The following is a 72,089-nucleotide window of genomic DNA, read 5'->3' on the forward strand; positions in this document are numbered from 1 at the left end:
ATAAAATTTACTTGTGACGCCCAATACTAGATCCCACAATCGGGTTGGGCACGGGGTGTTACAGGAACTCTTTTAGAGCTTCAAAATGCAGTAAATTGTTTAAAGAAAGAATTTTGAGATGAAAGATCTTGAAAAAAAAACTATTTTTTTGTCTTGGTCTACAGATCTATCATTTAAAAGGTTAGATTCATATCTATTAATCATCTTATGCATAAAAATCTTGAAGAAATTCTACACAGATAAAACACATCAATTAAGTACCCCCAATGGTTATGAGGGCATTAGATGTAAATAAAGACTCCTTTATTATGAAAATGATAAAGAGCTCATTTGTTCTAAAATGCACATTTTACCATCATAAGGACTTAATGTATCTTATAATCAACACACAACTTGATATAAATTTTTTTATAAGTTTGTTGCAAGATTTAAATCTTCTCTAACACGTAAACATTGAGATAGAATTATGCATATATTTAGATATCTTAGAGGAATAATTGGGATAGGCTTTTTTACTCAAATAATTCACAAACTCAATTAGTTGGTTATTTTGACATTGGATTTTCATTGGATTCACAAAAAGGATTATCTCATATGGATATTTATTTATGTTTGGAGGTATAATCATATCATAACGTTCGATAAAACAAACATTAATTGTTTCCTTTTAAAGCATGCAAAAATAATTGCAAAGCATAAGGCTAACTGAGAGTGTGTTTGGCTAAGACTAATGACCCAACATATCTAGAAGATATGAAATTTACATGTACAAGAAAATGCACCAACTATCTTATACAAAGATAATGCAATCTGTATAGTTTAATTAAAAGGAGGATACATCAAAGGAGATAGAAGTCAACATATTTTACTAAAATTATTATTTACTAATGATCTTGAGAAGAAATGTGATATTGAAGTTCAACAATTTTTTTATAGTAATAGTTTAGCTTAAAGACTAGTATAAAAATTGAAATGTGCCAACTCAAAAATGTTAAATGACATTTTTATTAGTTGGAGTCCACAACATGTTGTACTCTTTTTCTGTGATGAAAATTGTCTTGCTAAATTTTTTTTGACAAATGAGAATTTGTATATTTTTCTTCCAGCATTATATTTTTATCCTACAAGTATTGTCAAAATAAAAATTTTAATGAGATAAATTTTTTTCTTTAATGGACTAATGGGAAATGATATGAATCTATTAAATGTGAATGTCTATAACTTCTTACCCAACAAAACCCTTCATCAATCTATGAGAATAAATAATATAAGTCTCAATTTTTTTAATGTATCTTTCAATGAAACAATTATGTATGTTTAATTTATTTGTACTTAATTTAATGCAGTAAAGCTTATAGATAGAACCCTTTATAAATGAAAAGAAATACACAAGAAATTCTCCTATTCCTTTCGTTTAATAGTTTCTAGTCACTGATTATTCTATAACAACTATATTATTTTTTATTGTTAATTTTATTAAACTAGTAATACTATTGTATGATACTTAAAATAATTTTTTTGAGAGAATGATGTTTAAAATATTTAAATATATATGTAATAATAGATTTTTAATAAAATAAAGCTACGGGTTCTACTATTTTGAATAAATTCAAAATTTTCATAATATTAGCACAATTAAAGTTAGTTTGCTACGATGAATTTTATGTTATGGGTGACATATATCCATTTACTTTATAATTTTAAATTAAAGATTGCTTTCAGCCCTTTTTGTGTGTTCAAAATGTAGCTAGGAGATAAATTAAGAGTTCTCTATTCTAAGAAAAAAATGTTTGCTTATAAGCGGAGAAAATCTAACGTTCACTTTGTGACTTGATTTTGAGTGGAGTGGTAATAAGCTGATAAGTTGAGAATCTATATTTTTGAAGGGGCATTCACTTTGTAAACTTAAAAACTTGGAATTTTTTTTCTCTGTGTGATCGTTGCGTAATTTCAGTTTCAATTATTTCCTTTAAACTTTTAAGATATAACTTAATTTGTTTGATTATTAATGCATTTTCTCTTAAGCATTAATGGTTGATATACTTGGTTATATTAGTAGTTAAGTTTCTTTATATTAAGGTGAAGTTATTTATTGATTGAGGGAGAGAGATGTGCTTATTGATCATCTGATTTGTTTGTTTTTATTGGTTTTGTTCAAAATTGGCCAAAAGAGGACAAGGTCAGAGTAGTTATGGTTCCAGCTACAAAAGTTGTAGCAATTTGAGTTGTAGTTGCTTTTAAAAACCTTAACCTATCATACTTATGTTCGCAATCTCTTAAACCTAATTTGTTTGGGTTTTGGAGTTGTGATATTTGAAAGGTGTTTTTGGACCATTCTTTGACAATGGTCTTTTGCATAAACAAATCACAAAAGATTGATCCAAGCAAATCAAGCAATTTGAGTTCTCTATTTTATAGAGATTGGATCGGACTAATTAGAGTGTATCTTGAAGATTTATGTATCTATTTGTAAATAACGAATGTAACACCCCTAACCCATATCCGTCACCAGATTAGGGTTACGAGGCATTACTGATCAAAACATAGTTCCAAACAGTCATTTATTATAATTTATGTACAAAGTAATATCATTTCCTTTATAAAATTTTCAAACTCAAATAACAACCATCCTCTTATTTCCTATAAGACAAATTCGCATATTTAAGGTACATAACCAACCTAAAACAATCATACTTTACTAACCGCATCTCATGTACGAACAATGCTTCAAAACTCAACCATTTCAATTTCATTTATCTGTTCAAATTTCGAATCAAACTAACATACATCAATATTATATTTCTTACGCTTCATAAATTTAATGTTCAAAACATATGTCCACCAATTTCATATAATCAAACATATTTCATTTCATATACCGAACATATATCAAGACATCCATTTGTATACATCTATTTTATTAACTAATTACCAGCGTACCATTTTATATACCTATGCACATTCGTATATCAAGACAAAACAAACCATATTATATGGCTTAATAATCATCCATACATGAGACCTTAGCAAAAAAACCCAATAGTCAAATATAATTTTTTTTCTATACATTACAAATTCGTGCTCATCTCACCATAACAACATTAACCATTTCTAAATACATTTTGCCTAAACAGAACATACCAAACTCGCATGTTAATCTTACCAAATTAGAAACTAATAATACTAAACACAAATGTCAAATCGAATCATACCAAAACTGCAACTAAATCATATACCAATTACACCAATTTCATTCTTCGTGTAATCAATCATATAATCAACAAGACATCCCTAATAATTTGGCCAAATGCATACGACATCACAAAACATATATATACATACTATATACCAAAATCTCATACTTATCAAAATGAGCCAAATGCCATAACTGAATATACAACCACATACATAACACATTTTGTAATCAAGCATTAAACCAACAATTTGACCTTTAAGTATCGAACCACAAACAAACATGTCATAAGCATATGTATTTATTTTACCTATCATTATTCGAATGTAAATATATATATCATATATCATAATTTATCTCACAAAATGAAAAAAGTAATTTTCATCATTCACAAACCAATTCGCAAGGCAATTTATACGTCAAAACATAGGTCATTAATAAGCCACACCAAATAGCCAAATTCACATGGCATAGCATAGTTATTACATAGCAAATATGAACACATACCAACATTAACATCTAACTGAATAATTAACCACATTACCATCACTCAAACCAAATTGTAACTATCCATAAATGCAAAATATACCATCAAACAAACTTCCCAAAATGAGCTAATTAACAAGGTCGATTATTCACAAACATTAACATTATTATCAAGCCATTTTCGCATGGCTATTTATACATAATTCAAAACTAACCGTATCAAAACTAGCCTATATATGCCATATGTCATAAGTACAAGTTTCAAAGTACCGATATAGTGCTTGATAGTGTGGCGATGATCCTTGACGATCCTCGAGCTCGAGCTAGCTTTATATGTCTATAAAACAATGAAAGAACACACAAGGTAAGCTTTGAAAGCTTAGTAAGCCATAACCAAATAAATCATCACAAGAACATTAATAATTCAATTCAAATAGGCCACATTTAACTAATCTAATACACATCTATAATCATTTTTCTCATATAATCCATATTACCACGTTAAGTAACTTCACTTACCTTATTTTTCAATGAACATATAAACTTCATACGTACCTGAATCATGTAGCTCGAATTCACATTTGGTCTCATTTTGAAATTCCTCGTTAAACCATTCAGAATTGTTAAGGATACTCAGAAACACATGTATCACATACAATGCCATATCCTAGATATGGTCTTACATGTTATCACATATTGATGCCTCTATCCCAGACAGGGTCTTACATGTAATCTCATATCGATGCCAATGTCCTAGACATGGTCTTGCATGAAATCACACCTCAAAAGTCCTAATGTCATGACATCAGTATCCTATACTATTCCTAAGGTTCATACGGGGCTTTCAACTTCGTAACTCAATTAATTCATGCTCAAAACAAGTCCTCTAATGCTCAATTCAATTTGGAAACATATATAAATATACAATTCAATTCAACAATATATACATTTAAATTTAAAAAATTTATTTGCATATGAACTTCCCTCGTACAGGAACGAACAAATTGGAACAGCTATTCAACAACTGTCGACTTCCCCCGATCCAAATCTAATTTCTTTCTTTCTTGATCTATATAAATTCAAATTTAATCCAAATCTAATTTCTTTCTTTCTTGATCTATATAAATTCAAATTTAACTTATATGATCACATATTCATTCAATTTCACCCAAATACACATAAATAGGCATTTTGCACTTTAGCCCTTAATATTTCATATTTTTACAATTTAGTCCCTAATTCAAAACAACAGAAAATACACAAAATTTCATCAAACTCAAGCATGGCCGAATCTTCCCTAGATCCCTAGCAGCCCATTAACTCCATTTATTTCACATTTTAACCCTTCAATTTACAAATTTCACAATTTAATCCTTAATAAGCATTTTTTTTATCAAAAATCACTTAATAAACTATGAAAATCAAACAACAAAAAGCTTTAATATTCTTCAATGGAATTTCAAAAATTCATCATCAAATCGAAAAATTAAAGCATGGGCTAGCTAATATACGAAGCAATGATCTCAAAAACGTAAAAATCATCAAAAATCAAACAAAAATTACATTCCAATTGAAACTTCAAATGACTGAACCCTAAATAGCCATGTTGCCTTCTTTCTTCTTCAGATTTCGGCAAACAAAGATGAACACTCCACTAACCTTTTGTTTTATTTTAATTTATTAACATTAATACATAATTTACCATTTTACCGTTGGCTATTTAAATTATAAATTAATTAATGGTTGTCCATAAATGTCCACTTACTCTAATCTTGGTCAAATAACATTATAAGGACATCCAATTAAATAAATCATGGCAAATAAGCACTTAAACAATTAGTATGCCACTTTTGCATTTTACGCGATTTAGTCCTTTTATTAAATTAACTAACCAATCTATAAAATTAAATCACACAATTTTCACACATATCAAATAACATGCTGTAAACACCAAAAATAATATTAAAATAATTTTATAACCTCATATTTGTGGTTTCAGAACCACTGTTCCAATTTAGCTAAAATCGGGCTGTTACATGCAACTTGTCCAACATCTGCTCCCGTATCAACTTGTGAGCTCAACTATTTCAAAATATATTACTAGTAAAACAATAATATGGGTAATAGTATTTATTTAGTATTTATTAGTAAAACAACAATGATATTGGTGCAATTAGGTTATTTTTCTATGATCAATTTTATGTTGAAGGTGGCATATATTCACACAATCATGTTCATATGCAACACGTATGTTCATGATTGTCAATAAATTAATTTCACTAATAAGGTAATATTGTTGTTTAAAAAATAATAATAACTTGATATTAAAGAAAAAGAAGCTATTTGATACATTGTTAGTGGAATTTTTAAACTCTACAAGTGGGGTTCGGGTAATGATAAGTGTTTAATGAGTGTAGTAAAATATTAAAAAAATAAATGTATAAAAAAATGAAATACATAATAATTTTTTAACCCTATTTGTGAAGTTAAAAAAAATACACTACAAGTGTACCAAATACTATCCATTAAAGAAATTGACTAAATAATTATTAAAATTATTGGAATATGATCTCTAATTATTCATAACTAGTATAATTCCTACAACTTCGCCTCGGGAAATCTCTTTATAATTTCTTTTAAAAAAATTAAGTTGAAATATGTTATAAGTCTTTGTGTTTTTTATAGATTTAAAATTTAGTCCCTATATTTTTATTACTAGGAATTTAGTTCCTCCACTTTTTAGATTTCAAAATTTAGGTCAATCTCTTAAAAGTATTAAAATTATTTTGTTAAATTCAAATTGGTTACAGTGCCATTTTTTTGTTACATTACTACTAAGTAGGTATTTTTTTATTTCAAAATATCACATTAATAAATTTAACAAAAAAATTAACAATGTTAATGACCACCTCCTCACATACTAACGTCCAGAGTGTGAATACTTCAACTAAAGATATATATTTGAGGCGATACTCGTAAGTATTTGGGTAAATACTATGAGGATCGTACCCAAAGGAGGCGAGTACTAAATTAAAATCAACCTAAATGCAAAAAGAATTAATTACTAGTTTGAATGAATTATATTATGATAAAACATAAAGGAAAGATTTTTGGGGTTTTTATAAATAAAAAATTAAAAACAATAAGAATAAAAGGTACTCCGAAAACTAATTTCTAAACTCAATCAAATGAAGAATTGAGTGATTAGCTTGCTTTGGTGATCATAACTTATTCCTATTTTGGGTTTCTATTCAATCAACTAGTTGCTACCCTAACAAGATCTCTGGGTCTTCCACTAAAGTAATGAGTCGGCAAGAACTACTTATCTCTTAACCTCACAGTCTAGACCGGTTCGGGGCTAAGTTTTCCACAAATATGCCATACTAATTTTGGGTTAATTTCTACCTTAATGACTTCTTCTTAGGGTCGTCAAGCCTAAGGTTTAAGTTCTTCCTCTCCTGAAAAATTGATCCACTAAGAAAACCCTACATAGCAATTAATCAATCACACCTCAACTCACTAATCCCTCATAAAAGGATTAGTTCCTCATAGAATACATAAACATAGTAAACTTGAGGATAAATGTATGTATGAAAAATAAATTAAGAATAACATTTAGAGAATCCTGATTGTATTCGATTGATGAAGCGTAGAAGTCCTCAAACGTTTGTGTAACGCCTTAAAATTTAAATTTTTGTTTTTACGAATGTGTGACACAACTGTGTATCTGCTTCAGTGGTTAAATGTTCTGGGTGTATGTGAGCGGTCCCAAGTTCGAGCCTTACTTGAGTTAAATTTTGGTATTTTGAAGAATAAAGCCCTATCCATGATTAATAGGCTTTTATGTAATAGTCGGTAAGTTTATGAAAGAATGGGCCTGCTAGTCTTGTGGTTAAGTAGTGTATTGGTCTACTAAAGGTCTAGTGTTCGAGTTTGGGTAGAAGCTTTATTTTCGTTACTTGTGCCTTGTGGGAGTTTGAAAGGTGTAAAATGTGGTTGAGTGAAGTTTGAATTTGGTTGTTGAGGGATAGTGGGAGTGTGCTGGACAATTTTTAGGATAAAAATAAGGGATTAAGGGTGGTTATCGTATATTCTGTCAGTCTTTTCTTTTTCCCAAAAATCTGCACATTTTTCCCTTCCATTCTCCCTACCGAGATTCTCCTCTCTACTTCACTATCATCACCATTTCTTTTATTTTTATTTTTATTCATTCTTTTTGCAAGCAAGTGTCCGAGGATCATAGTTTTCGCGCTTTTGAGTTTTGTTGGTAGGTTGTTTAAGTGCGTTTCGTACTGGTAACGAATATTCTATCAATAGGGGGCTGATTTTTGGTATTTAGGTGGAAGATAAGAGGTGGTGGTCAGCCAATCAGGGCTTGAGTGTTGCGAAATTACTGCTACTTGCTCGAGTTAAGGACTTCGTTAGATTAAAGGGAGTGTTCTTTCTGATGGTAGCTTTTAGAATCATGAATTAAGTGATTAATTGAATGGTATTTTGGTTGAATATAGGTTTTGGAGTGTTCGGGGTTCGTTTAAGCATCAAACTGTAATAGGTGTGTACCCGAAAATGTAAAAAACAAGGTTTCAGAAAAAGCTAAAAACTATTCTGTAGATGCCACACGGTAGTGTGGTAGGCCGTGTGAGAGGACATGGTCGTGTAATTGATAAGCCAGGTCGTGCGCATGTGACACGGCCGTGTGATGGCCAGGTAGGCCGTGTACGAGACACGGGCTACATTGATCTGGGCTGTGCGGGCCACACAAGCATGTGGGCGCACATGGGTGAAACTACAAGAGCGTGTGGGATTCTAGGCCAGGCCGTGTGGAAGGCCAATTTGGGCCTTGTGGGCCCACACGGGCAGGCCACATGGGCGTGTGAGCCCATTTTTCTGAAATATTCTGTAAGGTTACGCGGGTCACCCTAGTTGACTGTGGACTTACTAAAGGGTTGGTAAGCTTTACTTAGACCCGGAATTATGTGATCTAATTGTATGATGTATGACTGAACATGATATCTGTACTGAACTGCATGTATGTTATGTTATTAGCATATTTGCATGTCATTTATGGTATGTTGCATTGCATGGGGGTAGGTTAATGTTATTTGGAGGAAGTGTCTAAAAGGCTCTTAAGCCTGTTAGCTGGCTGCTCAGTTGCAATATTTTGTATATATACCGCATTTAAGTACAACATGGTGTGTAGGGATGGGTGGGTTGATTTAATCCCCACATGGTGTGTAGAGGCTGGTGGGTAGGATTCTGATTTACTGTATCTACATTCTGTCTCGATATGGGCCAAGGCCCTAATATAACTCTGAGATTGTATCTAAATGGGCTAAGGCCCAAATTGATTCTGTAATGGGCTCAGGTCCAGCCTATATTTGACTGTATTCTGATGTGTTCTATATGCATGTTTTCTGTAGGGATTACATAATGAGTTTGCGAAAACTCACCCTTTTCTATTTATTCTGTATAGGTAGTCCCCAGACTTGACAGATCGGTACAACGGAGGACTCGATGGTGACCACATATAAATTTTAGACTATTTTCCATAAATTTTCATATTTTATTAATTATTCTGGATTTTTACTTTGGATTTTTTTAATTGCGTTACAGTTTTAAAATGGCTAGACGGTAAAAACTTGATTTTTCTTAAAATAACAGTTTCTTTGAACACAAAGGGTCTTTTCAAAAATAAACATTTTCAAAGCTTTGGCTAAAAAGATATAATTTTAGATTTAATTAAGAACATGTGTTTCACTCTGATCTAAGATAAAGGCTAATTAACTGGAACGGTTTTAACTCGATAAACTTGTTTTCCACTTCCATTGCATGTGACACTGCCAAATTCGGCCATAACGTCTAGACCGGTCTAGGGCGTTACAGTTTGATTGTTTCTGTCGAAACCATTTTTAAATCGAGTTTTGTAAAATGGGAATCGACTATAAAAAAAAAATCGGAGTCACCACCAATCCTTTTAGGTGTGATTGGATCACCTTTTAAACATTTTTGTTTTAAAATCATTAGTTTTGGTCTACGAAATCAGAAGACAGGTTCGGGAGCCGGTTACGTACGAGGAAGGGTTAGCACCCTCGTAATGCCCAAAAATTGGTACCTAATTGATTATCAAGTGTCTTTAATGTCGGAGATTCAAAAATTTTAAGAATGCAATCCCTTTTAGAATATTTTGATTTTTTTTTTGTAAATTAGAGTTCACTCGTATCAAAGTATTGACACTAAGTTAGCTTTTTAGAAATCCCTATCTCGAAACAACAAAACGCTACATCCAATAAGTTAGGACATGTTGCTTTGCGATTCCAAGACAGTTGCTCACATTTTGCAAACATTTAAAGACTAAGAAGGGTACTTGATTATTCGAACTTAACGAGAAAAGTTGCAACCCAGTAAGTTAGGGCACTACTTTCTCGAAATTTCCAAACAGCAAGCATTGCCTTTATATTTTTTTGAAAACTTTGGGGCCTTAAAATGATGCGTGGGGAATTTATTGTATTATAAATTATACATAGTAACATATTATTATAGTAAATAAATAATACGTGCATTTAATCAAAATTAGGGTAATAATATAAAGATCGTGCATTAGATACATTCATATAAAGATAATATATACATAGCAAATATTAACAATATGCATACAAAGAAATATATAGCATATATTGAGAAATGAATAAACAAAACGTACAAACATACAAAGTAATAATTAGATAATGCATGATATACAACAAAGTAATACAACATCAATGTACATGTTCATAAAATGTAATATCAAATAATAAATATAAAATGACATTTAACACATGATATATGCAATATAAAATAAAATGAAATGAGCAATTGTTAACAAAATATACATGAAACACAAAAAAAAAACATGATATTTAATAATAATTTTAAAATAGTATTTAATATACAATATACATATTAACAAAATATTTATAAAAGGGTAATAATTATATATAAAATATATTGGTTTAAAAGTATGTGAGAGCTTATAAAGTAACACATAATATATAAAAAATATAAAATAATACATAATAAATAATTAATAATTTAATATGAATACAATATGAGTTTTAAAAAAATAATTTAATTTACAAATTTTAAAATTATAAATAATATAATAAATAATATAACATAAATAATATAATAGATAATATATGATATACATAACAAAAATAGTAAGTAATATAGAATAAAAATAAAAATATAATAAATGTTATATAATAAAATATAGTTTAAATATATAGGAAATAAGAAATATAATAGATATAATATAAAATAATAAGAGTATATATATGTAAAAACAATATATATAAATAGTTAATAAATATATAATACAAGTAAAAATAGAATAATTATAAAAAAATAATGATGTAGAATAATAATAATTTGTGAAAAACAATAGATAATAAATAATATTAATATATATAATAAATAATTTTTCAATATATAATATAAAAGTAGGGTAAAAAAAACAAAAGCAAATTACAATATATGAAATATTTATATATAATAATAAAAATAAATCTATTGGGCTAAATTTAAAATTCAGCAAAATTACTGGGCGAATTCAAAAGAAATAGAACTGAATTTAAGTCCTAATTAAAACAAGCGCAAAACAAAAGGGACTCATTGGGAAAATTTCCCTATTCCCAAAACGACTGCGTTTTAAACTGGGACTTAAAGCAGCAACTTTAGGGATTAAATCACAATTGAGGCAAAATATTGGGGTTAAATCATAAATAAAATAAAACTTAATTGTAAACGCAAAAAGGGTGGAAGGATCAATTGGATAATTAACCCAATCCTAAAAAAACACGCGGATCCTCCCCGGGTAATCGGGTCAACGCACGGATCCTGGGGTTATGAAACGATGTCGCTTCATTAAGCTATATAAGCCAACTTCTCAGCCTTAAACTCATTTGAAACCCGATTTTAAAAAAAAACCTAAAATTTTTTCTGAAAGAGAGAGAAAGGAGAGAAGCTCCAGGCTCTAGCCTTTGTAGGCCTCGCCTCGGTCGTAGGCTTCACACGCCCACGCGCCGCCCTAAGGACCACCGCGCACGGTGTCTAGGGTTCGAAAAACCATTCCCTTCCTTCGCCAATCGTCAGGTAGCCTCCCTTTTCTTTTATTTTCTTTTATTATTTCTCAAATCAATGTATACAGGTCAGAAAACAAATAGAAGAAAAAGAAAAGAATAAAAAAATGATTTGATTACCGTAAGAAACGAAAAAAGAACTGCTTTTTTATTTCTTCTGCTCTAAATGGATACAACTGCTAGTAAAATCTTTTTTCTGTATTTTTTTTCTTCTCATATCCTCCTATTTATAGATTTTGCGAAAGGCTTTATAGCCTCAGACTTCTGCCTATTTTGGAAAGAAATTAGAAGATTTCTTTCCATTTCCTGCTCTAGTATATCTGCTGCCTTTTGCTTTGATTTCTTTTCTTTTCTTGCAGGTACCCCGAAGATCTCGGTGATGGAAGGTTGCTAGCGTTGATGGAGGCCTAAAGTCTAGTGGTGATAGAGACGAGAAATCATGGCGTGCTTGGTGGTGACGATCGGGCTGTTGAATCTGTGAGATGAAAGGTCACGTCGTTTGGAGTGCCTGAAACTTCTAGAAACTCCTTGCGGCGTTGTGTTCTCAGGAAACCCTAGGGTTTCCTTGTCTGCTTTTACCGTTTTGGGCCTTTTGGGCCACTTTAGTCTAAGGTCTGTTATTTAGGCTTAGGTGTAACCTGGTTTGGTTTAAATTGGGCTACGGGTGTATTTTGGGCTGCTGGGATTTAATTCTTTTGGACTCTGTATATAGACTTTTAATGGACTTTTAAAATAGATAAATACTTATTTATTTAACCCTTTTTATTCTATCTTCAGCCCGGTCAAATTTGGGCTAATACTGCTGCCCCTCTTGCTCATTGCTGTGTAACGGGAATCGAGCAAAGATTTAAAAGATCAAATTTGACTGGTCAAATCATGGTCTTCAATCTTCTTGACTATCATGTTGGTATCTTCGATCGGCTCTCCGCCAAACACAGAGACGCCAAATTTGCTTCTTCGATTTGTTCTCTGACAATACAGGTATGACAAATCACCTTAGATTTTCTTCATCATAAGCACGTGAAAGCTAAATCAGCTATGTCTTCGATTTGCTCCTTGTAAGCACAAGGATGCCAAATCCTCTTGGATCTTGTTTCAGTCTAATCGTCTGATGGTCAGATCTGCTATGTATCTGCACTCTATTGAAGTAGAGATGCTAGACTTTGATTTGTTCTCTGACAATACAGAGACGACAAATCATCTTAGATTTGCTTCATCGTAAACACGTGAAAGCCAAATCAGCTATATTTTCGATCTACTCCCTGCCGAATATAGAGAGATAAGATCTGTCATCTTAGATCTGCTTCAGCGTAAACATCTGAAGGTGAGATCTGCTATGTGTCTGCCTTCCATTAAAGTGGAAATGCCAGACTTCGATTTGTTCTCTGACAATATAGAGGCAACAAATCATCTTAGATTTGCTTCATCGTAAACACGTGAAAGCCAAATCAGCTATATCTTTGATCTGTTCCCTGCCGAATATAGAGAGATAAGATCTATCATCTTGGATCTGCTTCAGCGTAAACATCTGAAGGTGAGATCTGCTATGTGTCTGCCTTCCATTAAAGTGGAAATGCCAGACTTCGATTTGTTCTCTGACAATACAAAGGCAACAAATAATCTTAGATGTGCTTCATTGTAAACACGTGAAAGCCAAATCAGCTATATCTTTAATATGCTCCCCGCCGAATACAGAGAGATAAGATCTGTCATCTTGGATCTGCTTCAGCATAAACATCTGAATATGAGATCTGCTATGCTGCGGCTTATTACCCTACTGTTTTGGGGTTTAAAGTGCACTGTCTCTGATAACCTGTAGAATGATTATGCCTGATAATTTAGGATGCTACGCTTGAAGTGAGTCGAATGTTCCTAATTAAACATGTTATGATGCAAAATGTTGTGAATATGACCCCTATCCTAGACGTCATCATTCATTCCTTCATTTTTCTTTTCTTTTCTCAAAGTTTCATTCATGCTCAGCCTGTAAGCCGTCCTCCAATGCTACGATCCATTGAGGATGTTTGTAAGAACTGAATTATTGGCTTTGTCTATTTTCCTTTTGGACTGGAAGAAAGGAATTCCACAAGTTCTTTCATCCCTTACTTACGTGAATTTCTCAAACAATTGTCCTGTTTTAGTTTCTTGTATTATTTAGAAATTCCAGAGTAATGCGCAAAACCTCATTTGTGAACATATTTAATTCATCTATTATTATTTCAATGCAACATACTTAAAGAATAATAGAAGATGAATAAACTTTTAAGAATAATTGGATTTGAATGAATTATCAAAAAGATATAAAAGGGAATTAATCTGCTAGCCTATCTTTTAGAAGAAATAGAATCTAAAGATAGCCAACAAGATAGAACTTAGATCCTCTAGATATCGCCATTTGGGTGCCTATACACCAGCTCCATGAAATCTTTCTTGAGTTCAACATATGTTTAAAAGATCCCAAGTACTCTGTTGATGCCCCAGTTTGCAACATTCTTCGCTCTTTGTAGCAAGATCATTGTGTACTCTTCAAAATTTGAGCTGCCCTTTCGGGTTTTCAACACAAAACCCTTTTGGTCACAAGGTACCCTTTGCGAGTTTTCACCTTAGCCTCTCTATTTTTTTTATTTTATTTTTTTATTTTTTTATTATTATTGTTATTTTTTTAAAAAAAATCTCAAGGCGCCCTTTGTGAGTTTTCACCTTAGATTCCCTTCTTCTTTAGACAAAGTATTTTTTAACTGAGTCCGAGTTCACTGGATTGGGTAAACTCTTCCCATCCATTTCCGCTAAGATCAATGCACCACCGAAGAAAGCTTTCTTCACGACATACAGCCCTTCCCAATTCGGCATCCATTTTCCTCTAAAATCTTTTTGAATATGAAGGATCTTTTTCAGTACAAGGTCTCCCTCATGGAATTCTCTTGGTCGAACTTTCTTGTCATAAGCTCGCATCATTCGCTTCTGATACATCTGACCATGTCGAATGGCTTTTAGCCTCTTTTCCTCAATCAAGTTCAACTGGTCATAATGGGATTGAACCCACTCAGCTTCATCTAACTTTACCTCCATCAAAATTCGAAGAGAAGGTATTTCTACTTCAATAGGTAATACTGCTTCCATCCCATAAACTAGCGAGAATGGAGTTGCCCCAATAGAGGTTCTGACAGATGTTCGATAGGCTAGGAGTGCAAATGGTAACTTCTCATGCCAATCTCTATAGGTCTCAGCCATCTTCCCCACTATTTTCTTAATATTCTTGTTGGCAGCCTCCACCGCCCCATTCATTTTTGGACGATAAGGGGAAGAATTATGATGTCTGATTTTCAATTGGTCGCAAACCTCCACTATTGTTTTGTTGTTCAAATTCAATGCATTGTCGGATATGATCTTCTTAGGCATTCCATATCGATAAATGATCTCTTTCTTCAAGAATTGACTCACTGCTGACTTAGTAACATTAGCATAAGAGGCGGCCACTACCCGTTTTGTAAAGTAGTTAATTACCACGAAGATAAACAGATGTCCATTCGAAGCTTTCGGTGATATTGGTCCGATAACATCCATGTCGCACATGGAGAAGGGCCATGGAGAAGTCATAACAAGTAAAGGTGAATGGGTACATGAATTTTGTCTCCATAAATCTGACACTTATGGCATTTCTTGGTATAGTTGATACAGTCCCCTTCCATGGTGGCCCAATAATAGCCAAACCTTATGATTTGCCTTGCCATCGTGAACCCATTTGCATGCGTCCCGCATACCCCTTCATGAACTTCTTATAAAATTAGCTTAGCTTCCACAGCATCGACACATCTCAAAAGTACTTGATCTTTCCGTCTCTTGTATAGGATATCTCCATCTAAAACATAGTCGCAAGCTAACCTCCTCAAAGTTCATTTATCATTTTCACTGGCCTGTTCAGGGTATTTGCGATCCCTCACATATCGCAATATATCTTGATACCAGGGGTTATTGTCATTTCCTTCCTTCTCAATGTTACAACAATGAGCTGGAGTCTCGTAAACCCTCATTTGAATTGGCTTCATTTCTTCTTCTTTGTTCGCCTTGATCATTGAGGCCAAGGTTGCTAAAGCATTTTCCATCTGATTTTCGTCTCGTAGGAGATAATTGAAGGTGATGCTATCAAATTCCTCAAGTAACCCCAAAACTACCTTTCGATAACTAATCAATTTAGGGTCCCATGTCTCTCATTCACTTCTAAGCTGATAAACAACCAACGCCAAATCTCCATATACTTCTAGGGTTTTTATACCTCATTCTATAGTTGCTTGAAGTCCCATGATGCATGCTTCATATTCATCCATATTGTTCGTGCAATCAAAGTCCAACTTGCACGTAAAAGGATAATGATCGCCATTCGGAGATACCAAGATTGCCCCAATTCCTTTTTCGACTGCATTAGAAGCCCCATCAAAATTGAGCTTCAAAGAAGAATTTTCAGTCATTGCTATACACATCAACTCCTCATTTGGAAAATCGAAGTTCAATGGCTCATAATCCTCTAGAGCCCTACTAGCCAAGAAGTCTGCTACCGCACTTTCTTTTATAGCCTTCTGACTTATGTAGACTATATCAAACTCTGAAAGCAAAATATTCCATCTCGCCATTCTCTCATTTAGAGCCGTTGACTCCATCATATATTTCAACGGATCAAGTTTTGAGATAAGCCAAGTGGTATGGTATAGCATATACTGTCTTAATCTCCGAGTTGTCCAAATCAGAGCACAACACAACTTTTCAATTGATGAATATCTCATCTCACAATCAATGAACTTCTTACTGAGATAATAAATTGCCTTCTCCTTTTTCCCTGACTCTTCATGTTGGCCAAGCACACATCCCATAGAATTACTGAACACTGACAAGTACAGTATTAATGGTTTATCTGGGCTAGGTGGAGACAATACCGGAGCATTCATCAAATACCGCTAGACCTTTTCAAAAGCATTCTGGCATTCCTCATCCCAAGTACCTTGATTGTGCTTTCTGAGAAGAAGAAAGATAGGATCACATTTCTCGATTAGTTGTGAAATAAACCGAGCAATGTAATTAAATCTTCCTAGGAATCCTCGAACTTCCTTCTGAGTACGTGGTGGAGGTAACTCTCGTATGGCTCTGACCTTGTCTGAGTCGACTTCAATTCCTTTTTCACTGACTACGAAGCCTAATAACTTTCCTGATCTGGCTCCAAAAGTACACTTTGCTGGATTGAGCTTCAACTGAAATTTTCTCAACCTCAAGAACAATATTCTTAAGACCTCAATGTGCTCTTTTTCTAAGCGCGACTTGGCAATCATATCATCAACATATACCTCAATATCCTTATGCATCATGTCGTGGAACAAGTTCACCATGGCCTGTTGGTATGCTGCCCCTGCTTTTTTTAGTCCAAATGGCATTACTTTGTAGCAAAATGTGCCCCACAAGGTTATGAATGTGGTTTTATCCATGTCCTCCGGATGCATCCTTATTGATTGTATCCTGAGAAACCATCCATAAAGGAGAACAACAAATATCCCGCTGTGTTGTCTACTAAAGTGTCAATGTGTGGTAAAGGAAAATTATCCTTTGGGCTTGCTTTGTTCAGATCTCTGTAATCAACACACATTCGTACCTTCCCATCCTTCTTAGGAATAGGCATAATGTTAGCTACCCATTCGGAGTACTTCACTTCTTGCAAAAATCCTGCATCGAACTGCTTCTTGACTTCATCATTTATTTTCAAAACGATATCTAGCCTCATTCTTCGCAACTTCTGTTGGACTGGCTTACAATCCTATCTTATCGGAAGTCGATGTACCACAATGTCGGTACTCAATCTGGGCATATCCTGATATGACCAGGCGAAGATATCCTTGAACTCTCGAAGCAACTCAACCAGACCATGTCTTGTGTCCTCGCTAATTAGGGTTTCGATTTTCAACTCCTTCCTCTCCTCTAGGGTTATATTCTCTATTGCCTCTTTCTCATGTGGCATGATTTGTTTCTCCTATTGCTTTACCATTCTTAGCAAATCGAGAGAAATGTCACAATCTTGAACATCTTCAAAATCCTGATGTTCCTCTAAACACATGTTTTGCTCACCAGAGAAATTAGGAGCTGCAGTATCAGCGCTCATATCATTGATATCTAGGGACCTGTGGGGGTATGAAAGAATATACAAAGAATGAATGAATCTAAGAATGATTGTTTATGTGCTATGAATAAAAGAATAAGAATTGCCAGAATTTAAAGGAATATTGGTCGATAAAAATGAAACAATACTCATTTAAATTGATAAAAGTTATGTTTTATTTAAATAATTATAGATGAACATAGACCTCTTTTCACAAACATAATCTTACTACTCCTAGGCCCTAGAGTAACAAACATGTTCCGAGAATTACTCTGAAAAATTTCTAAAGATTGCAGGAAGGTCCTCCGCAGTCCAATTATTCAGAGAGCTCCCCGGTTTGTAAGGGCGAATGTCCTCGAGGTTTCCTTGCTCCGATCCCTTATTATGTACAGCATTAACTTGATGACTTTCCTCTATCAGCAATCCTCCTGACTTAAAAGATTTGGATATAGGTGGGAATGTCATCGGTTCCCACTCCACTTCTCTTCCATTCAAACGCGCCTTTTTTCTCGCTTGGCACTTCTCTATTTCCTACCCCTTGTGCTTGTGGTCTGGCTTGAAGCCCAAGCCAAAACGGTCCTTCTTCTCAATCAATTTTGGGATTTGAACCCCTCCTTGCAACTGTCTTCCTAGCCCTTTTCCTGGCAATGCTCCCCTCCCTATCATCATTTGTAGAGCCATCCTCGTGGCTCTAGACATTTTGGGTGCCGACACCACACTTCCTTCCGAAATGAAGGTGGCATTAATGATTTCTAAAGAGCAGAAAGAACACTCAATAGCCTCTTCATTGGCCTCAACATAAGGGGCCTTGCTAATGACTGCTGCTATGATATCCTCCTCCGCGTTGATGGTTATTAAGCGTCCATCTGTCACTAACTTCAATTTTTAGTACAATGAAGAAGGCACCGCTCCTGCCGAGTGTATCCATGGTCTCCCCAATAAACAATTATAGGAGGGCTTGATATCCATCACCAAAAAATCAACTTCATATGTATTCGGTCCAATCTCTAGAGGGATGTCAATTCGTCCCATCACTTTCCTGTCAGTTCCATCAAAAGCGCTCACCACATTGTGACATGTCTTCATATATGAACTGTCAATGGGTAATCTATTTAATGTTGATAATGGAAGGATGTTCAAAGCAGACCCATTATCAACAAGTACACTTGGAAGCGTGTATCCCTTGCACCGAGTAGTGATATGCAAGGCCTTGGTTGACCCTATGCCCCCAGGTGGAATTTCATCATCATTGAAGTAGATGAAATTGTCAACACTAATGTTGTTTACTAACCGATCCAGCTTGTTGACGGATATGTCATGGGTGACGTATGTTTCGTTAAGCACCTTTAACAATGCATCCCGATGCACCTCAGAACTCAGGAGTAGGGCTAACACTAATATACACACCAGCTGCTTACGCAACTACTCGACCACGCTGTACTCGCTATGTTTCAGGAACTTTAGAAACTCCTTAGCTTCTTCCTCCTTTACCGGCTCATTGATGGGTACTTCGGTCTCTTTCTTCCTTTCAACCTCAGCATCTTTCGTCTTTGCGGGCTCCACTCTGATATTCCCCCCATCATAACGTTTCCCACTTCGTGTATGGGAACCTTCATTTTACGTGCCCCTGGCCGTGCTAGCTATACTCTCCCCCTCAGGTATTGTTATATTGCAATCATAACGCCATGGCACCCTTCTATCATCCTTGTAAGGGAAATGATTGGGTTTATGAATGACTATTTTGGGCCCAGTTTGCGACATCGCCTCATTATTCCCTGGCAAAGAAATAATAATTCTCGATCGGTGGGTTTCTTGTCGTTCATTCTTCAGCACACATATTTGTCCTTCACAAGAACTACCCTTAGAAACTTGTAGTTCTTTATTAACCATAAGGCCTTGTACCATGGCCTTGAACTCTTTGCAATTTTGGATCATATGATCCACCTTTCTATGGAATTCACAATAGTATTCCATTCTTTCTCTTCCTCTTCTAGAGGTCAGCATACCTCTTTTCACATCTCCTCCCATATTACTTTCATAGGTGTCTTCACCTCAGCAATATCTTCCTTGACTTTTCCTTTCTTTATTTCATCGATGGCATTCACTCCTTGATTGCCATGGTCTGGTAACGGATTTTCAGTATTAGGAGTACTATCGAATTTCACCACCCCCATTTTGATGAGCCTCTCCACAACCTTCTTGAACCCAGTGCTGTGTCAGCCCTAAAGTGACCTTAGTCGGAAAGCGGTTTCGGGACCGCTAAACCGAGTCACCAAATTATTTGAATATGATATTTATTGTCTAAAATATGTGAATATGAATGTGTGAAAGTTTTAAGCTTCGATTTAGTAAATTGCATGTGAATTTAGTCAATAGGACTTATGTGTGACACTTTTGAAATGTGATAGGTTAATTTATAAGGATCTATTAGTGCATGTAATCAAAAGGGTGGACTTGCATGTCAATTTTCCCCCCTAATTAGTAGTGGCCGGCCATGAACATGAGGGTGGACAAAATGTTATGGCTAAAAAAACATGTCATGAACATGTTGGGTTAATGCTTTATGTTAGGAAAAATAAAATAAGGAGTATGGGCAATAAAATAATAATGGGAAGGTAAATGATGATGAAAAAAGAAAAAGAAAGGAAAAAAAAGCTCTCATGTTGTTCTTGGCCGAATAGAAGAAAGAAAAAGAAAGAAAAAAAGCTCTCATGTTGTTCTTGGCCGAATAGAAGAAAGAAAAAGAAGGAAAAAGAGCTTTGAGGAAATCGGCTATGGTGGTTTGCTAGAGTAAGGTATGTTTGATGATGTTCATGAGATGCATGCATGTTTTAGTTGTTAGCTTGAGTTCTACCTAGCCCATGGTCTAAATCTTGCTATGTGATGGAGATGACACTCGGCCATGGATGTATCATTCTTGCATGGTGTTGATGTTGTGTTGATGAGATATCAAGTTATTTTTGTGACCCAAGTTGAGATTTGGATTTTGGAATGAGTAAGGTTTTCGGCTATGGTAATTATAAGGGTGATGGATGTTGTTTCATGCTAAATCTAGATGAACAATGTTAGTGCTTATATCTCGATATTTATGAGCTTCTTTCTTGGTTTTACCTCAAACCCATGAAGTATTCTCAATTGGTGTTGTTAGAGGTTTCGGTCATGGGATTATAAGCTTGTTAGTTTTGATGGTGAAATTTATGCCTTGTAAGGGTAAATGGTTCAAAGGAACATTCGGCCATGATGTAAAAATTATGGTGGAGTGATGTTAAATGCTTTGAATATAGAATATATATATTGTTATAAGTTGAATTTAAGGTTTGCTAAATTGTCTTTGTCATTGCCGAATGTGTGTATAGTTAAAGAGAATTTGTTTAAGTGCTTAGTTAATTGATATTGAGTTAATGATATGTGTATTCGGTCATAAAGTTGCACATGAGGAAATGTTAGATTAATGGTATTAAATTGCTTAATGTGATTAAAAATGCGTATGACCATTTTGTATTTGAGCTAAAGGTGGCCATATGACCTATCAAATTCATTGTCATATTCGGCCATAAGCTAGCATAATGAGACTTTAATAAGTTAAATTTGTTTGAATTAGCTCAAGAGCTTAGAGGACCAAAGTTGGATAAGGGAAAGAAAAAAGTGATCGAATAGCCGTCGAAATCGTTCGACAACATCCGAGGTAAGTTTTCGAGTAATGAAACTTAGATTATGATTCGATTAGATTATGTTATAAGCAAATCAAAATCATGCCCTTTGTATGTAGCTATTGAGCCGAGAATGATAATGCTTGATAAGTGAATTGTGTTTGAATTCTAGCTATGAAAATGAAATATTGATGTGTCATGATTTATTGATATGTGCATGGATATTCGGATTGATAACCGGGCTAAGTCCCGAAGGCATTTGTGCTAGTGACTAATTCTGGGCTAAGCCCGAAGGCATTTGTGCAAGTTACTATATCCGGGCTAAGTCCCGAAGGCATTTGTGCGAGTTACTATAACCGGGCTAAGTCCCGAAGGCATTTGAGCTAGTAGCTATATCCGGCTAAACTCCGAAGGTACTTGGTTTGGGAATGAGCGATCTTGCTGTAAATTTCAAATTAATACGCTCATAAAATCCAAACGATGAGGTATGTTTCGTATATGCATCGGAAAAGTCGATTCGTTTTAAATAGTATTCATTGAATTGATTAACGAATTTTCGGCCTTTAGTTAGGTTTGATACCTTGTGAATGAATATATTGATTGAAGCGTGAAGTAAGTATGTTTATGAGAATGTGCATATATGAAGTTATCCATTTAGCCATATGAATGTTATACCTTAGCCGAAACTAATTTCATTATTCAAAACTTACTAAGCATTAAATGCTTACTCCGTTTCTTTGATTCTCTGTTTTATAGATTTTGGTTCGTCAGCTATCAGACTCGGGATTGTCGAAGTCGAAGTCGTCCACACTATCAAAGCCCCCCCTCTTGGTACACTTTTGGTTGAACTCTGAAATGGCATGTATAGGACTACCCTTTTTGTTGTTGGTCATGTACCCTTTGGTTTTGTATAAATTTGGATAGCCATGCGAAAATGGCTTATATACACTTTGAGCATAGCATTATAATCGTCTTGTATGTTGTTCATTGAGAGGTATGGAAATTTTTGGTAACGATTAGCCATTGGGAATGGTTAATTATGATTATTTTGATGCTATGTATGACAAACTCTAGTTGATTCATGGAAAACCATGAAATAGGTAGGGTTTACCTTAAAAACAGATGCTGACAGCAGCAGTGGTGTGGATTTGAAAAATCACTAAAAATAGTAAGAATGGAATTAAATAGTGAATAAATTATGTAATTGAACCTTGATGAATCTATTTTCATAGGGAAGTAATGAAACGATCATATGAACAGTATTTTATGAGATTTTAAAGTTTTTGTGAAATAGGGCCAGAGCAGTTTCTGGATTCCCTGTTCGGAATTAGGAAATTCATTTTAAATTAACCATTGATAGTTAGAAGTCATGCCATATATGTATAGATTCCTTTTCGAGCCTAGTTTCTTTAGAAATAAACGGCATAAGTATTGAAGCCTTGTACAGGGAGATATATAAGTCATAATGCATGAAGGTCAGAGCAGTCGAACCCTGAAATAGGGGAGACTTTAACTAATAAACTGTACTAATTGGCCCGACCAAAACTTATAGAAAACAATTTGTAGATGGATATATGAGTCTAGTTTCAGGGAAAATTTACGAAACTGATTTTCTAGTTTTGGAACTCAAGATATGATTTTTAAGGTGACAGTGACGCAGTTAGCCAGCTAGTCTGGAAATTTTTAAAATGGACTGTAAAAATAAGAGAATTAAGCCTGTTAACCCCTCGTGTCCGACTCCGGCAACGGTCTCGGGTACGGGGTGTTACAAGTGCAGTTTTCAATTGAATGCCCTGATATTCCCGCGTGATATTCGCATTTAGCATTTGCATCATACCATTTAGGGTATAGTGGCTGCAGTGGTTTTAAGTGAAACGGAGCAATGGCTTGTACATCGTATAGGCTTTGATAAAGCTCACGATATGTCACAGGGATAGGAGCGAATTGTATCCTCTCCGAATTCTGTCTTGTACCCGATTCCTGTCTTTGAGTACTTTGTTGCTCACCCGTACCTACTTTAGGTTGTCCAACTGTGATTACCCTGGAGTTGAAACTGTTCATGTTATTCACCTCATTGTCTTTTCTCCTTGGGGCTGATCTTTTAGCCACTTCCCCCTCAATTTTGCCGCCCCTCATGGCATTTTCAATCATCTCACCCGCCATAACTATACCCGCGAAACTTTTCGTGGTACTTCCAATTATATGTGTGATGAATAGCGCCTTCAAAGTATTAATAAATAACATGGGGGTCTCCTTTTCCAACAATGGTGGTTGTACTTGCATTGCCTCCTCCCTCAATCGTTGTGCATATTGCCTAAAACTTTCATTAGGCTTTTTCTCCATGTTTTGAATTGTGATCCTATCTGGCGTCATATCAGTCACGTGGTTGTACAGTTGCATGAAGGCCTGTGCCAGATCTCTCCATGAACTGATTCTTGCACGGCTCAACTGATTGTACCATCTAGCCGCTGCTCCTACCAGGCTGTCCTGAAAACAATAGATTAATAATTGATCATTGTTCAAATATCCAGTCATTCTCCTACAAAACATTATTATGTGTGCCTCTGGGCAAGTAGTTCCGTTGTACTTTTCAAACTCTGGCATCTTAAATTTATGAGGAAGCACCAAATCTAGGACCAAACTTAGGTCTTTTGCATCAATCCCATGATGATTGCCAGCGCCTTCCAAAACCCTAAACTTCTCCTCTAACCACTTGCAACGATCTTCAAATTGTTTTGCGGATTCAGTTGCCATTCTTTCCTTCTCAAAAATCCAGATCAGGAGTGATAGGGTTGACCGAGCTATCACCCAAATTATTTCCCAACCCAGATGGGAAATTTACGGGGATTCCAGCATCAACTGGCCCATGCTAAGGCCTCACGGTAACAGATGGCCTTCTAGGAGGTGCTTCAGTTTGTAGTGGCACATGAGGCGGAGTAAAACTTGGAGGAGGACCCTCATTCTCCTTTTCAGTGATCACCATGGGAGCTTTTCCTTTATCAGTGGCTCTCAACAGCTGAGCCATTTCAGCCATCATGTTCCTCTGAGCCTCTAGCATTTGCTCCCTCATTTCATTCTGCATTTTAGCCAACTACTCTTGCATTTGGTATTGCATATCTTTTTGTAATTGCTCGAACCTTTGATCCATGCTCTTAGTTTTAGTGTGAGTGCCGTAAAGATGTGTGATTTCCAGATTTTCCTTTCTACCTTTGGAAGAAAATTTTAACTAATCAGGGTCTTTCTATAACTTTGAATGCAAATGATATGATGAAATGCTATGAGATGCAAATGCATGAATGTAAAAAGGATATCGATTCTGGTTCAACTTCATTTAGAAAATTTTATTTAGAAAAAGAATTTCTTTACATATAAGAGGATTACAAATACGCTTTCGCCCTAAGGCCCAAAGCTTTAACTCTATCTAATAAAAGGGTTAACTCTCGTCCTACATTCGACGATGATGAATGCATCAGACTCAATACATCAACTCAAATTGCTAAGTCTTGTACATATTCGGCGACCTATCGAATTTGGGCTATGGCCTCACCAATGACATGATCCCTTTCTCTGACCTGTCCCCTAGCCTGATGAAGCTCTCCCTTCAAATAGTCCTCTTGTGCCTCAAGCTGCTCAACCCGGAGTTCACCGTCATGCAATGCCATTTTCAAATCCTCAACCTTGCTTTTTAGCTCCTTTAACTCAACCGTAGAGTTATGGTTTTGGTGCCAATGTAGGGATCTTCCAAGCTCAGTTACCCTAGTTTTCAACCCTTTATTTTCTTCCTCTAATGCCAACTTATGTACCTGCATCTCTTGGAACTTCCTCTCCCAATACTCGGCCCTAGCCTTTTCCTTTTGGACCTCCTTCTGCAACTGATCTGAAGATCCTCCTACTCTCGTCGCCCTCCTTAAGGATACTTGTGCCCTTTTGTAATGTTCCTTTAGATCATCTCGATCTTCCTCAATCTTCCTCTTTTCTTTTCTCTCTTTCTCGAGCTCCATCTTTTGAACATCGACGTCTAAACTCAAGTACATCTTTTCCTCTTCAAGCTTTGCTATCCTCTTCTCGAACTCCAAGTTCTTTCTCTCGAACTCCTACTTCATAATTTCTGACTCTGAGGGCCTTACTTGCAAATATTCTTCCATCGGTCGAGCTCCTTCCACACTTGGCTTAGGGATATTATCGTTAACCCTTCTGCCTCTCCATTCAATGTATTCCGGTGTGGTTGCAGGACTAATAGCTAATCTTTTCAACCAACAAGTCTTTTTCCAAGCACTAGAAACTTCACTAACTTTCCTCTTGTAATCGGCTCCTCTATATACGAACTCACTTTGAGCCAACCCCTGAGTCGCCGATACGAACTGTCTTAATCCATGCTGCCTCAGCACGAGCAAAGGGGCATAACCAATGGCACCCCAAATTCCCAATAGGGGTACCTAATCAAAACTGCCGCATCGATAAAGAACCTCTCCAGGCATCATCCACGGAGCCCTCCACTCGACATCTTTCGACTGAAGATTCTAAAGTAGCGCTATCCAATTCTCTTCTAGAACATCAACTCTCCTAGTTGAAGCTACTATGTCTTTCAACAGTGAATAGTCCTCGAAAAAAACCCGACAAACCACCCTATCTATCAACCGGAAATGACTGTAGAACCAAGCCAAAAGTAACTGAGCACACCCTATAAACCTGCCAGCACCAGCCCTCCTACATGCACCTAAAGACCTGAATGTTTCCGACAAAATTGCAGGGACAGAAGTGACCTGTTTACTGAGTCGATGAAAAAGATCCGTGGTTGCCTCATCCACATATCCCAAAGCCCTAGGGAAAACCATTAATCCATACAAACTTAAGGCAAAAACATCTACCTTCTTCGTCTCATCAAGGTGTGTCACAATCAAATCTTTCAAAGTGTCCCACGAAATGCACTTGCACTCACCCTTTTCCTAAATTCGGGCCATGGCCCACTGCTCGCTCATCCCTGTAATAATCATCAATTTCTTCCAAAAGGTAGGGACACAAGCAGCTCGAGAATAGATTCTATCATTCTGAAATCTGGGACAACGAAGCAAGGCCGTGTACTCCTCCACAGTAGGTACCATGTCTACTTCCCCAAAAGTGAAGCAATTGTACGCCAGGTTCCAAAACTGAGCAAGGGTTCAGAATAAGTGCTCGACTATCTAAACATCAAGCAAGTAAGGTAAGTCTCCATAATTATCGTAGAATAACTGCTTGGTCTCTTTGCCCCACTGATCCCAAATTTCCTTAAGCTCCTGGAGATTATTCTGCGTGACACTAATGCGAGTGTAATTTGACAACTCCGACACGTATCCCTCAGCTATACTATCTCCCTTTTCTAGTTGAGTTTGCTCAGACCATCTATGGATGTTAGCGTTGCCTTCCACTTTATGAAGAAGTCCGTTCTCCATAATAAAACTTCCTAACTTAGAAACTGATCGTGAATCGATACCTTTGTAAATGCAAAATGACATGTGAACAAAAGAAAAGAAATAGTTAGTATCACATGATATCAGTAAAATTTCAATGATAACTTATAAGGGTAATATCTAAAGTTTAAACCTAACTAAGTTGGGCTCATATGATCTTTCGATATGAGGTTGGTTCTAAAATTTGAGGTACCTAAACCAGCAGATTCCTCGATTCTCACCCATTATAGGCTCATTTGAATGGAGTTTGGTTCAGGGGAATACATTTCCCTATGGCTACACGGAGATAAAAATCTCACAAAACCATAAGTACGGATGTATTTCGAAAATGATCCACTATCCTGCATGAAGGCAAAAACCTCACGAAGGCATAGTTTCTCACTCCCACTTAAAGGTGTGACCACAACGGTCATGCAAATGCAATGCGTATTAGAATATAGCAACACATGTAATAATACAAACACATGTAATGCAAAGAAGATTAAATTTTAAAATTTTTAATTCTCCACAATAAGACAAGAGATAATCAATTACACGGCTTGACTCTCTTATTAGTCCCCAATGGAGTCGCCAAGCTGTCGAAATCATTTTTAAATCGAGTTTTGTAAAATGGGAGTCGACTTTAAAAAACAAAAAAGGGAGTCGCCACCAATCCTTTTAGGTGTGATTGGATCACCTTTTAAACATTTTTTTAAATCATTAGTTTTGGTCTACGAAATCAGAAGACGGGTTCAGGAGCCGGTTACGTACGAGGAAGGGTTAGCACCCTCGTAACGCCCAAAAATTGGTACCTAATTGATTATCAAGTGTCTTTAATGTCGGAGATTCAAAAATTTTAAGAATGCAATCCCTTTTAGAATATTTTGATTTTTTTTTGTAAATTAGAGTTCACTCGTATCAAAGTATTGACACTAAGTTAGCTTTGTAGAAATCCCTATCTCGAAACAACAAAACGCTACATCCAATAAGTTAGGACATGTTGCTTTGCGATTCCAAGACAGTTGCTCATGTTTTGCAAACATTTAAAAACTAAGAAGGGTACTTGATTATTCAAACTTAACAAGAAAAGTTGCAACCCAATAAGTTAGGGCACTACTTTCTCGAAATTTCCAAACACCAAGCATTGCCTTTATATTTTTTTGAAAACTTTGGGGCCTTAAAATGATGCATGGGGAATTGTATTGTATTATAAATTATACAGAGTAACATATTATTATAGTAAATAAATAATACGTGCATTTAATCAAAATGAGGGTAATAATATAAAGATCGTGCATTAGATACATTCATATAAAGATAATATATACATAGCAAATATTAACAATATGCATACAAAGATATGTATAGCATGTATTGAGAAATGAATAAACAAAACATCCAAACATACAATGTAATAATTAGATAATGCATGATATACAACAAAGTAATACAACATCAATGTACATGTTCATAAAATGTAATATCAAATAATAAATATAAAATGACATTTAACACATGATATATGCAATATAAAATAAAATGAAATGAGCAATTGTTAACAAAATATACATGAAACACAAATAAAACATGATATTTAATAATAATTTTAAAATAGTATTTAATATGCAATGTACATATTAACAAAATATTTATAAAAGGGTAATAATTATATATAAAATATATTGGTTTAAAAGTATGTGAGAGAGCTTATAAAGTAACACATAATATATAAAAAATATAAAATAATACATAATAAATAATTAATAATTTAATATGAATACAATATGAGTTTTTTAAAAAATAATTTAATTTACAAATTTTAAAATTATAAATAATATAATGAATAATATAAACATAAATAATATAATAGATAATATATGATATACATAACAAAAATAGTAAGTAATATAGAATAAAAATAAAAATATAATAAACGTTATATAATAAAATATAGTTTAAATATATAGGAAATAAGAAATATAATAGATATAATATAAAATAATAAGAGTATATATGTCAAAACAATATATATAAATAGTTAATAAATATATAATACAAGTAAAAATAGAATAATTATAAAAAAATAATGATGTAAAATAATAATATTTTGTGAAAAACAATAGATAATAAATAATATTAATATATATAATAAAATAATTTTTCAATATATAATATAAAAGTAGGGTAAAAAAACAAAAGCAAATTACAATATATGAAATATTTATATATAATAATAAAAATAAATCTATTGGGCTAAATTTAAAATTCAGCAAAATTACTAGGCGAATTCAAAAGAAATAGAACTGAATTTAAGTCCTAATTAAAACGAGCGCAAAACAAAAGGGACTCATTGGGAAAATTTTCCTATTCCCAAAACGACTGCGTTTTAAACTGGGACTTAAAGCAGCTACTTTAGGGATTAAATCACAATTGAGGCAAAGTATTAGGGTTAAATCATAAATAAAAAAACTTAATTGTAAACGCAAAAAGGGTGGAAGGATCAATTGGGTAATTAACCCAATCCTAAAAAAACACGCGGATCCTCCCTGGGTAATCGGGTCAACGCGCGGATCTTGGGGTTATGAAACTATATCGCTTCGTTAAGGCTATATAAGCCAACTTCTCAACCTTAAACTCATTTGAAACCCGATTTTTTTAAAAAAAACCTAAAATTTTCTCTGAAAAGGAGAGAAGCTCTGGGCTTTGGCCTCTGTAGGCCTCACCCCAGTCGTAGGCTTCACGCGCCCACGCGCCTCCCTAAGGACCACCGCGCACAGTGTCTAGGGTTCAAAAAACCATTCCCTTCCTTCGCCAATCGTTAGGTAGCCTCTTTTTTCTTTTATTTTCTTTTATTATTTCTCAAATCAATGTATACAGGTCAGAAAACAAATAGAAGAAAAAGAAAAGATAAAAAAATGATTTGATTACCGTAAGAAACGAAAAATGAACTGCTTTTTTATTTCTTCTGCTCTAAATGGATACAACTGCTAGTAAAATCTTTTTTCTGTATTTTTTTTCTTCTCATATCCTCCTATTTACAGATTTTGCGAAAGGCTTTATAGCCTCAGACTACTGCCTATTTTGGAAAGAAATCAAAAGATTTCTTTCCATTTCCTGCTCTAGTACATCTGCTACCTTTTGCTTTGATTTCTTTCCATTTCTTGTAGGTACCCCGAAGATCTCGGTGATGGAAGGTTGCTAGCACTGATGGAGGCCTGAAGTCTAGTGGTGACAGAGACGAGAAATCACGACGTGCTTGGTGGCGACGATTGGGCCGTTGAATCTGTGAGATGAAAGGTCACGTCGTTTGGAGTGCCCAAATATTCTAGAAACTCCTTGCGGCGCTGTGTTCTCAGGAAACCTTAGGGTTTCCTTGTCTGTTTTTACCGTTTTGGGCCTTTTGGGCCACTTTAGTCTAGGGTCTGTTATTTAGGCTTAGGTGTAACCTGGTTTGGTTTAAATTGGGCTACGGGTGTATTTTGGGCTGCTGGGGTTTAATTCTTTTGGACTCTGTATATGGACTTTTAATGGACTTTTAAAATAGATAAATACTTATTTATTTAACCCTTTTTATTCTATCTTCAGCCCGGTCAAATTTGGGCTAATACAGTGTCTACAAATCAATTTCTCCAAAGAACACGAATGAAAAAAACTGAAAAGAAATCTAAACTTAAGAGAAAGAAAAAAACTGGAAAACTAAATTACAAAAAAGGCTTAGAATATCAAAAGTCATCCTTTAACAAGTGTTTAGGAGCCTATTTATAAAGTTAAGGTTGCCATCAACTTCAACCCTAGATTTGCTGATGCTCTCGTGTTTAACTATTAGTTGTATGGACTAAAACGTCCTTGGTTCATAATTATCTCCCATAAAAGGCCGGTGTCACTACATCTAGGGTAGTATGTGTAGTTCACGGATGGCTTTAGGGGTGTGTCGCAACACCAAAGACAGTATGGCAATTCTTGCATTCTGCTCCCTATGTTGCAACCTCAAACACCCTGTGTTGCAACACAAGTATTAAGTTCCTATGCCCTTGCATGATCTCCTGTACACTAACTAAGCACATTAGCTTGCCTTGAGGCCTCATTCGGTCCCTAAGGTCAATAAAAGACTCAAAATACACTTTTTTATTGATTGTAAACTAAACTATAAAAACTCAACTAAAACATAATAAAAGTGCTTGTATTTAAGCTCCTCAAGTGTTAAAACTAGCTTAATCTGCTACACCATATTACGACAGATTAGTTAAAAATTTAACTTAAATTTTAAAATATGAAAAATAGAGAGACTAAATTCCTAAAAATAAAAATACAAGCACTAAATTTCAAGTTTGTAAAGAATATTAGAACGTATGACATATTTTGACCAAAATCTTATAAATAATAAATTATGTGAACAAAAGTAATTAATATCCATATTAAAATATGAATAATTTTCATTCAAACTTTCTTTTTCTTACTTTTGGGGCATATATATATTTATTAGTTTTAGTAAATATTAATTTGCTATCTTCCATTCATTTTCGATAAATATATAATTACTTATATTAATTAAATTAAAATTAAAATATATATATTAAAAAAATCAATAGGATATGTGGAAAAATCTTAATCTCACTTTTAGAGTTAGAATCTTTTACCATCTGTGTACTAAATAATTATTTTTTATTAAATGAAAAGACGAATGATTATGTTTGAAATAGACTATTTTAGATCAATTTATAGTTACTGTCTCTTTACTGTATTTAAATTTAGAACTTAGTATCTTTTCTTTAATTTTATATTATAACAACTTGTTTTCAGTGGTGTCGAAAACAGTGGTTTCGAGACTGCAAATCTGATGAGTGAATTCGTAAATATTATTATTTAATATTTATGAGTCAAATATAGTATTATATAGAATTTTTATCTGATAATTTTGCTAATTGATTGAATAGTTAAGTACAAGTGATTTGCTCTAAAGTTTAAGTGGTTTTAGAAAATGAAGTTTCAGGACCTCATATCTGTAAATCGAACCCGTAAATATTTTTATTAAATATTTACGTAGTTACCATATAAATATATGAAGTCTGGTTCAGAAATTTTAATATTTGAATAGTTAATTAAAGATTAAAACTATAAAAATTAATCACTATTAATTTATTAATGGTTAATGGCTATAAAATCATGGTTGGAATGCTTTATGTTTTAATTAGACCATACTAGGGTAGCTTGGAAGTTTAGTGGATTGTTTTTAAGTATTTTATATGTTAAATTATAATATATGTTAAAATAATAAAATTAAAACAAGTAATAAAACAAAACGAAACCATTTTATTTTCACTTTCTTCAGCATTCATTCACGAAATACCATATTGTTAGAGAATACAAGGTTCGGCCAAGCTTATTTTGTTTGCATGTAAGTATAGTTCAATCCGTTTTTATATTTTTTTTTAGATTGTTATAATTTAATCTAGTTAATTTAGAGATTAATTAGTAAAATTGTTAAATGTTTTGATTTATGTCATTGATGAACTTTTTATGTTCTTGAAATTTAATCATAGATTTATAAGTTTGACAGTTAAATAGAATTATTTTATAAAGTGATTTTAGTTAATTTTAAATTTAAAGAGTAACTTGATAAAATAATAAACTTAACATGAAATTATTATAAATTTTGAAAATTATGGGCTATATGAAGGCCATAGAGTATTCGACTAGCTCTGACTGGATTTAATTGTGAAAAATGTAGAAGTTTCTGATTTAGGGACTAAATTGAATAAAAGGTAAAAATTCAAGGTAAAAGAGTAAAATGTTGATAAATGGTCAAATATATGAATTTAAAGTTTTTACTGTATTTGAATTGGTTAATTGAACTAAATTATTATATTTAGACTAAGTAACAGATAAATTGGTTGATAATCGCGGGAAAGGAAAAGTCGTCGAGTAATCATTGTCGAGGTGTTAGTAGCTACTGTGTTTTGGTAAGTTCGTACTATGTGTATCATGTTTGATGATAGTTCAGTTTAATTATGTGTGTGATCATATATATATATGCATAATTTATGTGATCAATTGAAGTAGTTTTGAAAGTGGAAAGGTAAGGGATTGAAATGTAAAGTATATCATTGTTCGTGGTTGTATTGATATATATTATTCTAAGGAATGTAATTAATCAAGTTTATCATGGTTTCAATTTATGAACATGTAATGGCTATGGAATATAGGTTGAAGCTCGTCTAAACTTCGTTAATAGCTAGGATACAAATGACATGTCATTAGGGTGTTCCAGGAGCTAGGTGCTGATGATTACAGATTCTAGGTACTACTTACCGGTTTTTTAATTCCAGGCACTCTGTGGTAGTGATTAAAGTTCCATGTCCTATGCACTGGTGGTGGATGCCACACTAATGGTTGGAATCTAGCATTTGTTGCGGATCCTTGTCAACTTATGTGAACAGCATTGTGTATTAATTAATGTCTCGATTGTCAGCTTGTGCGAGCATTATTTTCCTGCGTATCTGAAGTTAATTTTCCATAGTTCTCCAGGCAAAAAAATTGGTAAATAAAATGGAAATGAAATCACATGGCATGATAATCTAAGTTTATGTTAGTTACACTTTAGTATGTGAATTTTGGCATATTATGATTTTGATGATATGATATGTTATGGGTGTCGAAACCATCGAATATAATTTCTTATGCTGTAATTGAATTAAATAGTAGTATAGAGTAGTAGGGATGATCTCATAGGTACTCAAATTCTTAATTTTCCTATTTATGCTTAGCAACTGTCATGTCCACGACCTATGCTTGCAAAGCTAAAAAAATAAATAAAAAGGGGGATTTTAGTTGCTAAAGGAAATAAAAAACACATATAAAATAAAATAAAACAGAAATAGAATAATGATTCCAAAATAAAATTAAGTGAATTAAATTAAATAAGTGAATCAAATATGTTAATGCTTAGCCTTAGCCTAGGTACACTCTAAAATCGAATCAATCCTTGAAAGTAGATTTTCCTTTCCAAACGATAAGTTGGTTATAGCGATCAAGGACTCCCCAACCGCCAACTTTTCCTTGTGTAGTTAGTTTCGATACGACCTGCAAACCAACCATTACCAATTATCTAACCATGTAACACGCATCCGCAATTTAAGAACTTGACAGCCTTGCGATCTAGAAAAGTCCAACTGGAATTAACGGCCTCAACCATATGGGTCGTTTACATCCGATCACTACCTGGACATGCCAATTTTTTCGCAGGAACTTGAACTTGGCAGATGACTGACTCTTTTTTCCTAGTTGTATGCTAAACAACCTTTAAGCCAACGCGCAATTTTTGAATTAAAATTGAAATAACTTTAAGTGATGATCCCATATTCCGGAGTGATAATGAATACCATGTTTGAAAGCTTTTAGTGCAGGTTCATATCTTATGATTCTTGATAGGAATGATAACCGGACTAAGGCTAAATGAGGTTTTTAGTTGAGCATGAAATTAATTATACTCAATTAGGGTTTAAAAGTGGATTTGCATGTAGTAGTATAGGTGAAAGGAAGAAAGGGCTTGCAAAACAATTATACCAAAAGAAAGAAAAAGAAAGAAATTAGTAGTAAACTTTGCCAAGCTACAGATGAGTGGAAAGGAAAAAGGAAAAAAAATATTCAATTTAACTTCAAGTGTAAATTCCAGTGCGTCTTTCCAAGCCACTGATACAAGTATTTATACACTTTTCAAGTGTTATTTTGACATGAATAAACCAACTAAAATCAGCATGATTCCTCTAAGATTATGCCAACTAAAATCAGATTTTTCCTATTTATAGAATTTGACAATTTCAAAAATCTGATCTAATCAGCCACTAATTCTACAATTTTTCTAATTTGGCCCCTTTTCTTGCTTCTTGTTTCGATTTAGTCCATTTTGCTTGATTTTGAATTTTGGAACTCCAGTTTCATCCCTAATAAGATTTAAGCATGAAATCATAAATTCAGTAGTATTCTATTAAAAAAATTAGCCAAAATAGATACGCTTCACATACCTTACAAACCAACTTTTCTGATGCTTCTCCTCAAGCATGATGTGTATTCCTATACTAGAAATCATTCGATAATTTTTTTCGAAATCAAATATCCTTCCTCAGCCAAGCTTAATGTAAACAAATAGGTGAATAAAAAATAAGTAATTGTTAGGTTCAACCAATAAGCATTTTATAAAAGCTCTAACATTATGCAAAATTCAACCACTTCACTAAATTTAGGCTTAATCAAACTTGCGAGACAATCATACTCAATAATTTTTTCTAGAAGTTCGAGACATAGTCGAATATTTTTATGTGAAATGATATGACAACCCAAGCACGTCACTCCTGTTACTCAATTTGACATGTCCACAATCAATTTATTTCCCCTTACTGAAGGCAACTCGTTTAGCGGAGTGTTATAAGTTTCGATTCATCACTCAAAATTTTTTATGCAAAACGAGATGATAACCCAAGCACCTCATCTTGGTTACTCAATTTGATCACATTTCCAAAATTGTCACTCATAGCTAAGCCATTAGCGGAGTATGTGTATATTTTATTTTTTAATTTCTTTTCTCTTTTTTTCTTATTTATTTACAAAAAAATTTAAATGAGACTCGAGTACTTTTATTACGCATATTTAAGGAGATAACAATTTCATGAAATGTTTGATTTAGCCATAATATTTTCAACATGTCGATCAAATTTAAGAAATAACTAGTTATTCACGAATTACCCAATTATTTGAATAAACAAAGCATAGGAATTGAATGTTCAATTTTGAAACAAATTAGGAATAATTTTAGTATAACACATGAAAAGAAGAATAAGTAATAGCATGAAATGTCCTATGAATCCCCCCCTACTTAGCCCACATTACCCTCAGTGTGCAATTTTAAAAGAAAAATAATGAGAAGGGTCAAGTATACTTCCCCGTGCATGTTTAGCAACCATGAGGATAGGGCGGGTTGGTTTGGTTGGGTTGGGTTAGTTCTGGTTTGATTGGGTGTTTGTTTTAGCAAATGGCAGCAATGAATTTTGACAAGGTGTGCCCACGCCATAATAGGAATCCGATTCTGATTTATTTTTGGATGAAAAAAGACAGCCTCCACCATCGTCTTAGAAACTAACACATTAAAATAGATTAAATAATAATATTTTTTTATTTTCAACCTAAATTAAACTGAATTCAAAATTAAAAAAATTTAAAATAAATATGAGTTATCTTTCAAAAAGTGCTTTTGTTTAATGTCGTTAGCTCAACAACCTAAAATGTTATCCGTTTGGCTCTTTGAATTAATTCTTCCATCATGTTCACTAGGAAGTTCTCATAACCTTTGCCCATTGACCTTTAAATACTTCTCAAATTCCTCCATCATCAGTGGATTGAGGCACCTTTGAGCTTCTCCATTTGGGTTTGCCTTTTCCTCTATTGGAATCCTTAAATGTTTTGGTAACGATTTGAGCTCTAATTTTGGGGCCTCCAAGTGAATGATAGCTTCATGTATTTGTTCTTTGATCAAAATTTGGGGCCTCTATGTGATAATTCTTCTTCCTTTTTCTGTAACATTGAGATCTATACTCCTACAAAGCACAATCTATAATTTATCCTTTTCAAAATGCAAGTTTTCAATGGTTCAATTTCATCGATACTGGAGACATTTTTTATTGCATTGGGATGACCAATATCCTCATAAACATTAAACCTGACCACTTTACTATCAGATTCCATGGTAAGTGTTCTACCCTAAACATCAATTTTCATTCACGCACTACTTAAAAATGGTCTCCCAAGTAGAATATCAGAAGAATTTATCGAGTTGCCATCTTCTATGTAAACGATGTAAAATTTTGTAGGAAAGATTAGTTCATTTACTTTGATGAGGATGTTTTCCAACACCCCTTCTAAATACACAACTGACCTATATGCTAACTAAATTATCACCCTTATTTCTTTCAAAGGACCCGTGTTTAGTAATTTATAAATAGATAGTGGCATTATGTTGATAGATGCACCTAAATCACATATGGCTTTATTAATGCCAACATTACCTTTTTTGCAAGATATAGAAAATATATCTTGGTCCTTACATTTAGGCAAGATTTTCTTTTGTAAAACTGCAAAAACATTTTCTCCTACATTTACCCTTTCGTTGCCTAAGAGCTTTATTTTGCAAATGCACAATTCTTTTAATAATTTTGCAAATGTACAATTCTTTTAAGAATTTTGCATAGCGAGGAACCTATTTGATCACATCGAGTAAAGGTATAATAATTTCTACCTTTTGAAACATCTCTAGGATCTCTTTATCTTCTCACTCCCTTTTACATTAGGCGAGCCTTCTAAGGAATGGGGGTGGTACTACGAACGGTTTCATTGGTACCGACTCCATGTGAGCTGCTGGTTCAAGTTTCTGTTATTCCCATTTAGTGTCGTGATCATGACTTGTGCTAGGTATGTCTCCAAAAACGTTCCATCTTTTACAGTTATAACACTTACATTTTGTTATAGGTTCATCTCAGTTTGAGATGACAATTTCCCTTGGGTTTCCGAATGACTAACCGTAAGTGCAACCTTACTTATTTGTTGATCTATTTATTAAAGTTGTGCTTCAACCTTTTATTGGAACTTTAAGGTGCTAACGGCTAACCTTTCCACTATGGTTTCAAGAGATGACTTTGAGGGTTGATTTTGTTAAGACAGAGGTGGCTTTGGCTAATAAGTTGATTGTATCGAGGGTTTGATCCATAGTTCAAATTTGGGTGATCTCTCAACCCCATATTGTAAGTATTTGAATATAGATCATATCGCCTTTGGGGTGGCCCTGGGAAGTACCTAATGGCATCTACTCATGCTATTGTGTCATCGTGTAAAATTGGACATGAGTTTGTTGGATGATCAGACATAGCACAAATCCCGCATACCTGAGCTTGGTTCATTTATCATGTAAGCAAACTTTGAACTACATTAGTGAGCTTATCAATTTTATCTTCTAAGGATGAAGCACTTAGCTCATGACCCTTTCTCGTAGGTTTCATAGTCGGTTGAAATTGCTAGGAATTCGTAGTCGTGGCCGAAATTAATTCCCTTACTCTTTGAGGAGTCATGTTAACAAGTGTCATTCCACTAGGCACATTAATCATCTTTATTTCCATAGGTGTATCCCCTTATGGAAATACTGATGGAGTGATTATTAAGTCAAGTCATGTTATGGGCAACTGCTATACAATTTCTTGTACCGCCCCCAATAGTCATAGAGTGATTCAATTTGCTTCTATTGTATTCCATTAATATCTCTCTTTAATTTAGTTGCCCGAGCTACTAGAAAGAACTTATCAAGAAACAAACAAGACATATGAGACCATATATTAAAAGATCCTGGAGGTAAATAAAATAGTCGTTCTCTAGCAGAGTAAGCTAATGAAAAAAAGAAAAGCTCGAAGTTTAATTTGATCTTTAGTTACTCCCTGTGGTTTCATGATTAAGCAAACCATGTAGAACTCCTTAAGATGAGTGTGAGGGTTTTTATTTTGCAAACCGTAAAAAGTGCACAATATAAATTAAGCCCGACTTTAACTTAAAGGTTGTTCCTCCTGTTGGATAAGTTATGCATATCAGTTGTTGCTCATTTGGTGCTGCAGCGAACTCACATATTGTTTGATTCGCCATTTCTTTTGGTTCACTAAGTGTATTGTCTATTGCTTCTATGTAAGATAGTGTTTCGTATTCGACCTCTCTCACTTACGATTTTTTTTCGCGTCGAATAGCTTTTCTTTGTAGTGGTCGAGCTAATTTCTTAATTTCCAGTTCAAACTCTAAGATCCACGATTCTGACCTACTCATAAGTAAATTAAATGAAAATTAGAATTATTTCCAGTCCTCAACAACAATGACAAAGTTTGATGGGCGTCGAAACCACCAAATATAATTTTCTACGCTCTAATTGAATTAGCTTTAAAGAACGATTGTGACTATCTCATATACCAAAGAGATAATGAATATCGTGTTTGAAAGGTTTTAGTGCGGGCTCATATCTCACGATTTTCAATAGGAATGATAATCGGACTAAGGATAAATAAGGTTTTTAGTTGAGCATTAAATTAATCATACTCAATTGGGGTTTAAAAGTAGATTTGCATATGATGGTGATGGGTGAAACGGAGAAAGGGCTTGCAAAACAATTATACCAAAAGAAAGAAAAAGAAAGTAATTGGCAGTAAGCTTTGCCAAGCTACAAACGAGGAAAAACATATATTTAATTTAACTTCAAGTGTACATTCCAGTGTGTTTTCCCAAGTCACTAATTCAAGTATTTATAAATTTTTCAAGTGTTAAATTTAGCATGAATCAACCAATTAAAATCAGCATGATTCCTTTAAGATTATGTTAACTAAAATCAGATTTTTCATATTTATAGAATTTGACAATTTCAAAAATCTGATCTAATCAATTATTAATTCTGTAATTTTTCTAATTCGGTCCTTTTTCTTGCTTCTTGTTCTAATTTAGTCCATTTTGCTTGATTTTGAACTTTGGCATTCCAATTTCATCCCTAATAAGATTTAAGCAAGAAATCATAAGTTCAGTAGTATTCTATTAAAAAAATTAGTCAAAAATAGACACATTCACTATAAATTTAAGGGTATATCGAAGTCTTCAAGCAAAGGTAAAACTTCTAACTTCTATAAGAAGAAAGGGCACATTAAATTTAAGTGTTATAAATTGCAGAGCAAGATCAAAAGGAAGGCTGTGATTCAAAAGGGAAAGCAACTAGAAAAATCTGGTGAAGCTAATGTTGTAGAAGGCTACAGCGACGGTGAACTCCTAGTCGCTTCTGTCAACAATTTTATAGTGAGAGAGGAGTGCATCCTTGATTCAGGCTACACTTTTCATATGAGTCCCAATTGGGACTTGTTTATAATTTATGAAACAGTGTCAAAATGTGTTGTTTTGAAGGGAAATAATACTTCTTGTAAAATCGCATGTATTGGAACAATTAAGTTAAGATGTTTGATGGAGTTGTCAGAACACTTAGTGATGTGTGACATGTCTAGAATTGAAGATAAATTTTATTTTGCTTAATACTCTTGATTTAAAAAGGTACAAATACATAGCTGAAAGTGGGGTTTTGAAGATTTTCAAAAGTTCCCCATTGTGATGAAATGGCAGAAAAAGACTACTAAGTTATATGTTTTGTAGGTTCTACTGTTATTGATGATGCAACTGTCGCTTCACTTGTCAGATGATGATGTTACTAGATTTTGGCATATGCGCCTCGGGCATATGAGTGAGAATGGTATGACAGAATTGAGTAAAATAGGACTTCTTGATGGGCAAGGAATTTGCAAACTAAAGTTTTGTGACCACTACGTTTTTGGAAAGCAAAAGAGAGTTTGATTCACCAGAGGCATCCATAACACGAAGGGAATGTTGGAGTATATTCATTCTAACCCGTGGGGGCCATCTAGAGTGCCTTCGAGAGGTGGATCTAATTATATGTTAACACTTATTGATGATTTTTCCAAAAAAGTTTTGGCATTTTTCCTGAAGTAGAAAAGCAATGTGTTTTCTACATTTAAGTCTTGGAAAACTATAATTGAAAAACAGACGGGAAAACAAATAAAGCACTTCCGCACAGAAACTGGCTTAGAGTTCTGTTCTGATAAGTTTAATGAATTGTAAAAGTCAAAAAGGATTGTGAGACACTTGATATTTTTTCATACACCACAGCAAAACGGTGTTGCAGAACGAATGAACAGAACGATCATGGATAAAGTTCAGTGTATGTTGTCGAATGCTAACTTACCAAAGTCATTTTGGCCGAAGCAGCCTATACTTCATGTTTTTTGATCAACCGATCTCCATCCATTTCCATTGAGAAAAAGACTCCACAAGAGGCATGGTTTGATAATCCTGCTAATTATTCCGATTTAAAGATCTTTAGGTGTCCTGCGTATGCTCATGTTGATCATGGAAAATTAGAACCGATATCCATTGAATGTGTTTTTCTTGGTTATAAAGCTCGTCTAAAAAGGTATAAGTTATGGTGTCTTGAAAATAGAAAAGTTGTGATTAGCAGAGATGTTGTTTTTGATGAAACTACTATGCTGCCTAACGTATCTCTTAAAGACTCTTCCAATAAAGAACAGTAAAAGTAGGTGGAGCATCAGATTAATCTAGAATCTACAACGGAGTTGACTCCTCAAGCCAGTACAAAAATTCAAAATAGAGTTGCTTCTTCACCATAATACTCTATCACCAAAAACAAAACTATAAGAAAGATAAAATCTCCAAAGAAGCATGCCGAGGTTGGTCTAGTTGCTTAGGCTTTAAATGTGGCTGAAGATGTAGGTACAAATCAAGAGCCATTTAATTATTCTGAGACAGTTGGAAACAAGAAAATATAAAGACTTTTTAATGCCTTTTTTAACTCAAATTCATGCAATTTCGATGTAATTCCTATCTAAAAATATATAATAATTATAAAATAATTAACATGCACTTAAATTATTAACATATTTAATTTTAATTAATTTTAAAAATAAATTTTGATTAATTTTGATTTATTTTCGACAGATTTGCACAAAGGGCGAAAATTGGCTCGGCAAACACTACTAGAAGCGCAAAACGAGAAGCGACTTTTGAAGCATCAAGGCGAATTTATTTTTCAGCCTAAGAAGATCCAAATTATGAATATTATTTCATAATATAATTAATTTTAATTTTAATCCAATTTATTTTGGGTAAAATAATTATTATTAATTAAATTATGAAAAAAGGCCCAATTGTGCTAAACCGAGAGACTGATCCAATTGAACAACTGCGCTACCCAAAACCATCCCACATTCTGATCCAATCAGCTTAATTAGCTGATTATTTGGCTTGCAAAACAGCCCTTGAAGCTTGCTTGAAATTTCATTCAAACCCCTCCACTTATCAAGCTTTTGTAGATTTGCCCCTCGCTTAATTTAGCAAGTTTGAAAGCTTCAAACTTGCCACATGTGTGGCCGGCCATGGGGGGAGTCAATGGCTGATGATTTTCGCTATTTTTAGCAGCCTAATCAACTTATAAATACCCCTTTGGCTGCTCATTTGAAACACGCCTTTCATTCCTTCATTCTTTACTTCTCTCACACTTTCTCTCTTCAAAATCCTTCTTTTGTTCTTCTTTTCCCCTTCCATTCCCTTGTTTATTTCCCCTATTGGAAAAGATACCTTCAACCACCATTGAACATAGCATTCAAGTGCTCGTAGAAGCCTCAATTCAACAAGAACAAGTGAAGGTGGAGCGAAGCTAACTAGTCAAGCTTCGGAGAAACACCGAATTTGATTCTAGTTACCTATCCTTTTATTTTTATCGTTGTTGTTAAAAACATGTTTATGAGTAGTTGTTATATTGATATGTTTAATTTAATTAATATGGCTTAAATTTAATTTGTGTGGTTGATTGCATTTCGTTCACTTAAGTTATTAATATTATGTTTGTATTGTTATAGGCCTTGGTAAGTTTTTTTATTAAGTAAAACCTTGAGTAAGTTATTCTTGCATTATAATTGTAAGGTAACTAATGAATTAATTATTTAATTGTGTTAAAACTGTAAATAATTGACACAATACTTGATCTGTGCATGTTTAATCTTCTAATGTAGCTGAGAGTTAAATTAGCGACGGTATTAAACGGTACATTAGCCTTGCATAAGTTGAAAGGTTATTGTGATTAAACTGTTTCAAGGTAGGAATACATTGTTACCTCACTTAATCTTTTATGTGCTTATGAAGATTGATTAATTGTTTGAATTGGCATTGAAAAATGCTCAAGAGATTAGTTAATTTAATAAGTACGTATGAGTACTAGTTAACAAATTACCAAGTTGCCGTGAATTTATTCGTAACAACATGAACATGAGTTTAGTAATTCTAAATTAAGAAATGTAATTAATCTAACACAATTATGTCATATTGATTAAAATCATCTTTTGGACTCGTGCATTGAAACTTTTATTTTTATTTTATTTATTTTACTTAGTTAAATTTTAGTTTTAATCACTTTCTCAAAATCAAAATGTTTTTTCTTCACCAAAGTGTTTTTAATTGCATTCATAAATAATTCTTTTCACAGTCTTTGTGGATGCGATAACTCGACATTTACTTGCCGCTTTATTACTTGTTGCAATTGTGTACCCTTGCACATTTCTATCGTTCCATGTTTTTGGTGCCATTGCGGGGGACTATTTTAAAAGACATTATTTATAAAATTGTTAATTTTACATTTTGGTCTTTTTTCTGTTAAATTTTAATTCCATATTTTTGTGTGTTTGTTTCAAATGTTTATGAGTATTAATCAAATTATTGACTTACTCCCCGTAGGCTCTGAAATTGAAAGGACTTTCAGACAAAGGAGAAGATAAGCAAACAAAGAAGGACTGAAGAGATGAGTTTAAAAAATCACAACCAAAATCCAAGAGGAGCATTCACTTATAATACTCACAATCTGATCAGTATTGTCGATGATAGAAATTGTGTCATTCGACAATATGTCATTCCTCTATTCAATGAGCTCAATCCGAGTATTAGGAGACTCGAAATCATGGCACAATAGTTCGAGCTGAAGCCTGTCATGTTCCCAATGTTGTAAAATATGGGTCAATTGAGTGGGATTCCTACTGAAGATCCACATCTTCATATTTGACTATTCATGGAAGTTAGTGACTCATTTAAACTAGTCGAGGTGGCCGAGGGCACCTTGAGATTGAGATTATTTCCATATTCCTTAAGAGATAGAGCACGAGCATGGTTGAACTCCTTACCGTCTAGTTTCATAACTACATGGCAAGTGTTGGTTGAATGTTTCTTAATGAAATACTTTCCTCCTTCCTTGACCGCCAAGATCCAAAATGAAATCACTTCATTTCTGTAACTTGATAAAGAATCTTTATATGACGCATGGGAGTGGTTCAAGGAGTTTTTACAAAAGAAATCTCATCATGGCATTCCTTACTGCATTCAAATTGAGACTTTCTATATTGGTCTCAACATTCATACTAGAATGATGGTGGACGCTTCAGCAAATGGAGTCCTTCTTTCTAAGTCTTATAATGATGCTTACGAGATTATTGAAAGAATTTCCAGCAATAACTATCAGTGGCCAACTAATCGAGCAGCCTCAAAAAGACGAGTAGCAGATGTACATGAAGCAGACACACTTGCTTCTTCGGCAGCCCAGGTATCCTCTATGTCTTCTATGCTTAAGAACATAATTGTTAATGGTTTCAATAGTAACCTGATAGGTCAACAGCCGAACCAATTTGAGAATATTTCTTGTGAATACTATGGAGATGGCCATTTATTTGAAAATTGGTCATCGAATTTAGAGTCAAAATATTACATGGGAAATCAGAATTGGAATGGTCTGTAATCAAATTCTTAGAACTCTTCATGCCAGAATCATGTAATTTCACCGTGGAGTAATCAATGGGCGGACCATAGTGACTCTTCTATGCTATTTTGACCAAATTATATGGCAAGATATTCTCAACAAGTGCAAAAACCCCCACCAACTGAATCTTTAAGTAATCTTGAGAATCTTCTGAAGGCATTCACAGAGAAGAATGATGAACTAATCCAAAGCCAAGAACAACATTGAAGAATTTAGGAAACTAAGTGGGATAGTTAGCCAATGAGCTCAGAAGTAGCCCCCAAGGTATTTGGCCAAGCGACACAGAAAATCCAGGAATTTTGGGCAAAGAACATTACAATGCAGTCACTCTGCCAAATGGAAAGACATTGGAGCCCAAGGTGATTAAGGTTCAAGATGAGCCTGTTGTTGCTCAAGAAAAAAAAAGAATTTTACCTGAGTGTTGAAGCTTCTGTTACACAGAAGTTAGATTCGGTGATCCTTGATGAGGTAAACTTTAAACCAGTTAGTTCTGATTATCTAACACCCTTGTCGGATGTAGAAAATTTTCCACAAAAAAGTTGTCCGATTAATGCTAAGATTCCACCACTGCCATATCCTCAATGATTCTAGAAGAAGCAAAAGGATACTCAATTGAAAGAAATCTTTGATGACGAGGTGACTTTTAATAACTTCGATGCTGCTAATCCCCAGATATAATTGAAGACTGCTCTGTTAATTCCAAGATGGAATCGCTGGCTTCTACAGAATTGGAGCTCAATTCTTTAGATGATCTGTTAGAACATATTCTACTTGAGGATTCGCCAAGTGATGATGAAGACAATGAATGTTTGGCTTGTTCAGAGGCTAATTCGAAGGAATTCACTCAAGAAGTTCCACTCAAGTCATTAGAATTATCATCTCAGGAGTATACGCAACCAAAGTCATTGATTAAAGAGCCAGTTGAACTGGAACTGAAGGTTTTGTCTCCTCATTTGAAATATGACTATTTGGGTATATCTTCGACTTTACCTATCATTATTTCAGTTGAGTTCACCAAAGATCAAGAAGAAGAGGCACTTGTGATTTTGGAAAGGCACAAAAAAGGTACTGGATGGATTATTTCACATATTTGAGTCACGGGTTGGAGAATTTGTAGGATTTAAAGAAAGTTAAACAAAGCCACTAGGAAAGATCATTTCAGGTTTTCTTTCCCTAATAGGATATTAGATAGAATTGATAGGAAAGAATATGATTTCTTCCTAGAGAGTTATGGTTGGTATGACAAATGGCTTTGACACCACCATGGTCAATGATGATCCTTAATAAAATGGAGGGAGTTCTCTTCATTTTCTCTATTGTTATTTTATATTTTTAGTTTTTTCCTCATTTGAATAAAATGGTAGACTTAGATAAAATTTTCTTTGGTTCACTACAATAATTAAAACTCTTTCTAGGATATTGGGACTTAAGCGGGACCATTTGTGACCTCTGCAGCCTTTCTTGGGAGTTTAATTTAATGTAATTTTTTGAAAAATATTTTTCTAAGTAGCCCAAAGAATTTAAGTATTTGTTTTGTTAAATAAAAGGTCAACTTTTAACCCAAGCACTGATATCTTTGAGTTTTTTTTTTAGTTTACTTTTAGTATAGGAGTTTAAGATCCAAAAAGGTGTTGCCATTGGGCTTAAGACATAGCTAGGAATGGAAATATTCAACCATTTTCCGCACAAACCTATAGCCTTTACCCTGCTTCACCGCCACTCCATAGGAGCCCAATAGTGCATCTCATTTAACCCCTTAATGTCACAGCCCTTAACTTCCTGAATCACCACCCCGAACACCATCATTCGAAGTCACCAACTACTGCACCTAAACTATCCTTAAAACCGCCACCCTCTTCAACTCTAAACCTTACCATCAACTACGCAACCACCTGCTCAAAACTGAAACCACCCTTAACATATTTTCTAAGTCTGACACTGAGAGTCCTTTCATCTAGCACCACTTCCCGAAGTGAACGGTTTGATATAATAGCTATGCTATAACAAATGCAGTTGTAGCAAGAAGCTTACTGGAGACACTCAAAAATACGGGATGACTCAATCAGAGATACATTTAAAAATTATATATTTTGTAACCTATTTGTTTTTGTGCTTGAATTTCTAGACTTTATACTCAAGTCATGGACTCCAATGTTGAAGAAGGAATGAGGCGATCATATTTTGAGGGTTTACAAATAAATAAAAAGGGGGGATCTTGTCTCTACTTTATTTTTTTATTTCTTAGGATATTTTAAGGTTTTAGGCTTAGGTTCTTTTAGGATATTTCTATTTCTCATATAATAAATCAAGAGCTTGAAATCATTAATAAAATTGAACAATACAAACTAAGAAGTGTGGCAATAGATATGTACATGTATAAGATTGGATCTCTCTAGTAAGAGCTTGGTATTTAAGCAGTCAAACTTGACTCACCTCCTTTTTCTAGGATCCTACCTAGTGTACAATATCTATTCACTTCTATATTTTCTTTTTTCTTTTTAACAATGAGGACATTGTTCATCTTAAGTAGGGGGACCAAAAATTGAAATTTTCTTTCAAAGATACATTATTCTTATAATTATGATTAAGTTATATTTTGTTCAAAAATTTGAATTTTTGTTAATTATGCTAATTTCTAGTATAAATAAAGTTCTATTATTCTTAATAAGTACTATGTTAGCTGAATTATGACATAAATGTTAATTTTAATAAATTTTGTAAATCATACCATAAAATTTTTAGTTCCTTAGGAAAGCTAGGCATGCATGAAAGTTTAAGTCTCTAGAATTGACTTAGTAATTTCTTGATGCAAAATCCTAGAAAGCATGGAATGTTGAAAATGATTTAGGTAAACTTTTGTTTGGATCATTTGAGCCTTTTAAACCAACCTTGATGATTTTTTATCTGTTGAAACTCAATTTTGAGACTATATGGCCTAATTTTATTTGAACCTTTGCAATATTTACCATCACTTCTCTCATAAATATCTTTAAATTGTCCCAAACACTATGTAACACCCCGAACCCGAGACCGTCGCCGGAGTCGAACACGAGGTGTTAACAGACTTCAAACCACTTATTAAAATTTTTCCAGACAAGCTGCCAATCTGCGTACTAGTCGCTTTAAAAATCATATCTTGAGCTCTGGAACTCGAAATCCAGTTCCGTGAATTTTCCCTGAAACTAGACTCATATGCCCATATACATATGTTTTTCTAGAATTTTTGGTAGAGCCAATTAGTACAGTTTATTAGTCAAATTCTCCCATGTTACTGGGGTCGACTACACTGACCTTTACGCATTACGACCTGGATATCTCCCTGTACAGAGCTTCAATACTGATGTCGTTTGTTTCTATAGAAACTAGACTCAGAGAGGAATCTATACATATATGGCATGGCTCCTAATTATCTCTGGTTAATTTATAATGAATTTCCAAAGTCGGAACAGGGAACCCAGAAACCGTTCTGGTTCTGTCTCACGAGAACCTGAATATCTCTTAACATACTGTCCATATGATTGTTTCGTTGATTCTATATGAAAATAGACTCATCGAGCTTCGATTACATAATTTATTCACTATTTAATTCCATTCCTACTAATTTTTGTAATTTTTCAATCCTACGTCATTGCTGCTGCCAGCATCTGTTACTGAAGCAACTATGTCCATTTCGTGATTTCTCATTGATCTAACTAGTAATTCATCTTACATATCACAAAATTATAATCATGACTAGCCATACCAAAGGCTAATCATTGTCAAACATCTCCCTACTACGCTATTGCCGTATCATGAATCTCAACACCAAAATTAATCAGCCATGACATATGGCATAAAAATCGTATTACCAAGACTTACGACCCAACATTAGAACCAAATTCAACCGAACATTATGCCATTTTCGCATGGCTAAAGTTTACATACCAAATTTCAACAAAACATATTAGCCTATACATGCCGAAATGTTCTCCTAGACCAACTAAGAAGAAAATACCAAAGGTTGCTAGCCGGTGTGATGACTTCGACGACGGCACGATCACGCAAAAAGAGACGAGTCCAAGAAACCTAGAATAGGTGACAAGCAAACACCGAATGAGTATATAACTCAGTAAGCCATAAGCATTCCACAACCATCCATTAATAAAATTATCACAACAGGAAACAATGAAATGAGGTTAAGTACTCCATCCATACCGAACTATACCATAGTTCCTTAAACCCTATGGTTCAATCTCATACCAAGTCCTACATTGACCTTTCATACATCATTTTATTTTCGTCATAATCATACAATTAAACGAACTTTCACCTATTCCACAATGAACCTTATGTACATGACTTCAACTATAATCGTCACATAGGTTCAAAACTTACCAAGCTCACCTCCAAATATAAACATAGCGCCTATTAGCCATGAACTCAAGGTACTTACCTTTTCCGCTGTCCAAAATTGACTCGGTAAAGTCGCACCCTTCATGTAAATAATTTATAGAAAATATATATAGGGTTGCACGCATAATGTTTAGTAATCAACCACGCACACTTAGTGCCATGCACTTTAAACTCACACACTTAGTGTCATGCATTTTAAGTTCGCACACTTACCTTTTCCGCTGTCCAAAATCGACTCGGTAAAGTCGCACCCTTAATGTAAATAATTTATAGAAAATATATATTGGGTTCGCACACATAGTGCTTAATAATCAACCGCGCACACTTAGTGCCATATACTTTAAACTCGCACACTTAGTGCTGTACAATTTAAACCCGCACACTTAGTGCCAATCTCATGACCGTGAACACTTATTGCCCGCACACTTAGTGCCGAAAACCAGCCACTCTATAGGCTTCACTTCCTTTTTACATTCGACAAATTTCATCTTTACTTACATATACATTTGTATACATTTCATCTCATTAAACACAATGGTATAGGTATTACGATCATTTAAATCAATACCAAAGATATGCTTAATGACTTACTTGTGTTGGGTAAGATGGTTCCAACTCGGCTACTCGATGATCTTTTCTTTGCCTTTGCTCGATTCTCCTCCTTTAACTCCTTGAGCTTAATCAATAAATCAACTAGTTTAACCGCCTTGCTAAATATTTACAATCCAATTACACATGCATATGTATGTTAGTATATTCGGCAATCACCCTTACTAATCACCCACTTGCTCAATTATAGAGAATCAAAGTTAATATCACAATGTGTACCCTAAATGGCCCATTATACATAATCAAATTTAACATCATCTATATATTTACTCATATGGCCGAATATACCTAATCATACATACACCTAACCAAAAATAATTTCTAAAATCTTTATATCATTTATACACTAAGCCGAGTACTCTTACCAAGTTCACCTATATTTTTCCAACAAATTCTTCATTGATCAAACACATATTCGGCTAAAGAAATGGCAATTTTAGAAACTTTTGATTTAATACTTAATCACTTATAATACATCTAAATATATATTTTTTTTCATATTATTAACACAATTCACATACATTACTTAATATAACATTTTCACATTCGGCATTAGTATCAACCATAGTAGCCGATTCTTCCTACTTTGTACCCATGCATCTATTTGATCCTTAGTTAGTTCAAACACTCAAAGTCAACCATCTCCATACCTCATCACCAAAGACATCAAAATACCAACCAAGAATGTAACATTCATGGCCGAATATCATCTCCATCATTTAACAAAGTTTGAACCATGGCTAGGTAGATTTCAAACTTACAACTTAAAATATACATGAATCTCAAAGAATAATATCAAACATACCTCAATCTAGTTACATGCATGGCCAAACTTCCTCCTAATTCTCTTCCAAACCAAACATGAAGCAAGAACTCCTTCCTCCTCCCTTAGAATTTTCGGTCAAAAGAGGATGAAAAAGGATGAACAAAAATTTTCTTTTCCTTTCTTTAGCTCACGGCAATGGGGGGGGGAACAACCACTCATTTTTTTGTTTTCCTTTCTTTATTACCCATACTCCTTATTTTATTTTTTTCTAACATACCTCACTAAGCCAACATGTTCCCAACATGTTTCCACCCATAGCATGGCCAACCACTAGCTCAAATTTTGGGTAATTTGACATGCAAACCCATCATTTTCATAACATGCATTAATAGACCATTTTAAATTAGCCTATCATATTTTCACCATGTCTCATATCGATCCCTATTTAATAATTTCTCATGCAATTGGCAAAATTGGAGAATGAAACTTCCACATACTCATGTACACACATAATAAGCATAGAATATGGAAATTAATTATTTTTATGACTTGGTTTTGTGGTCCCGAAACCACTTCCCGACTAGGGTCAATTTTGGGCTGTTACAACTCTCCCCCACTTAAGAAATTTTCGTCCCCGAAAATCTTACCGGTAGTTCTTTCATCGAGCTCTCGGTTTCCCAAGTAGCTTCCTCGATCCCATGTTTGAGCCATAACACCTTCACTAACGGAACCCTTTTGTTTCGCAACTCCTTCACTTCACGAGCTAGGATACGCATCGGTTCTTCTTCATAACTCATATCGGCTTGAATTTCAACCTCTGATGGGCTAATTATATGCGATGGATCAGATCGATAGCGTCGAAGCATCGAAACATGAAAGACGTCGTGAATCTTTTCAAGCTCAGGGGGCAAAATCAATCTATACGCAACCGGACCAACTCGTTCGGAGATTTCGTACGGCCCAATGAATCTCGGGCTCAACTTGCCCTTACGGCCAAATCTGAGTACCTTTTTCCAAGGCGAAACTTTAAGGAACACTTTATCTCCCACCTGATATTCAATGTCCTTTCGTTTCAAGTCCGCATACGATTTCTGACGATCTGTGGCTGCCTTCAGACTTTCACGGATTACCTTTACTTTCTGTTCGGCATCTTTAATCAAATCAACTCCGAAAATTTTACTTTCACCGAGCTCGGTCCAAAACAATGGTGTACGGCATTTACGACCGTACAAAGCCTCGTAAGGTGCCATCTTAATACTTGATTGAAAACTATTGTTGTAAGCGAATTCAATCAAAGGTAAATACCGTTGCCATGAACCACTAAACTCAAGGATGCAGCATCTCAGCATATCCTCGAGTACCTGAATTATCCGCTCGGATTGACCATCAGTTTGGGGATGAAAAGCGGTGCTAAAATGCAGCTTGGTACCCAAAGCTTCTTGCAATTTCTTCCAAAATCGTGAGGTGAATCTCGGATCTCTATCCGACACGATAGAAATAGGTACTCCATGTAATCTCACAATCTGAGAAACATACAATTTGACTAGTTTATCCAATGAAAAATCCGTACGCACGGGGATAAAGTGAGCCGACTTAGTCAGTCTATCAACAACAACCCAAATCGCATCCTTCTTACTTGCTGACAATGGCAGTCCGGACACAAAGTCCATTGTGACTCGATCCCATTTCCACTCGGGTATCATGATCGGCTGAAGTAATCCTGAAGGTACTTGATGTTCTGCTTTCACTTGTTGACATATTAAACATCTCGAAACAAAGTCGGAGATGTCTCGTTTCATACCATGCCACCGAAACTAACGTTTCAAATCGTTGTACATTTTCGTACTCTCCGGGTGAATTGACATTCGGATACAATGAGCTTCGTTCAGAATCATCGAAATGAGTTCTGAATTTCTTGGAACACACAACCGACTTCTGAACCTCAAACAATCGTCACCATCAATTTGAAATTCGGATTCCATATTCGGAATACATTCAGCCCGTTCTGTAACCAATTCATCGTCGACTTTCCGAGCTTCACGAATTTGATGAATCAATGATGGTTTGGCCTTTAATTCAGCTACTAACACATTGTCGGGTAGAACAGACAAGTGCACATTCATCGCTCGTAAAGCAAACAGCGATTTCTGACTTAAGGCGTCCGCAACCACATTAGCCTTTCCCGGGTGGTAATCAATGACAAGCTCGTAATCTTTCAACAACTCAAGCCAACATCTTTGTCGCAGATTTAAGTCTCTTTGAGTCATCAAATATTTGAGACTTTTGTGATCCGAAAATACATGGCACTTTTCGCCAAACAAATAATGTCGCCATATTTTCAAAGCAAATACGATGGCGGATAGCTCGAGATCATGGGTTGGATAATTTCTCTCGTGTGGCTTCAATTGTCTCGACGCATAGGCCACAACTCGACCTTCTTGCATCAATATGCAACCCAACCCGAGTAGGGATGCGTCACTATAAATGACAAACTCTTTGCCTGATTCGGGTTGCACTAAAATTGGAGCTTCAGTCAAATGAGTTTTCAGTTGATCGAAGCCTTTCTGACATTTCTCCGTCCATTCGAACTTAGCATCCTTTTGAAGTAGCTTCGTCATTGGTGTGGCTATCATCGAGAAACCTTTGACAAATCGTCGGTAATAACCGGCGAGTCCCAAAAAGCTCCGAACCTCAGTAATATTTCTCGGAGGTTTCCAGTTAAGTATGGCTGAGATTTTGTTCGGGTCAACTCGAATACCCGATGCGGATACCACATGACCCAAGAAGCTAACCTCTCTTAACCAGAACTCACACTTACTGAACTTAGCATATAACTTCTTATCCCGTAAAACTTGCAACACTAATCTCAAGTGTTCAGCATGTTCGATCTCATCTCTTGAATAGACCAAGATGTCATCAATAAACACAACTACGAACCTGTAACACCACGAACCCGAGACCGTCGCCGGAGTCGAACACGAGGTGTTAACAGACTTCAAACCACTTATTAAAATTTTTCCAGACAAGCTGCCAATCTGCATACTAGTCGCTTTAAAAATCATATCTTGAGCTCTGGAACTCGAAATCCAGTTCTGTGAATTTTCCCTGAAACTAGACTCATATTCCCATCTACATATTTTTTTCTAGAATTTTTGGTCGGGCAAATTTGTACAGTTTATTAGTCAAAGTCTCCCATGTTACTGGGGTCGACTACACTGACCTTTCCGCATTACGACCTGGATATCTCCCTGTACAGAGCTTCAATACTGATTTCGTTTGTTTCTATAGAAACTAGACTCAGAGAGGAATCTATACATATATGGCATGGCTCCTAATTATCTCTGGTTAATTTATAATGAATTTCCAAAGTCGGAACAGGGAACCCAGAAACCGTTCTGGCCCTGTCTCACAAGAACCTGAATATCTCTTAACATACTGTCCATATGATTGTTTCGTTGCTTCTATATGAAAATAGACTTATCGAGCTTCGATTAAATAATTTATTCACTATTTAATTCCATTCCTACTAATTTTTGTAATTTTTCAATCCCACGTCACTGCTGCTGCCAGCATCTGTTACTGAAGCAACTATGTCCATTTCGTGATTTCTCATTGATCTAACTAGTAATTCATCATACATATCACAAAATTATAATCATGACTAGCCATACCAAAGGCTAATCATTGTCAAACATGTCCCTACTACGCTATTGCCGTATCATGAATCTCAACACCAAAATTAATCAGCCATGACATATGGCATAAAAATCGTATTACCAAGACTTACGACCCAACATTAGAACCAAATTCAACCGAACATTATGCCATTTTCGCATGGCTAAAGTTTACATACCAAATTTCAACAAAACATATTAGCCTATACATGCCGAAATGTTCTCCTAGACCAACTAAGAAGAAAATACCAAAGGTTGCTAGCCGGTGTGATGACTTCGATGACGGCACGATCATGCAAAAAGAGACGAGTCCAAGAAACCTAGAATAGGTGACAAGCAAACACCGAATGAGTATATAACTCAGTAAGCCATAAGCATTCCACAACCATCCATTAATAAAATTATCACAATAGGAAACAATGAAATGAGGTTAAGTACTCCATCCATACCGAACTATACCATAGTTCCTTAAACCCTATGGTTCAATCTCATACCAAGTCCTACATTGACCTTTCATACATCATTTTATTTTCGTCATAATCATACAATTAAACGAACTTTCACCTATTCCACAATGAACCTTATGTACATGACTTCAACAATAATCGTCACATAGGTTCAAAACTTACCAAGCTCACCTCCAAATATAAACATAGCGCCTATTAGCCATGAACTCAAGGTACTTACCTTTTCCGCTGTCCAAAATTGACTCGGTAAAGTCGCACCCTTCATGTAAATAATTTATAGAAAATATATATAGGGTTGCACGCATAATGTTTAGTAATCAACCACGCACACTTAGTGCCATGCACTTTAAACTCACACACTTAGTGTCATGCATTTCAAGTTCGCACACTTACCTTTTCCGCTGTCCAAAATCGACTCGGTAAAGTCGCACCCTTAATGTAAATAATTTATAGAAAATATATATTGGGTTCGCACACATAGTGCTTAATAATCAACCGCGCACACTTAGTGCCATGTACTTTAAACTCGCACACTTAGTGCTGTACAATTTAAACCCGCACACTTAGTGCCAATCTCATGACCGTGAACACTTATTGCCCGCACACTTAGTGCCGAAAACCAGCCACTCTATAGGCTTCACTTCCTTTTTACATTCGACAAATTTCATCTTTACTTACATATACATTTGTATACATTTCATCTCATTAAACACAATGGTATAGGTATTACGATCATTTAAATCAATACCAAAGATATGCTTAATGACTTACTTGTGTTGGGTAAGATGGTTCCAACTCGGCTACTCGATGATCTTTTCTTTGCCTTTGCTCGATTCTCCTCCTTTAACTCCTTGAGCTTAATCAATAAATCAACTAGTTTAACCGCCTTGCTAAATATTTACAATCCAATTACACATGCATATGTATGTTAGTATATTCGGCAATCACCCTTACTAATCACCCACTTGCTCAATTATAGAGAATCAACGTTAATATCACAATGTGTACCCTATATGGCCCATTATACATAATCAAATTTAACATCATCTATATATTTACTCATATGGCCGAATATACCTAATCATACATACACCTAACCAAAAATAATTTCTAAAATCTTTATATCATTTATACACAAAGCCGAGTACTCTTACCAAGTTCACCTATATTTTTCCAACAAATTCTTCATTGATCAAACACATATTCGGCTAAAGCAATGGCAATTTTAGCAACTTTTGATTTAATACTTAATCACTTATAATACATCTAAATATATTTTTTTTTCATATTATTAACACAATTCACATACATTACTTAATATAACATTTTCACATTCGGCATTAGTATCAACCATAGTAGCCGATTCTTCCTACTTTGTACCCATGCATCTATTTGATCCTTAGTTAGTTCAAACACTCAAAGTCAACCATCTCCATACCTCATCACCAAAGACATCAAAATACCAACCAAGAATGTAACATTCATGGCCGAATATCATCTCCATCATTTAACAAAGTTTGAACCATGGCTAGGTAGATTTCAAACTTACAACTTAAAATATACATGAATCTCAAAGAATAATATCAAACATACCTCAATCTAGTTACATGCATGGCCAAACTTCCTCCTAATTCTCTTCCAAACCAAACATGAAGCAAGAACTCCTTCCTCCTCCCTTAGAATTTTCGGTCAAAAGAGGATGAAAAAGGATGAACAAAATTTTTCTTTTCCTTTCTTTAGCTCACGGCAATGGGGGGGGGAAACAACCACTCATTTTTTTTTGTTTTCCTTTCTTTATTACCCATACTCCTTATTTTATTTTTTTCTAACATACCTCACTAAGCCAACATGTTCCCAACATGTTTCCACCCATAGCATGGCCAACCACTAGCTCAAATTTTGGGTAATTTGACATGCAAACCCATCATTTTCATAACATGCATTAATAGACCATTTTAAATTAGCCTATCATATTTTCACCATGTCTCATATCGATCCCTATTTAATAATTTCTCATGCAATTGGCAAAATTGGAGAATGAAACTTCCACATACTCATGTACACACATAATAAGCATAGAATATGGAAATTAATTATTTTTATGACTCAGTTTTGTGGTCCCGAAACTACTTCCCGACTAGGGTCAATTTTGGGCTGTTACAACTCTCCCCACTTAAGAAATTTTCGTCCCCGAAAATCTTACCGGTAAATAGGTTTGGGTATCGTTCTTTCATCGAGCTCTCGGTTTCCCAAGTAGCTTCCTCGATCCCATGTTTGAGCCATAACACCTTCACTAACGGAACCCTTTTGTTTCGCAACTCCTTCACTTCACGAGCTAGGATACGCATCGATTCTTCTTCATAACTCATATCGGCTTGAATTTCAACCTCTGATGGGCTAATTATATGCGATGGATCAGATCTATAGCGTCGAAGCATCAAAACATGAAAGACGTCGTGAATCTTTTCAAGCTCAGGGCGCAAAATCAATCTATACGCAACCGGACCAACTCGTTCGGAGATCTTACGGCCCAATGAATCTCGGGCTCAACTTGTCCTTACGGCCAAACCTGAGTACCTTTTTCCAAGGCGAAACTTTAAGGAACACTTTATCTCCCACCTGATATTCAATGTCCTTTCGTTTCAAATCTGCATACGATTTCTGACGATCTGTGGCTACCTTCAGACTTTCACGGATTACCTTTACTTTCTGTTCGGCATCTTTAATCAAATCAACTCCAAAAATTTTACTTTCACCGAGCTCGGTCCAAAACAATGGTGTACGGCATTTACGACCGTACAAGGCCTCGTAAGGTGCCATCTTAATACTTGATTGAAAACTATTGTTGTAAGCGAATTCAATCAAAGGTAAATACCGTTCCCATGAACTACTGAACTCGAGGATGCAACATCTCAACATATCCTCAAGTATCTGAATTATCCGCTCGGATTGACCATCGGTTTGGGGGTGAAAAGCGGTGCTAAAATGCAGCTTGGTACCCAAAGCTTCTTGCAATTTCTTCCAAAATCGTGAGGTGAATCTCGGATCTCTATCCGACACGATAGAAATAGGTACCCCGTGTAATCTCACAATCTGAGAAACATACAATTCGGCTAGTTTATCCAATGAAAAATCCGTACGCACGGGGATAAAGTGAGCCGACTTAGTCAGTCTATCAACAACAACACAAATCGCATCCTTCTTACTTGTTGACAATGGTAGTCCGGACACAAAGTCTATTGTGACTTAATCCCATTTCCACTCGGGTATCATGATCGGCTGAAGTAATCCTAAAGGCACTTGATGTTCCGCTTTCACTTGTTGACATATTAAACATCTCGAAACAAAGTCGGAGATGTCTCGTTTCATACCATGCCACCAAAATCGACGTTTCAAATCGTTGTACATTTTCGTACTCCCCGGGTGAATCGACATTCGGCTACAATGGGCTTCGTTCAGAATCATCGAAATGAGTTCCGAATTCCTTGGAACACACAAACGACTTCTGAACCTCAAACAATCATCATCATCAATTTGAAACTCCGATTCCTTGTTCAGAACACACTCAGCCCGTTTTGCAACCAATTCATCCTCGACTTTCTGAGCTTCACGAATTTGATGAGTCAATAATGGTTTGGCTTTTAATTCAGCTACTAACACATTGTCGGGTAGAACAGACAAGTGCACATTCATTGTTCGTAAAGCAAACAGCGATTTCCGGCTTAAGGCGTCCGCGACCACATTAGCCTTTCCCGGGTGGTAATCAATGACAATCTCGTAATCTTTCAACAACTCAAGCCAACGTCTTTGTCGCAGATTTAAGTCTCTTTGAGTCATCAAATATTTGAGACTTTTGTGATCCGAAAATACATGGCACTTTTCGCCAAACAAATAATGTCGCCATATTTTCAAAGCAAATACGATGGCGGCTAGCTCGAGATCATGGGTTGGATAATTTCTCTCGTGTGGCTTCAATTGTCTCGACGCATAGGCCACAACTCGACTTTCTTGCATCAATACGCAACCCAACCCGAGTAGGGATGCGTCACTATAAATGACAAACTCTTTGCCTGATTCGGGTTGCACTAAAATTGGAGCTTCAGTCAAATGAGTTTTCAGTTGATCGAAGCCTTTCTGACATTTCTCCGTCCATTCGAACTTAGCATCCTTTTGAAGTAGCTTCGTCATTGGTGTGGCTATCATCGAGAAACCTTTGACAAATCGTCGGTAATAACCGGTGAGTCCCAAAAAGCTCCGAACCTCAGTAATATTTCTCGGAGGTTTCCAGTTAAGTATGGCTGAGATTTTGTTCGGGTCAACTCGAATACCCGATGCGGATACCACATGACCCAAGAAGCTAACCTCTCTTAACCAGAACTCACACTTACTGAACTTAGCATATAACTTCTTCTCCCGCAAAACTTGCAACACTAATCTCAAGTGTTCAGCATGTTCGATCTCATCTCTTGAATAGACCAAGATGTCATCAATGAACACAACTACGAACCGATCCAAATATGGTCTGAAGATCCGATTCATCAAATCCATAAATACCGCAGGGGCATTAGTGAGCCCAAACGGTATCACTAAGAACTCGTAGTGACCGTACCTCGTTCTGAAAGCAGTTTTGGGTATGTCCGAATCTCGAATTCGCAACTGATAATAGCCTGATCTCAAATCTATTTTTGAGAACACTGAGGCTCCCTTCAGTTGGTCGAACAAATCATCGATGCGCGGCAACGGATATTTGTTCTTTATCGTCACTTTATTCAGTTGACGATAGTCAATGCACAACCTCATGGTTCCGTCCTTCTTTTTCACGAACAATACTGGTGCACCCCAAGGTGAGAAACTTGGTCGAGCAAAACCTCTATCCGTCAATTCTTGCAATTGAGCTTTTAACTCTTTTAACTCGGTTGGTGCCATACGATACGGAGCTATCGAAATCGGCGTAGTCCTAGGTACAAGCTCAATACCAAACTCTATCTCCCGAACAGGTGGTAAACCCGGTAATTCTTCAGGAAAAACATCCGGGTATTCACAAACCACCGACACAGATTCGGGTTTCTTTTCTAATTCTTTGTCATCAAGTACATACGCAAGGTATGCTTCGCACCCTTTTCTTACATATTTCTGGGCCAACATTGCTGATATTACAGCTGGCATCCCCTCCAAGTCCGTAGACTCAACTCGGATTACTTCGTTATTTGCGCACCTCAAATCAATAGTCTTGCTTTTGCAATTCACAACCGCATCATGCGCGGTCAGCCAATCCAAACCAAGAATAACATCAAATTCATCAAACGGCAAAAGCATCAAGTCCGCAGTGATGACGTCAGGGGAGGATGCCTCCTCTCGTGCGCGAATGGCATATGCTCTAGCAGGAGTACGGTTCTCGGCTCGAACAGCCGTATCAGAGGCCCCTCTATGACTACCACCCTTACCTCCTAAAATTCTCGGTGGTCTACCTCTAGTTGTCACTCCACTAGGTCTTGCACCTTGAATCTTATTCTTCTCATCAAGCTCCGTGCAATCTCTAATGAAGTGGTCCTTCGAACAGCATCCGTAACAGGCCCTGTTAATAGACTTACCCCAACATTCACCTATGTGTCGTCTTCCACATTGGGGACATTCAGGTTTCTCTAGACGATTATTGCCCACACTAGCTACCGAAGTAGCTCGGGAGTCCGTTGATGGTCGTGCTCTGATGGAAATTCCCGCAGTCATCCTCGACTTATTAGTGTCCTCCCTGAACTTCTTTACAGCTGAGAACGGAGCTTTACCCGTCGATCTTTTACGATAGTCTCTAGCTTCCAATTCAGCCTTCTTCTTCCCCTTTCCAAGTTCTTCCGCCTTGCAGGCTCGTTCGACTAGTGTCACGAATTCTTTTATCTCCAAAATACCCACTAGTAGCTTTAAATCTTCGTTCAATCCTTCTTCGAATCTTTTGCACATAGCAACCTCATCAGCTACACACTCCCGGGCATACCTACTGAGTCTTACGAATTCATGTTCGTATTCAGATACTGTCATACGGCCTTGCTTAAGTTCCAAGAATTCCTTACGCTTTTGATCGATGAACCGTTGACTAATATATTTCTTTCGAAATTCCGCTTGGAAGAAGTCCCAAGTAACTCGTTCGTTTGGGACTATAGAAATCAGGGTCCTCCACCAATAGTATGCTGAGTCCAGCAACAAGGATATAGCACACTTTAGACATTCATCGGGCGTGCATGACAGTTCATCAAACACCCGAACGGTGTTATCAAGCCAGAACTCGGCCCTTTCAGCATCATCAGTAACTATGGCCCTGAACTCCTCAGCCCCGCGCTTCCTAATCAAGTCTACAGGTGGCTTACTCAGCCTCACAGGATCATTAACTGATGGCATTACGGGCTCCTGGGGTGGATTATTCAAATTCGGGAATTGTTGGACAGCGGATTGGTTCGGGCATACTGCGCGACCCACTCATTCATCATGGTAAAGAAGGCTTGTTTAGCCCCCTCACCTTGATTATTCGCAGATGACTGAGGTTCAACAGGCGGCGTCCCTTGTGCAGGAGCAGCCGCTACACTTTCAACGTCATCCGCCGAGGTTCTCTCTACACCGGGATCCATTTACTAATCAAAACAAAAATTTTAACCGTTAGAAGTCATCACACATTTAAACATTAACATTAAGGCATGTATAGCTAGACTCATACGTGCTATGTAGTCCTAGAACCGACTAAACCATAGCTCTGATACCAATCAAATGTAACACCCCGAACCTGAGACCGTCGCCGGAGTCGAACACGAGGTGTTAACAGACTTCAAACCACTTATTAAAATTTTTCCAGACAAGCTGCCAATCTGCGTACTAGTCGCTTTAAAAATCATATCTTGAGCTCTGGAACTCGAAATCCAGTTCCGTGAATTTTCCCTGAAACTAGACTCATATGCCCATTTACATATTTGTTTCTAGAATTTTTGGTCGGGCCAATTAGTACAGTTTATTAGTAAAATTCTCCCATGTTACTGGGGTCGACTACACTGACCTTTGCGCATTAGGACCTGGATATCTCCCTGTACAGAGCTTCAATACTGATGTCGTTTGTTTCTATAGAAACTAGACTCAGAGAGGAATCTATACATATATGGCATGGCTCCTAATTATCTCTGGTTAATTTATAATGAATTTCCAAAGTCGGAACAGGGAACCCAGAAACCGTTCTGGCCCTGTCTCACGAGAACCTGAATATCTCTTAACATACTGTCCATATGATTGTTTCGTTGCTTCTATATGAAAATAGACTCATCGAGCTTCGATCATATAATTTATTCACTATTTAATTCCATTCCTTCTAATTTTTGTAATTTTTCAATCCCACGTCACTGCTGCTGCCAGCATCTGTTACTGAAGCAACTATGTCCATTTCGTGATTTCTCATTGATCTAACTAGTAATTCATCTTACATATCACAAAATTATAATCATGACTAGCCATACCAAAGGCTAATCATTGTCAAACATCTCCCTACTACGCTATTGCCGTATCATGAATCTCAACACCAAAATTAATCAGCCATGACATATGGCATAAAACTCGTATTACCAAGACTTACGACCCAACATTAGAACCAAATTCAACCGAACATTATGCCATTTTCGCATGGCTAAAGTTTACATACCAAATTTCAACAAAACATATTAGCCTATACATGCTGAAATGTTCTCCTAGACCAACTAAGAAGAAAATACCAAAGGTTGCTAGCCGGTGTGATGACTTCGACGACGGCACCATCACACAAAAAGAGACGAGTCCAAGAAACCTAGAATAGGTGACAAGCAAACACCAAATGAGTATATAACTCAGTAAGCCATAAGCATTCCACAACCATCCATTAATAAAATTATCACAACAGGAAACAATGAAATGAGGTTAAGTACTCCATCCATACCGAACTATACCATAGTTCCTTAAACCCTATGGTTCAATCTCATACCAAGTCCTACATTGACCTTTCATACATCATTTTATTTTCGTCATAATCATACAATTAAACGAACTTTCACCTATTCCACAATGAACCTTATGTACATGACTTCAACTATAATCGTCACATAGGTTCAAAACTTACCAAGCTCACCTCCAAATATAAACATAGCGCCTATTAGCCATGAACTCAAGGTACTTACCTTTTCCGCTGTCCAAAATTGACTCGGTAAAGTCGCACCCTTCATGTAAATAATTTATAGAAAATATATATAGGGTTGCACGCATAATGTTTAGTAATCAACCACGCACACTTAGTGCCATGCACTTTAAACTCACACACTTAGTGTCATGCATTTCAAGTTCGCACACTTACCTTTTCCGCTGTCCAAAATCGACTCGGTAAAGTCGCACCCTTAATGTAAATAATTTATAGAAAATATATATTGGGTTCGCACACATAGTGCTTAATAATCAACCGCGCACACTTAGTGCCATGTACTTTAAACTCGCACACTTAGTGCTGTACAATTTAAACCCGCACACTTAGTGCCAATCTCATGACCGTGAACACTTATTGCCCGCACACTTAGTGCCGAAAACCAGCCACTCTATAGGCTTCACTTCCTTTTTACATTCGACAAATTTCATCTTTACTTACATATACATTTGTATACATTTCATCTCATTAAACACAATGGTATAGGTATTACGATCATTTAAATCAATACCAAAGATATGCTTAATGACTTACTTGTGTTGGGTAAGATGGTTCCAACTCGGCTACTCGATGATCTTTTCTTTGCCTTTGCTCGATTCTCCTCCTTTAACTCCTTGAGCTTAATCAATAAATCAACTAGTTTAACCGCCTTGCTAAATATTTACAATCCAATTACAGATGCATATGTATGTTAGTATATTCGGTAATCACCCTTACTAATCACCCACTTGCTCAATTATAGAGAATCAAAGTTAATATCACAATGTGTACCCTATATGGCCCATTATACATAATCAAATTTAACATCATCTATATATTTACTCATATGGCCGAATATACCTAATCATACATACACCTAACCAAAAATAATTTCTAAAATCTTTATATCATTTATACACTAAGCCGAGTACTCTTACCAAGTTCACCTATATTTTTCCAACAAATTCTTCATTGATCAAACACATATTCGGCTAAAGAAATGGCAATTTTAGCAACTTTTGATTTAATACTTAATCACTTATAATACATCTAAATATTTTTTTTTCATATTATTAACACAATTCACATACATTACTTAATATAACATTTTCACATTCGGCATTAGTATCAACCATAGTAGCCGATTCTTCCTACTTTGTACCCATGCATCTATTTGATCCTTAGTTAGTTCAAACACTCAAAGTCAACCATCTCCGTACCTCATCACCAAAGACATCAAAATACCAACCAAGAATGTAACATTCATGGCCGAATATCATCTCCATCATTTAACAAAGTTTGAACCATGGCTAGGTAGATTTCAAACTTACAACTTAAAATATACATGAATCTCAAAGAATAATATCAAACATACCTCAATCTAGTTACATGCATGGCCAAACTTCCTCCTAATTCTCTTCCAAACCAAACATGAAGCAAGAACTCCTTCCTCCTCCCTTAGAATTTTCGGTCAAAAGAGGATGAAAAAGGATGAACAAAATTTTTCTTTTCCTTTCTTTAGCTCACGGCAATGGGGGGGGGGAAACAACCACTCATTTTTTTTTGTTTTCCTTTCTTTATTACCCATACTCTTTATTTTATTTTTTTCTAACATACCTCACTAAGCCAACATGTTCCCAACATGTTTCCACCCATAGCATGGCCAACCACTAGCTCAAATTTTGGGTAATTTGACATGCAAACCCATCATTTTCATAACATGCATTAATAGACCATTTTAAATTAGCCTATCATATTTTCACCATGTCTCATATCGATCCCTATTTAATAATTTCTCATGCAATTGGCAAAATTGGAGAATGAAACTTCCACATACTCATGTACACACATAATAAGCATAGAATATGGAAATTAATTATTTTTATGACTCGGTTTTGTGGTCCCGAAACCACTTCTCGACTAGGGTCAATTTTGGGCTGTTACACACGAGATTTGGTATTATTCAGAATATTCTTTGAAAATAAGTTTGGGGGAGTTGAAAAGAAGTATCAAATGCTCAAAAAAATTGTAGTACATATAACAAAATGCTCGTGGAAAAAAGATGATAAAGAAAAAAAAGAAAAGAAAAAAAAAGAGAAGAGCATATGTACTTGAAAGAAAACAGATGTACAAAAGATTGTGTGAAAGCAAAATAAGTTGGTGTATTGAAGGTAAATATTCTGAAGGTCTGATTGAAGCAGAGTCTAGGGTTTTTAGCCTAAATTTATCTGTGTTTTACCTGCCCCTAGCCTAGCCACATTACAACCTATTTAAAAGACCTATTGATTCTGTAACACCCCTAACCTGTATCCGTCGCCGGACTAGGGTTATGAGGCATTACCGGACATATCAGAACATTTTATGATCAATTCATGAACATTATCCACACATCATAGCATCATAGTCAAACATCAAATAGAGTCCCTTTCTTAGGTCAACGAGATCTTAAACATGCTTTAGGAAGGCGTCGGGACTAAACCGATCTCATACAAAAAAATTTTGAAACTAAACAATTTTTCTAAGTTACAAAGGTCACACGCCAGAATGAACAGGTCGTGTGCCTCACACAGCATTAGACACCCCCGTGTGCCAGGCCGTGTGAAAATTAGGCAGATTACTGACTTGGCCACACGGCCGACCACATGCCCATGTGCCAGCCCGTGTGCCACTCACACGGCTAGTAGACACGCCCGTGTGTCTATGCCGTGTCAAACCTATAGGGTATACTGACTTTAAATGGAAGGGTACCTCAGGGAACACATGGCTGAGACGCACGCTCGTGTCTCTGCCCATGTGGACAAAAATAGGCTATTTGCAAAGCCAATTTGCTACCCTTAAGGGTCATCCCTACAAGCATCAACCAAAGCACAATTCATGACCAAATGGCAATCAAAACCATACTCAAGCGCATATTTCAATCCACAATATCACCAATCAATTTCATACTCAATTTCATATCAAAGCATACCAAATTCATATACTAAAAATCATTCATTCATACATGTCATTATCCCAATTTTTCACATCCATTCTCATATCAAAATCATGTCATTTCCATAACTAATTCACATAACTAACTTACCAAATCATTTCTCACTAGGCCATTTATGTACATCAAAACATACTATTTCTTAACATAACTTAGACACCAAAAACCAAACCAAATAGCAACTTTAATCTAGCCATATCACATGGCATGATATACACTTCACAAATCATATTCAAATACTTCTAGCCTATACATGCCATACTTCATTATTCATATTTCCAAAAGGTACCAAAATAGAGTTCGATAGTGTGGTGATGATCCTCGACAATCCCCGAGCTCCCGATAGCTTTGATATCTAAAAAAAACAATTGAAATCACATACAAAGTAAGCTTTTGAAAGCTTAGTAAGCCATATACAAATAAATTCAACTCATGAATTAAGTATAATTCAGTTCATTCATTTAGGATTCATGACCATTTCACATATGCATTTTATGAAGCACATCATACTTATTTGTTCATATACAAATCATATAATCCCACTTCATTTCACTTACACATATAGCATATTTCACTTTCATGAATATCACATATCATTTTCTAATCACAATTAAACATATACTCACTTTTCATTCTCAACTTTATACACATTTTAAACGTACCTGAATCGGATACACATTTCATATATTCATTCATTTCTCGAAGTGCCCGTTGAACTATACGAAATCAAATAGGATATACGGATAGCTCAGAAAGCTCGTACAATGCCAACGTCCTAGACGTGGTCTTACATGTAATCAAATATCGATGCCACTGTCCCAGACAAGGTCTTACATGAAATCAAATACGATGTCGATGTCCAAGACATGATCTTACATGTAAATCTCAAATCGATGCCAATGTCCCAGACGTGGTCTTACACGAAATCACATATCAAAATCCTATGTCATAACATATGTATCCTAACTATTCTTATGGTTCGTATAGGACTTTTCGGACGTTGCCACATTATCGGAACTTTCTCGAATTTCTTATATTCAACTAAAATACATTCATCACTATTCATTAACATATAAGTAATAATAATTCAATTCAACACATTTATTTAAATATCGACTTACCTCGTACTTATTCGAACAGATGAAATCGGCTAATCAACGACTTTTGACTTTTCCCGATCTAATTCCATTTGCTTTGGTTCTTGATCTATATAAATTCAAATTTAACTCTTTTATTCAACAAATCATTCAATTCAATCCATATACACATATTTAGGGCATTTTACAAATTAGTCCTCACATTTTCACATTTTAACACTTTAGTCCCTAATTCATAAAATCACAAAATACACAAAATTTCATATTACACATGCCAGGCCGAATTTTCATCTAGCCCATATCAGCCCATATATTTCATTTATTTCACATTTTAGTCCCTCCAAAATCTCATTTTCATAATTTAGCCCAAATTACTCAAATTCATCAAAAATTCAAATACAAAACTTATTAATCTAACATATGTCTTTCATTTTTCATCAATTAACATCACAAAGCTCACAATTTCATCAATGGCTGAACTCAAAATCTTCATCAATTTCTTAAATTGAGACATGGGCTTGATAAAACACTTGACAACGATTACAAAAACATAGAAATTATCAAAAACTAATCAAAAACACATATAATAGTACTTGATAATGGCCGAATGAACAAAGTTTAAGAACCCTTTTTTTTTAGTTTCGGTAAAAAAAGATGAAAAAAGATGAACATTTGGATTTGTTTTATTTTAACTATCATTTAATTAACAAATTACTTAAATAGCCTTATTTAATATCATTTAAAAATCACATAATATATGGCTATTCATGTTAATATCCACTATCCATGGTATATTCACAACATAAGGACTTCACATTTAATAAGCCATAACAATTAGGCACTTTTAACTAATAGCATACTACTTTTGCATTTTACGCGATTAAGTCCTTTTATCAAATTGAACACACAAACGATAAAATTAAATCACAGAATTTTCACAGATATCAATTCACATATTATAAGCACAGAAAATAATATTAAAATATTTTTTGACTCAGATTCGTTGTCCCAAAACCACTATTCCTACTAGGGTCTAAACTGGGCTGTTACAGATTCAAGTTCCTATGCTACCTACATTAGTGGATAGAAATTACTATGTTCAACATATGAAGGCATAAATTAAACTTGATGATTGTAGCTTAATCTTAAATAAGGGAATAAAATCAAATTGGTAGGGATTTAACATGTCTTTATTGAGTAAGAATTTAGTTTATTTTTGCTATCATAATAATAATTGAGATTAATTTGAATGATATGTATACTTAAGTAGCATAAATATCAAAATTCTTGTTCTTAAGAATAAGTATACTAAATTCATAATTTTGGGAAGAATGTTTTTCTAAAGGAATTTTCATAGGTGTTTCCAAGAAATTCTTTTTAAATTTTTGCATTACTTGGGATGAGCAATGAATTAAGTTTGGGGGTGCGGAAACACGAAAAAATAAAGACTTTTTCATGCCCTTTTTAACTCAAATTAATGCAATTTCAATGTAATTCTTGTCAAAAAATATAATAATTATAAAATAATTAAATTAAACTTAAATCATTAACATATTGAATTTTTTTTAATTTTATAATAAATTTTGATTTATTTTGATTTATTTTTGATAGATTCGCACAAAGGGAGAAAATTGGCTCAGCAAACACTCTAGAAGTGCAAAATCGAGAAGCGATTTTTGAAGCATCAAGGTGAATTTATTTTTTAGCCTAAGACGGTTCAAACTATGAATATTAATTCATAATATAATTAATTTTAATTTTGATCCAATTTATTTTGGGTTAAATAATTATTATTAATTAAATTATGAAAAAGCGGGCCCAATTGTTCTAAACTAAGAGACTGATCCAATTGAACAACAAGGCTGTGCAAAACCGACCCACATGCTGACCCAATCAGCTTAATTAGATGATTATTTGGCTCGCAAAACAACCCTTGAAGCTTCCTTGAAATTGCATTCAAACCCCTCCACTTATCAAGCTTTTGAAGATTTGCCCCTAGCTAAATTTAGCAAGTTTGAAAGCTTCAAACTTGCCACATGTGTGCTTGGCCATGGGGGGAGTCAATGACTGGTGATTTTTGCTATTTTTAGTAGCCTACTCAACCTATAAATACCCCCATTGGATGCTAATTTGAAACATGCCTCTTATTCCTTCATTCTTCACTTCTCTCTCACTTTCTTTCTTCAAAACTCTTCTTTTGTTCTTCTTTTTCCCTTCCATTCCCTTGTCGATTTCCCCTCTTGGAAGAGAGATCGTCAACCACCATTGGAAGCATCATTCAACAAGAACAAGCGGAGAAGGAGTGAAGCAAACTAGTCAAGCTTCGGAGAAACACCAGATTTGATTCTAGTTCCCTATCCTTTTATTTTTATTGTTGTTGTTAAGAAAATGTTTATGAATACTTGTTATATTGATATGTTTAATTTAATTAATATGGCTTAAATTTAATTCGTGTTAGGTTGATTGCATTTCATTTACTTAAGTTATTAATATTATGTTTGTGTTGTTATAGGCCTTGGTAAGTTTTTTTATTAAGTAAAACTTGAGTAAGTTATTCTTGCATTATAATTGTAAGGTAACTAATGAATTAATTATTTAATTGTGTTAAAACTGTAAATAATTGACACAATACTTGATCTATGCATGGTTAATCTTCTAATGAAGCTGAGAGTTAAATTAGCAACGGTATTAAACGGGACATTAGCCTTGAATATGTTGCAAGGTTATTGTGATTAAACTATTTCAAGGTAGGAATACATTGTTACCTCACTTAATCTTTTATGTGCTTATGAAGATTGATTAATTGTTTGAATTGGCATTGAAAAATGCTCAAGAGATTAGTTAATTTAATAAGTACGTATGAGTACTAGTTAACAAATTACCAAGTTGCCGTGAATTTATTCGTAACAACAGGAACATGAGTTTAGTAATTCTAAATTAAGAAATGTAATTAATCTAACACAATTATGTCATCTTGATTAAAATCATCTTTTGGAATCGTGCATTGAAACTTTTATTTTTATTTTATTTATTTTACTTAGTTAAATTTTAGTTTTTAATCACTTGCTCAAAATCAAAATGTTTTTTCTTCACCAAAGTGTTTTTAATTGCATTCATAAATAATTCTTTTCACAGTCCCCGTGTGTATGATAACTCAACATTTACTAATCACTTTATTACTTGTTGCAATTGTGTACACTTGCATTTGGTATTTGTGGTTAATTTGATAATATATAAGCATGAAAAGCTAGTTATGTTTTGGTTTGGATGTTTAATGTTTACGTTTGAATTTTGGTGCCAATGAGGGAAAATTGGTTAGGCATTTAGGTTGAAGGTTCTTTGGTATATTTTGGCATGTTTTGGTGCATTTTAGATAGGTTTAAGGGATGGTAATTGCATGATTTGATACCTAAGATATTATAGGTGAAATGGCTTGGTTTTAAAGGCACTTTTAGGTGTACACGACCTGTGGCACGGTCTACCACACGGTTGTGTGCCTCACACAGTTGCATGACACGACCATATGGCCTATTTCATTTTCGTGTAGGTTTGTCCACATGGTTAGAATGTGTTGCACGGTTGTGTGACCCAATCTTACATGACAATAGTTTGTTACATGGTTTGGTCACACGACCACGTCTTTGAGCTATATGGTCTGAGCTTTACCACATGGTCGTGTGACCCCTATTTTCACTTTTTACTTGAATTTTTGTAAAAGTTTCAATTTAGTCTAGATTTGTTCCCGGGTTGTTTTAAATGCTTCATATGCTCAATTTAAGCTCAAATATGATGGAAAGGTTTGTAATTTTATTATGAAATGAATGTTTTGATTATTTATAACAAGATAGTGAATAATGTTAATGTTTTACAATTGTAATACATTATAGCTCAGATCGGGTAATCGGACCTGTAACACCCCAAACCCGGCCTAGACGTTATGGCCAAATTTACAGATGTCACATGATAGCGTTTGAAACTAAGTTGTCAAAATAATTTTCATTTGTTTGCACTTTTTGCCCTCAAAATCGTTACTTATTTAGTCAATCGCTTTAACACATTTCATTGTAGAAGCTTTTAAAAGTCATTTTGTATAAATCATGTGTTTAGAGAAAACCTTGCCTTTTTGAAAGTTGAATTTTTAAACGTCTAGCAATTATAATCCAAAACTAGTAAAAATCCCAAATTTAAGGAAAAATCCATAGAGGCCATATTACAGAAAAAAAACCCAAATAATAGCAAATTCATAAATATGTAATAGATAACATAATAGAATACCGATCCGCTTATGTTTGGGGATTTCCTGTACAGATTAAGCAAAAGGATTTAGTTTACGAAAACTCCATGTGCAATCGCCATACAACAATTAGACAGTAAACAAATATTCACAGACTAGGCCTAAGTCCTCTACAATATAAATATCAGTATTAGTTCGGCCTTAGCCCATCTCAATAACAGATATACAGATACAAAAATCCTACCCAACCAGCCTCTACACTCCATCTTCGTCCAACCCTACACTCCATGTGGGGATATAATCAACCCACCCATCTCTACACTCCAAATTAGTACCGAATGCGACACTGACAGTGATTTGCAGCTGAGCTGGCAGTAAATTAGGCTCGAAGCCTTTCACTACACTTCCTCTGGTCAATATCAAACCGAACCCGATGAAATACAGCATGCAATTATGTCATGCTATCTCATAGTAATAGTTCATACAATATCAGTATAATGAAATCTTATGATGCTCAAACACTTATATACGTGTAACAGTCATTCAGTTGTTTCATACAATTAGGGGTCTAGGTAAACTTACCGACCCCAAAGTAGGTTCAAAGTCATCTCAGGTAACCCATGCAACCTTTGCAACAAATCAGTGAAAATGGGCTCACACGCCCATGTTGTTTGCCCGTGTAGGCCCACATGGCCCAAATAGGTTGAGCCCGTGTCTCGTACACGGCCTACCTGGCCATCACATGACCGTGTTTGGTACGGACGACCTGGCCTCGTCGATCACACGTCCATGTACTATCACATGGCCTACCACACGGGCAACCACATACCCGTGTAGTGTCGACAAAAAGCTTTTTTGGCTTTTCGTCGAACCCTGTTTTCTGCGTTTCAGGTACACACCTATATCTTTTTTTATGTCTAAACCCTCCTAAGCACTCCAGTACCTAAGATTGACCAATATTTCACTCAGTTAATCATTTACAAAATCGAACTAACCAATCCCGAAACAAAATACTCTTTCCTTGAGCGATGAAAACTTACCCCCAACACTTCGAATTGATTTACTTACGAAAGAGCACAATGAGAGCCTCGATCCCTACAAAACGCTGCTGCCAAAACCTTAAAATCATAATAACGAGAATACAAACAACATCTAAGAACGATAACAACCGCCACACACTTACCACTCGCGCGTGATCAACAATACAGAGGGAGGGACGGAAAAATACCAATAACAAAAG

The 72,089-nt window shown here is 35.1% G+C and overlaps 1 long non-coding RNA gene and 1 other non-coding gene across 2 annotated transcripts; one reads left to right on the forward strand and one right to left on the reverse strand.

Moving 5' to 3' along the window:
* The first annotated feature begins 29,672 nt into the window (after nt 1-29,672).
* Nucleotides 29,673-30,572, forward strand: LOC107952755 (uncharacterized). Its single transcript, XR_001698906.2, has 2 exons — nt 29,673-29,830; nt 30,176-30,572. It is a non-coding gene; the product is annotated as an uncharacterized lncRNA (long non-coding RNA).
* Nucleotides 30,573-43,896: 13,324 nt separating this feature from the next.
* LOC121205612 (small nucleolar RNA R71) lies at nt 43,897-44,003 on the reverse strand. Its single transcript, XR_005900688.1, has one exon. It is a non-coding gene; the product is annotated as a small nucleolar RNA R71 (small nucleolar RNA).
* Between the last annotated feature and the right edge of the window lie 28,086 nt (nt 44,004-72,089).

The sequence above is a fragment of the Gossypium hirsutum genome, chromosome A08 (genome assembly GCF_007990345.1).
Source record: "Gossypium hirsutum isolate 1008001.06 chromosome A08, Gossypium_hirsutum_v2.1, whole genome shotgun sequence".
NCBI lineage: Eukaryota > Viridiplantae > Streptophyta > Magnoliopsida > Malvales > Malvaceae > Gossypium > Gossypium hirsutum.